Source organism: Triticum aestivum, chromosome 1B (genome assembly GCF_018294505.1).
Source record: "Triticum aestivum cultivar Chinese Spring chromosome 1B, IWGSC CS RefSeq v2.1, whole genome shotgun sequence".
Taxonomy (NCBI): domain Eukaryota; kingdom Viridiplantae; phylum Streptophyta; class Magnoliopsida; order Poales; family Poaceae; genus Triticum; species Triticum aestivum.
Genome location: NC_057795.1, coordinates 611432892 through 611503840, shown reverse-complemented (window position 1 = coordinate 611503840; position 70949 = coordinate 611432892). Strand labels below are relative to the sequence as shown.

General features: G+C 49.0%; 3 protein-coding genes across 5 annotated transcripts; 2 read left to right on the top strand and 1 right to left on the bottom strand.

Annotated features, from left to right (window-relative positions):
- Positions 1–26349: 26349 nt before the first annotated feature.
- Positions 26350–30723, bottom strand: LOC123142269 (protein PIGMENT DEFECTIVE 338, chloroplastic). The gene is made up of 8 exons (XM_044561258.1): positions 29789–30723; positions 28952–29026; positions 28788–28859; positions 28616–28696; positions 28180–28277; positions 26996–27121; positions 26869–26917; positions 26350–26605 (listed from the first exon to the last, which is right to left on the bottom strand). Exons 1-8 carry the CDS (start codon positions 30617–30619, stop codon positions 26393–26395), a joined length of 1545 nt encoding a protein of 514 aa, XP_044417193.1. The 5' UTR covers positions 30620–30723; the 3' UTR covers positions 26350–26392.
- Positions 30724–30837: 114 nt separating this feature from the next.
- LOC123142280 (uncharacterized) lies at positions 30838–33343 on the top strand. Its single transcript, XM_044561266.1, has 2 exons — positions 30838–31089; positions 32975–33343. Exons 1-2 carry the CDS (start codon positions 30967–30969, stop codon positions 33092–33094), a joined length of 243 nt encoding a protein of 80 aa, XP_044417201.1. The 5' UTR covers positions 30838–30966; the 3' UTR covers positions 33095–33343.
- Positions 33344–34809: 1466 nt separating this feature from the next.
- Positions 34810–41535, top strand: LOC123142246 (type I inositol polyphosphate 5-phosphatase 1). 3 transcript variants are annotated; one of them, XM_044561249.1, is made up of 11 exons: positions 34811–35115; positions 35209–35401; positions 37878–37952; positions 38422–38509; positions 38736–38840; positions 39319–39682; positions 39815–40111; positions 40307–40491; positions 40570–40696; positions 40765–40907; positions 41031–41535. In XM_044561249.1, exons 1-11 carry the CDS (start codon positions 35008–35010, stop codon positions 41224–41226), a joined length of 1881 nt encoding a protein of 626 aa, XP_044417184.1. In that variant the 5' UTR covers positions 34811–35007; the 3' UTR covers positions 41227–41535. The 3 variants fall into 3 exon arrangements, with proteins under 3 accessions (XP_044417172.1, XP_044417184.1, XP_044417179.1); XM_044561237.1 differs by having other exon boundaries at positions 34810–35115; positions 39319–40111; XM_044561244.1 differs by having other exon boundaries at positions 34812–35115; positions 39319–40111; positions 40588–40696.
- The last annotated feature ends 29414 nt before the right edge of the window (positions 41536–70949 follow it).

Below are 70949 nucleotides of genomic sequence, written 5' to 3'. Positions count from 1 at the left end.
TCGCCCAGTACAGAGGCGCCGCACACCCACTGTGCTTCACAGATGAGGTAATGGATCATCAAATCCCAGAAGGGTTTAAACCCGTCAATATTGAATCTTATGATGGCACAACAGACCCCGCGGTCTGGATCGAGGACTATCTCCTCCACATCCACATGGCCCGCGGAGACGATCTCCACGCCATCAAATATCTCCCACTCAAACTTAAAGGACCAGCCCGGCACTGGCTTAACAGCTTGCCAGCAGAGTCAATCGGGAGTTGGGAGGACCTGGAAGCCGCATTCCTCGATAACTTCCAAGGCACGTACGTGCGACCACCGGATGCAGATGACCTAAGCCACACAATTCAGCAGCCAGACGAATCGGCCAGACAATTCTGGACACGGTTCTTAACCAAGAAAAACCAAATCGTCGACTGTTCGGATGCCGAGGCCCTCGCGGCCTTCAAGCATAACATCCGCGACGAGTGGCTTGCCCAGCACCTGGGATAGGAAAAGCCGAAATCCATGGTAGCCCTTACATCACTCATGACCCGCTTCTGTGCGGATGAGGACAGCTGGCTAGCACGCAACAACAACCTCAACAAAAAATTTGGCAGTCCGGATATCAAGGACCATAGTGGCAGGTCGCGTCGCTACAAAAACAAACGCCGCATTAACAGCGATAACAGTGAGGATACGGCAGTCAATGCCGGATTCAAAGGCTCTAAACCCGGTCAACGGAAAAAGCCATTCAAAAGAACAGCTCAGGGTCCGTCCAATTTGAACCGAATTCTCGACCGCTTGTGCCAGATACATGGCACCCCTGAAAAGCCAGCTAACCACACCAATAGGGACTGTTGGGTGTTCAAGCAGGCAGGCAAGTTAATTGCTGAAAACAGCGACAAGGGGCTACATAGAGACGACGAGGAAGAGACCCGACCGCCGAACAATAGAGGACAGAAGGGTTTCCCCCCACAGGTGCGGACGGTGAACATGATATATGCCATGCACATACCCAAAAGGGAGCGGAAGCATGCACTCAGGGATGTATACGCGATGGAGCCAGTCGCCCCGAAGTTCAATCCATGGTCCTCTTGCCCGATCACCTTTGACCAAAGGGACCACCCCACCAGCATTCGCCATGGTGGGTTCGCCGCATTGGTTCTAGACCCAATCGTCGATGGATTTCATCTCACCAGAGTCCTGATGGACGGCGGTAGCAGCCTAAACCTGCTTTATCAGGACATGGTGTGCAAAATGGGAATAGACCCCTCAAGGATTAAACCTATCAAGACGACCTTTAAAGGCGTCATACCAGGTGTAGAAGCCAATTGTACAGGCTCAGTTACACTGGAAGTGGTCTTCGGATCTCCGGATAACTTCCGAAGCGAGGAGTTAATCTTCGACATAGTCCCGTTCTGCAACGGCTATCATGCCTTGCTCGAACGTACCGCGTTCGCAAAGTTCAACGCGGTGCCGCACTACGCATACCTCAAGCTCAAGATGCCAGACCCTAGAGGAGTCATCACGGTCAACGGAAACACTGAACGCTCCCTCCGAACGGAGGAACATACAGCGGCTCTCGCGGCAGAAGTACAAAGCAGCCTTTTAAGGCAATTCTCGAGTCCGGCTGCCAAGCGGCCGGACACAGCTAAGCGTTCCCGGAGTAACCTACAACACGACCACCTAGCACGTTCCGAGCACGCGTAGTAGTGCGGCCCCAACCCCAGCCCATGTAAAACATTACGACAGACCCTTCGCGTATTCCATTACGCTCTGAAGATACCATGGGCATGGGGCAAGGGGCTCGACCACGATAAGCCCAGACTGCGGCTCAACCGCACCAGGGGCTCTTAAGTGTGTCGTTTCTTTTTCTTTTATTTTTTTTACCTACAGGACTCCGTTCGTCAGAGGCCCTGTCCGGCAGCAGACATGCTGAACCCACGGTGCAACAGCCAGGGAAGGAGAAAGGCTACAACGAAAACCCAGGTGGTCTCCATCATAAGCATTAAATCTGTTTTATGCATTATTCCGTAGCCTACCCCTGGAGGGGGACATGTTAAACAGTCCCATCCCTTGCTTACCGCACCACTTGTATCGTCCTGCACTTACAGCAGTTTTTATTGAATAAAGCAATGCAGCACATTTTTGCTTCTAATTGCATTTCTTTCTTACACATATGTTCATCTATGACATGTTGCATCCATATGTTTTGGTACGGCTAAATACACCAGGGGCTTATGTTTCCCGCGTTATGGTATGATAAGTCCGAACACTTTCACAAGTGCGGCACCCCGAACTTATAGCATTATATGCATCGGCTCCGAATCATGTTCTTGGGTCAATAGTTGGGTTTGCCCGGCTCCATGTTTTGGTACCTTACGTTCCGTTTTATCGGCTAAGGTAGCACTGGGAGAACCACTGCGATTGCGCCCCAGTTGAGCTGGGTTAACGCCTCAGTGGAGAAAGCTAAAATTGACCATCATGATGAGGCGAGAGCTGGTCGCTGTTCGAGAGGTTCTTTGCAGGTCCCTATAGACTTATGCCGCTTCGAGCGAGGAGCCGGATTCTGTCCGGCCAAGGCGTGGATAGCGCCCCAAATTCGGCCTTCTGAAAACTAGGGGCTTCGCCGAAATTTAAAATTATAGAATTCTATGGCTAAGTGAGAGTGTTCAAGCATTATAAGTCCGGTTGCCTTGTTCGTTGTGTTGAGCGCCTCCCTAGATGGACTCAAAAATGGGAACAAGAGCGCTCGAGTTTATCCCGAACACCCCAGCACTCGTGGCATGGGGGCTGAAGCCGACGACTTGCCATCTCTCAGATTTGATAAACAGCCGCACAGAAGGTAATATTTTAAATTAACAAGCGTTGCTTAGCGCATATCAACCAAGTTTTCAGCGCACAGGATAACAAAATGCGAGTCTACTCAAATATTACATCTTTGGAGCACTCACCCGCAATAGTGCGGGCGCCCTTCAGCACACTCCTATAATACATCTCGGGCGTGCGATGCTCCTTGCCCTCTGGTGGGGGGTCCGTCACAAGCTTCTGGGCATCCATCTTGCCCCAGTGCACCTTTGCGCGGGCAAGGGCCCGACGCGCACCCTCGATACAGGTGGAGTGCTTGATAACTTGAACCCACGGGCACGCGTCCACCAGCCACCGCACCAGACCGAAGTAGCTCCCAGGCATAGCCTCCTTAGGCCACAGCTGAACTATGAGGCCCTTCATGGCCTGTTCGGTCGCCTTGTGCAGCTCGACCAGCTGCTTCAGCTGGTCGCTAAGGGGCACCGGATGTCCGGCCTCAGCATACTGAGACCAGAATACCTTCTCTGTTGTGCTCCCCTCCTCGGCCCAGTAGAATGCGGCAGCATCGGACACGCTGCGGGGAAGATCTACGAACGCTCCTGGAGAGCTCCGAATTCGGGTAAGCGACATGTAATTAACACTCACATGCTTACTTTGCATGAAAAATGCCTTACCTGCTGCTATTTTCTTCACCGCCTCTATCTCCTGGAGGGCCTTGTAGGCTTCGGCCTTAGCGGCTTTGGCACTCTCAAGAGCCGTTGCAAGCTCAGACTCTCGAGTCTTCGAGTCACGCTCTAGGATCTCATGTTTCCTCACGAGATCCTGGAGCTCTTGCTGTACCTCCGCCACCCGCACCTCCTATTTCTCTCGCTCGGTGCGCTCCACCGCCGCATTGTGTTCGGCCGCGGCCACCGCCTCCTTCAGGGTCGCCACCTCGTTAGGGGCCCCTGCAATACCCCAGTTATCCTTGTCATTTTTCTTGCAACCAAAATCCTTTTCTGTAAGGTACAATTTTCATAAGGTATTACTCACCTTCTTTTTCCTCGAGCTGCTTCTTGGCATGGCCGATCTCGTTCTCGGACCGCTCGAGGTTTTCCTTCAAAGTTTTGACCTCCGCAGTCAGTGCGGCAGAGGTCAGCAGCACAGCCTGCAATCCCATATTGACATATTTTCATGACTCCTGCGATTATCTTTCTAAAGATCCTCAGTCCGGCTTTTCTTTCCGAACACCGAACCGAGCATCAGGGGCTACTGTCTATGCGGTACCATTTTACATATATTAGAATTCTTACCTCAAAGCCTGTTAGAAGGCTGCTGCAGGCTTCAGTCAGCCCGCTCTTGGCGAGCTGAACCTTCTGAATCACCACACTCATAACAGTGCGGTGTCCCTCTTCGATGGAGGAGCCGTTGAGCGCCTCCAGCAAATTATCCGGCACCTCTAGTTGGACGGAGGTAGCCGGCGTCGTGGTCTTGCCCTTCTTCCGAAGGGGTCGCCCGCCGGACTCCGGAGCCACTATGGGTTCCGGGGCTGAGTCCGGTACAAAGTCCCGGAGGTTGTCCTGCGACACCTCAGGGGCCCTCTCCTCCTGGTGGGTCCCTTCCTGGGATCCCACCTCGGCATAGTCCGCATCATGGGGGGTGGAGACAGTCAGAAGAGAATCCATATCCGACGCCCTTAAGGACCCGCTCGACGAAGTGGGGAGATCATCCTTAGGCGGACTGCAGGGTTGTGTGCGGCATTAGAAAGACATAATGTGGCGGAAAACGAAAACCTTGAAGTTATTCGGGAGTCCGGATACTTACGGTCTCGCCAGAGGCTTGGCCCTTGGAGGCCAGTCCTCGTCATCGTCACTGGCATTGGCGAAACAGTCCGGGGGAAGAGTTTTTCCCCTCTTGGACCCTTCAGCCTCCCTTGTTGGGGAGGCCTTCCTTTTCTTCCCTCCCCCTGCTGGGGGAGAGGCTTTCTTCTTCTCCTCCTCGCCTTGGTGGGAGGAGTCGGCCTCGGATTCATTGTCCGATAGCACCTGAAAACGGGAACTCTTTTGAGTCCCCGTGGCCTTCTTCTTGGCCTTCTTCTCTGGCACCACGTGGGGTGCCGGAGCCAGCAGCCCCATTAGGCGGGCGTCAGCTGGGTCCTCTGGCAATGGGGCCGGACATATAGCCTATGCGGCCTTCTTCAGCCAGTCCTCTCAAAGGAAAGGGAGTTTAGATCCCGCATATAGTCAAACTATGAATAACAAGCATCCCGTAAAGGACAATATCACTTACCTCGTTAGCTGGACGCTGCGAGCTGAATCCGCAATCTTCGGTAGCGGATGCGGGAGCCTCGGCGCCCTTGAACAGCACCTTCCAGACCTCTTCGTACGTAGTGTCAAAGAGCCCATTCAAAGTCTGGTGCTGCACCGGATCGAACTCCCACATATTGAAGCCCCGTCGTTGGCATGGGAGAATCCGGCGGATGAGCATGACCTGGACTATGTTGACAAGCTTGAGCTTCTTGTCCACCAGCTTCTGGATACAGGCTTGGAGTCCGGTCAGCTCCTCCGAATTCCCCCAGATCCGGCTACTCTCTTTCCAGGAGGTGAGCCGTGTAGGGATGCCGGATCTGAATTCGGGGGCCGCTGCCCATTCGGGATCACGCGGCTCGGTGATGTAGAACCACCCCGATTGCCACCCCTTGATGGTTTCCACAAAGGTGCCCTCCAGCCATGTAACGTGGGACATCCTGCCCACCATGGCGCCTCCGCACTCCGCTTGGCTGCCCTTCACAACCTTCGGCTTGACACTGAAGGTCTTGAGCCACAAGCCGAAGTGGGGCTGGATGCAGAGGAAGGCCTCGCACACGACGATAAACGCCGAGATGTTGAGGATAAAATTCGGGGCCAGATCATGGAAATCTAGGCCGTAGTAGAACATGAGCCCCCGGACAAAGGGATGAAGTGGGAAGCCCAGTCCACGGAGGAAATGGGGAAGGAATACTACCCTCTCATGGGGCTTGGGGGTGGGGATGAGCTCTCCCTCTTCGGGGAGCCGATGCGCGATGTCGTTGGACAAGTATCCGGCGCTGCGCAGCCTCTGGATATGCCCCTCCGTGACGGAGGAGGCCATCCACTTGCCTCCCGCTCCGGACATATTTGGAGAAGGTTGAGGTGAGATGTGCGGGCTTGGGCGCTAGAGCTCGAGTTCGCAGAGATGGATAAGCCAAGGAGGAAGAAGGCGCAGGTAAAAGGATTGGATCTTTATCCCCTTATATGGGCGGACGGAAACATGCGTCCCCACCGGCCTGATAAAACTCGCTTATCTCCCAAGCGCCGCAATCAATGGCGCGGTTGGGTTACCCACGTCCGTATTGATGGGAATCCTGGAATAAGGGGAACACGATCTCTGCTTCGACAAGACGTGCCAAGGAAACCGCCTCGCTAAATGCGTTGAGATGGAACAATAAAAACAATTCGAGGGCTTAGTAGTGGTGCGACGTTATGCCACAAAATACGTCAGCAGATTGAACTTGTGTAATATTATTCTCTCTACGGTTGTATGTGGAATTTATTTTGCAGAGCCGGACACTATCCTGGTGTTCACAATCTTCTATAAATTATTCGGAGGAGGAACCCGCCTTGCAATGCCGAAGACAACATGCGCGCCGGACTCGTCGTCATTGAAGCCGGGTTCAGGGGCTACTGAGGGAGTTCCGGACTAGGGGGTGTCCGGATAGCCGAACTATCATCATCGGCCGGACTCCAAGACTATGAAGATACAAGATTGAAGACTTCGTCCCGTGTCTGGATGGGACTTTCCTTGGCGTGGAAGGCCAGCTTGGCGATACGGATATGTAGATCTCCTACCATTGTAACCGACTCTGTGTAACCCTAGCCCTCTCCGGTGTCTATATAAACCGGATGGCCTTAGTCCGTAGGACGAACAACAATCATACCATAGGCTAGCTTCTAGGGTTTAGCCTCCTTGATCTCATGGTAGATCTACTCTTGTAACCCACATCATCAATATTAATCAAGCAGGACGTAGGGTTTTACCTCCATCAAGAGGGCCTGAACCTGGGTAAAAACATCGTGTCCCTCATCTCCTGTTACCATCCGCCTAGACGCACAGTTCGGGACCCCCTACCCGAGATCCGCCGGTTTTGACACCGACAGTCACCCTTGACGGAAGCACTTCTATGACGCGCGATTTATTGTCATGGAAGTGGACACTTCCATGATGATAATTTTGGTAATGTCATGAAACACTTCTACGACAGCACAAGTATGACTATCTTGATTCTATCATAAAATCGTCATGGATGACATGCATGACAAAAAATGTGACCTACTGTGACAAACACGTATCATCACGGAAGTGTATTTTTTTGTAGTGCTTACGCTTGTTATTGCCCCCTTGATTCGTCGGGTTATGCTGAGGGCCCTTAGCGTTGCCGTTCTTCTTTCCCTTCCCTATCTTCTCATCGTCAGACTCAGGATCCTTGGTACTATCAGAGTCGGCATACTTGACTAGAGCCGCCATCAGCTGGCCCATGTCATTACAATCGCGCTTGAGCCGCCCCAACTTCTGTTTTAGAGGCTCAAAACGGCAATTTTTCTCCAACATTAAGACTGCAGAGCCGGCGTCCATCTTATCAGATGAACGTATTATGGCCTTGACCCAACGCACCCAATGGGTCGTGGATTCACCCTCCTCTTGCTTGCAATTAGTCAAGTCCACAATCGACATGGGTACTTGCATGTATCTTTAAAGTTTTGAATAAACCGAGCCTTTAACTCCGCCCATGACCCGATGGAATTAGGTGGCAGCCCCTTTCAACCAAGTGTGGGCCGTTCCATCCAGCATCATGGTGAAGTACTTGGCCATTGCAGCGTCATTGACTTCCAGTAGGTCCATGGCCATCTCGTAGCTTTCGATCCATGCCCCGGGTTGTAAGTCGGCCGTGTAATTAGGCACCTTTCGTGGTCCCTTGAAATCCTTGGGCAAACTCTCATTACGCAGAGCCGGTACCAAACAAGGTACGCCCCTAGTCCTAGAGGTCACGCCTGCCTCAATTGAAGTCGTCGGACAAACCGGAAGGGGATGATAAGCTGCCTGATGAGCTGCCCGCTCAGCTTCGTGACGCAATATGTCCTGATCAACCAAATTAAGAGCTCCATCACAAGCCGGGTCATGCCCGCACGACTGGTCATGGCGCCGGGCGTTGCATGAAACAGCTGGTGAGTCCATGTGCCTGCTATAGCTCCAGCTTGGGCAAGGGGTGGAATGAATCATGTCTCTACTGTAAGAATACGCCTCCTGCTGTGCCAGAGCTGTCTGAAGAAGTTTTCTGACCCTTCGTGTTTCAACCGCCGTCAGAGAGTCGCCATCCACCGGGAGAGCCGCCAATCGTGCCGCTGCAGCGATCATGTTCTCCAAAGGGTTAGAATAATGACCCGGTGGTGTCGGTATATGGTGAGGTGGAGCAGCATTCAGACGAGGGGGTTCCATTACCCGCGGCTAAACCGGCGTCCCAGCTCCGGGTGCTGCATCCCGGTTTACCTCGAGCGGGTTACTGGTCCCTGCACCAGGCGTGCGTAAGAGGTTCCTAGGCTCATAAACCGTAGGCAGACGGGACAGAGCCTTCTGGTGCCTTCTCCTCATGATCTCATTTGATGCGTTCTGATCCATTGTAAGTTGAAAAGCCTCTGATTGAATCTGCTGGGCCCGAGCATCCAGAGCCACCCGCTCCGCGGTCATTATGACGTCTTCCACCGCTAGGTCTTCTTTGGCTTGCATTATGTCCTGCTTTAACTGCGCCACTTCCGTGTCATGTTGAACTTGATCCGCCAGATTGACCATGGCGGTTAACAGAGTTTTCATCTTATCCATTAAAGCCATCAGGACCTGAGCCGGCGGGCGCGCAAGACCTCCTGCCCTGGCTGCCGTCACCGCTGCTGACCCGGAAGTCATTGCTGCCGCAGCCGTAGAGTTCTGCCCGGGTTGCGTGCTGGCCATGAAGCTCCCGACTCTGCTCGGCGGCTCAAAGGGGTCTGGAATATTGTTGCCATCGGAACAACCCCCAAGCCCGCCATCTTGCAGTTGATATAACAAATCCGTCTCATCCGTGGATGACTCACCATCAGAGTAGATGGTCGTCTCACCGCCAGACATAGATCCTTCAGAAAATTCCCCTCCATGGATGCATCCCACGAAGGCACGCTGTCGGTGTCAAAACCGGCGGATCTCGGGTAGGGGGTCCCGAACTGTGCGTCTAGGCGGATGGTAACAGGAGACAAGGGACACGATGTTTTACCCAGGTTTAGGCCCTCTTGATGGAGGTAAAACCCTACATCTTGCTTGATTGATATTGATGATGTGGGTATTACAAGAGTAGATCTACCACGAGATCAAGGAGGCTAAACCGTAGAAGCTAGCCTATGGTATGATTGTTGTTATTGTTGTTGTCCTACGGACTAAAACCATCCGGTTTATATAGATACCGGAGAGAGCTAGGGTTACACAGAGTCGGTTACAATGGTAGGAGATCTACATATCTGTATCGCCAAGCTTGCCTTCCACGCCAAGGAAAGTCCCATCCGGACACAGGACGATGTCTTCAATCTTGTATCTTCATAGTCTTGGAGTCCGGCCGATGATGATAGTTCGGCTATCCGGACACCCCCTAATCCGGGACTCCCTCAGTAGCCCCCGAACCAGGCTTCAATGACGACGAGTCCGGTGCGTATATTGTCTTCGGCGTTGCAAGGCGGATTCTCCTTCAAATTCCACGTGCCTGCTGAATAGTGTCCGGCTTCCTTATAAATGTTGCGCTCCTTGGCTTCCACGTCCAATAATGGGCCTCTTCCACGTGTCGCAAGAATGCGAAAAGCTAGGGTATTTTTGCGTTTTACCCCCTAGCCGCGCGAATGAGCTGCCTATAAGAGAGGCGAGGATCTAGATCCAACTCACACCATCCTCCTTCTGCAAGTACTCATCAAAGCGCCTTTGACAGAAGTCCATTCCATCATGGATAGTCGACGCGGCTCCTCCTCTCGCGCTCCCAGCCCTCAACCAGGAGATTGGAGGAGATGTTCAGTTCCACACAGCGAACTAGTGATGCTCCAAACCGGGGGATATCTTCCCCCAGCCTTCATGGTTCCGGTTCGAGCCGGACTGGCCACCTACAGGGGTGGAAAGCAGGCGAAGAGCGCTCCCAATCCTTCCAAAGGAGAGCGGGTATGCTTCATCCCTTATCTAATAAGGGGACTCGGATTTCCCATACATCCGTTTCTCCGGGGCTCCTGGAGTTCTATGGACTCCAGCTTCACCACCTTACACCTCCCTCCATTCTGCACATCGCGGGTTTTGTGGCTCTTTGCGAGATGTTCTTGGGCATCGAGCCCCATTTTGCGCTATGGAAGAGATTGTTTTGCCTCGTACCCCGTTCTCACGAGGGGTCGATATATCAAGTGGGCGGAGCCAAAATATGGCGCATCGCCGGGACTGGATATCTATCCGGAACCCCGAAGAAGGCGTCCGAAGACTGGCCTTCGGAATGGTTTTATATGGAAGACTCCCCACTGCCGGCTCCAATTCGGATCAGCCTCCCGGAGTTCAGCAACGCTCCCTTGAAGAAACGCCTGAGTTGGCGCCCGCGGAGCCCTCAACGGGAAGATGATGGGAGCGTCCAATATCTGATGGGCCGGATTAGGTTACTGGCCCACTCCGGACTGGCCATGATTGGAGTCATGGCCACGTGCATTATGCGAGGGGTGCAGCCGCTCCAATATAGGGGCCACCCCATGTGGGATTTAAACGGGGAGGATGACGCCACCCGTCACGGCCGCAAGGGGCCGGGATCGACCGCCGATCTAGTGAAGATCCTGTCCGGCTTGTACAAGGGGGAGAAGGAGGACTTCCTCCGCATGAGTCCATTGAATGGATTCTCCATGAATAACCCTCGGGGCTGGGTAAGCGGACGTTTATCTTTCCGATCCATATTCCCAAAGTCAAGTGTCTCACTTTGTGATTTTGACGCAGGAGCTGCGCCGGGACGTGGAGGGCATACGAAGCCTGACCCCATAGCCCGAGTATCCGGGACGATACCTTGATCCGGCCTCCGAAGAGGATCCGGACATAAAGGTGGAGCTGATTGACGGGGTGTTCCACCAACTTAGCATGGACAATGCTGTAGTCGCCATTATGGCTGACTACCCCGGTTTATCTCCGGCTTCCCAGGTGACTACGACCGGAGTCCTGACACCATCACTTGATCCATGCTCATTTCTGACCATCGTATACCAATGGTGCATCGCAGGAGGCGCCCTTAAGGCGGGAAGCCGAACCCGCGGCGGCTGACCAACAAGGGTCAGTTCGGCCCAGCAGGCGGAAGAGGAGTGCGGCGCGAATTGAAACATCGCTGCAACGGTACGGCGCACTGCTGTTTTTAAGGGAAAGATTCCTAGGAGGTATATTAACGCTCATGATTTTTCCAGGAGAAAGAGCGCTCGCCAGATAGTGTCCGGAGAGGTTGCCAATCAAGCCTCCGCCAGCCATGCTCCAACGTGTGGTCCGGAAGGGGAGGCGAACACAAGGCATGATCCGGATGCTCCTCCAACAGAGGATGCCGACAGGCTGTCCGCCACCAGGTCTGAGGTGGAGAGCGCCATGAATCACAGGCACCGCCGGACGGTTCTTCGTGACGCGTGTTTCTCTTCGAAGGCACTGAATGCCTTTAATGCGGGAGACACGCACCTCCGTGCCGCTCGAGATGGTCTAACCAGAGCCACGGAGCAGTATGTGAAAGACATACGGGTGAGGAATTTTAATAGTTATATATGCCAGTAGCCCCCGAGACTTAAAATAGTTAGAATAACTTATTTAAGGATCATTTGTTTGTGCAGGATCTTACGGAGAAGAATACCTGTCTATCCCAGGAGCTTCAAGAGTGCAAGGCCCAACTTGAGGCCGCACTAGCTACCGCAGGAGGAGCCACAGAGACTCCCTCTGGTAATACGTACTTTGAAAAGATAAGTAGTTTATGAAGTGCGGCGTGTGCGTAAGTCTGACAATTGAATTGCAGAGGGTGCCGAACTGGAACCGGACAAGCAACATCTGCTACACCAGCTGAAGGCCGGAGAGAAGGTGCTTATGAGGGTGCAGCAGGAGAGGAACAAACTCCAAGATGCCAACACCCGGCTGGGCGAAGAACTAAAAGATGTTCGGGTCCAGCTGTCTGACTCCGTAAAGGAGAATCGGCGGCTTCGTCGCGGCATTTACAGTAAGTGCTTGAGCAAACTCTTTTGAAAAGAAGAGTTCGGCGAGGAAGTCGATTGACAGAAATGTGTCTGTAGGTGTGCTCACGGGTCATCCGGCGGAGGAAATGCCTGCTTCCACGGGTGACCTTCTTCCCGAGCTGCTGCAACTGCACGAATGTATTCGGCAGGCGATGAGCGGCGTCGTCCAGGCCTTGTGGCCGTCCGTCTCCCTACCCGAGGGTCTTGGAGGGCTTGCTGACAAGCTTCAGGGAGTACGGCAACGCTTCCGTCTGTGGAAGATATCGGCCTGCCGTCAAGGCGCCAGAGAGGCCTAGGCCATGGTGAAGACGCGGTACACGAAGGCTGATCCAAACCACATGGCCGAGGTCGGACCTGTGGGGCCCGATGGGAAGGAGATCCCTGTGAGCTTAATGTACGGCCAAGTAGAGTTGGCCGCGAAATATTCCCAACGGGACTGTAAACTAGACAGTCTGTTAGATGGGATTGAAGAGGAGTTCAATCAATCAATTTTACGATGTAATTTAAAATGACATGTAAAATGCCTTCTAGCCGGATTGTAGATCGTTTGTCTTTGCGGACCTTTTCGCTTCAACCTCGGGACCCAACAGTCCGGAGTGTGTCCGAATACCCTAGCGGTTATAAAAACCGGGGCATGCATGGAGACCAGGAGTAGGGGTCGTTAGTGCTTTATCAGACAAGTGCCCAACTAGTTATGTTATATTACATGGTTAGTAAGAAACATCTTCCAGGGAGAATAGTTCCGTTAAGGGTTCCTTTCCCTGGCAGGCATGCCCTAAGGTGCATGTCAGTACTGCGAAAAGAGCAGAAAAAGCATCTGGGGGCAGATAAGTTTAAATAAGTAATAAATCATCTTTCAAGTCACCGACCGAATATTCCCTTAAGAACACTAGCTTTCGGCTTCACCCAGTCTGAGGTACACATCCGGATGACCCGGCAGTAACAATCACAGAGGTGCTCCCTTTACCTCCTAGCCGAACAATCAGGAACGTAGGGGTAAGCACAGGAGCCAGGCAACCCAGCTTGGCCAAAACTTAAGTCATATCGATGCATATAATGGTGAATAAAAGGTACATGTGGAAGTATGACACATGTGTTGGGCATGAAGCCCGTATAAATAAGCTTCTGTTAAAGAAGCCCCCAGGTATAATGAGTGCGAGTAGCACCTCAAGTGTCTACGAACAATGCCAGATCAGCCTGTCAAAGGCTTTTTACTAAACAAAAACTGGAAAGGAGGAGGAGAACAAGAGACGGCGAAAATGTAAAAGGTGGACGGGGGAGCGAGACGAACTCTGAGTCCGGCGCTAGGCGTAGAATCTTCGGAGACGGGCTACGTTCCATGGGTTCGGCTTGAGTCAGTTGTCAGAGGCGTTACGCAGACGGTATGCTCCGCCGGTCAGGACTTGGTCGATGATAAAGGGACCTTCCCATTTGGGCTTAAGTTTGTCCTTTTTCTTGTCTGGCAGGCGTAGAACAAGTTCGCCAACATTGTAAGTTTTGGCCCGTACTTCTCTACTTTGATATCTTCGAGCCTGCTGCTGATAGAATGTGAAACGAGCTTTTGCCACGTCCCGCTCCTCCTCTAAGGCGTCCAAACTGTCCTGCCGATCCAACTCGGCTTCTATTTCTTCGTACATGCGCACGCGAGGTGAGTCATGAATTATATCGCAGGGCAGAACTGCCTCTGCGCCGTATACCATAAAAATTGTGTGAATCCGGTAGTGCGGTTCGGCGTGGTTCGCAGCCCCCAGAGTACGGAGTCGAGCTCCTCTACCCAGTGCGTGTTAGATTCCATGAGGAACCGCACTAGTCTGGGTTTGATGCCGCTCATGATTACACCGTTTGCCCGTTCGACTTGACCGTTAGTTTGGGGGTGATAGACTGAAGCGTAGTCGAGCTTGATGCCCATGTTTTTGCACCAGAGTTTAACCTCGTCGGCCGTGAAATTCATGCCGTTATTAGTGATGATGCTGTGGGGGACACCATAACGGTGTACTACCCCGGATATGAAGTCTATCACGGGTCTGGATTCGGCCGTTTTAACTGGCTTGGCCTCTATCCATTTGGTGAATTTGTCCACCATGACCAATAGGTATTTTTGCTTGTGGGTTCCCCCTTTAAGGGGTCCGACCATGTCAAGCCCCCAGACCGCGAACGGCCAGGTGATGGGTATAGTTTTGAGGGCGGTGGGTGGCATGTGGCTTTGATTAGCAAAGAGCTGGCAACCGACGCATCGTTGGACTAAGTCCTGAGCATCTGCCCGGGCAGTCGGCCAATAAAATCCTGTACGGAAGGCCTTGCCTACAAGGGCCCGGGCTGCGGCGTGGTGCCCGCCGAGTCCGGCGTGAATTTCAGCCAGGAGATTTCGCCCTTCCTCTTCGGAGATGCACCTTTGAAGGACTCCGGTTGTGCTTTTCTTATGAAGTTCTCCCTCATGGACCTTGTAGGCTTTAGATCGCCGAACTATGCGGCGGGCCTCATTTTGGTCTTCGGGAAGTTCCTGCCTAGTTAAGTAGGCTAGGAATGGTTCCGTCCACGGGGCGATTACTGCCACTATTTCGTGGGCTGAGGGTGTTATTTCATTGGCTGAGCCACCGACTGTGTCAGAATGTTCCGTGTTGGGTGGCGCGGTTGGTTCCGGGTTGCTATTTCCGGACTCCTCCTCCCATAGTACGGATGGCTTAAAGAGCCGCTCCAGGAAGATGTTTGGAGGGACGACGTCGCGTTTTGCACCGATGCGCGCCAACATGTCGGATGCCTGGTTATTATCCTGGGGTACATGGTGGAATTCGAGTCCTTCGAACCGACCTGACATTTTTAGGACGGCGTTACGATAGGCTGCCATTTTCGGATCCTTGGCGTCAAAATCTCCAGTTACTTGGGATATTGCGAGGTTTGAATCCCCGCGCACCTCTAGGCGTTGAATACCCATGGAGATTGCCATCCGGAGACCATGTAGAAGGGCCTCGTATTCGGCTGCATTGTTGGAGTCCGTGTACATTATCTGAAGTACGTATTGGACTGTGTCTCCGGTTGGGGACGTCAGTACGACGCCAGCCCCCAAGTCGGCCAACATTTTGGAGCCGTCAAAATGCATGATCCAATTGGAGTATGCGCCGTACTCTTTAGGGAGTTCGGCTTCGGTCCATTCGGCGATGAAGTCAGCCAAAACTTGCGACTTTATAGCTCGCCTTGGTTTGTAGGTTATGTCAAATGGTAAGAGCTCAATGGCCCATTTTGCAATCCTGCCCGTCGCGTCGCGGTTGTTTATAATGTCGTTGAGAGGGACTTCGGAGGCCACTGTTATCGAGCACTCTTGAAAGTAGTGTCGCACCTTCTGGGATGCCATGAACACCTCGTACGCTATCTTTAGATAGTGTGGATACCGGGACTTGCATGGAGTTAAGACAGTGGATACGTAGTACACTGGTTTTTGAAGAGGGAATTTGTGTCCTTCTGTTTCTCGTTCGATGACGAGCGCTGCGCTGACAACTTGATGGGTTGCCGCGTTATATAATAACATTGGTTCGCCTAGGTTGGGCGCGGCCAGGACCGGATTTGTTGCTAATATGGCCTTTATTTCTTCGAGTCCGGCCGTGGCAGCATCCGTCCACTCAAAGTGTTCGGTGCGCCGGAGGAGGCGATAAAGAGGCAATGCCTTTTCTCCCAAACGGGAGATGAAGCGGCTTAGAGCCGCCACGCATCCAGTCAGTTGTTGTATTTGTTTGAGGTCTTTTGGGATATCCAATTGTGACAGAGCTCGGATCTTGGCTGGGTTTGCTTCAATTCCTCTACCGGATACGATGAAGCCCAAGAGCTTTCCGGCTGGTACGCCGAAAACGCATTTTTCCGGGTTGAGCTTAATGTCATATGCTCGGAGGTTGTCGAATGTGAGCCTCAAATCGTCTACTAGAGTTTCGACGTGTTTGGTCTTAACGACCACATCGTCTATGTATGCCTCCACTGTTTTGCCGATCTGGGTAGCCAGACATGTCTGAATCATGCGCTGATATGTTGCGCCGGTGTTTTCAAGTCTGAAGGGCATTGTGTTGAAGCAGAATGGTCCATATGGAGTAATGAATGCCATTGCGGACTGGTATGTTTCCTCCATCTTGATTTGATGGTATCCGGAGTATGCGTCGAGGAAGCACAATGAATCGTGCCCCGCGGTAGCATCGATGATTTGGTCGATGTGGGGGAGGGGGAAAGGATCCTTTGGAAAGGCCTTATTAAGGTCTTTAAAATCCACACAAAGGCGCCAGGATTTGTCCTTTTTTGGTACCATTACTAGGTTCGCTAGCCAGTCCGGATGTTTTATATCTCTGATGAATCCGGCTTCTAATAGTTTGGCTAGCTCCTCTCCCATTGCCTGTCTTTTGGGTTCGGAAAATCGTCGAAGAGCCTGTTTGACTGGCTTGAATCCTTTTAGGATATTTAGGCTGTGCTCTGCCAGCCTGCGTGGGATTCCTGGCATATCTGAAGGGTGCCAGGCAAAAATGTCCCAATTTTCCCAAAGGAATTCTCGTAGTGCGGCTTCTACATCAGGGTTTAATTGTGCCCCAATGGAGGCCGTCTTTGTGGGGTCCATTGGATGGACCTGGAATTTGACTATGTCGTCTGCTGGTTTAAAAGATGTGGACTTAGATCTCTTATCGAGTATCACATCGTCCCTATTCACCATGGAGCGTAGTGCAGTGAGTTCTTCTGCCGCTAGGGCTTCGGATAGTGCCTCTAGGGCTAGTGCGGCTATCTTATTTTCGGCGCGGAGTGCTATGTCCGGATCACTGACCAGAGTGATGATTCCATTGGGCCCGGGCATTTTGAGCTTCATGTACCCGTAATGGGGTACGGCTTGGAAGATTGTGAATGCCTCTCGCCCTAATAGAGCGTGATATCCGCTGCTGAACGGGGCCACTTGGAACGTGACTTCCTCGGACCTGTGGTTGTCCAGCGAGTAGAACACCACATCTAGTGTGATTTTTCCTGTGCAGCGTACTTCCCGACTAGGGATTATTCCTCTAAAGGTTGTGCTGCTTCGCTCAATGCGGCTCCAGTCTATTTCCATTTTTTGGAGGGTTTCCTCGTAGATGAGGTTTAATCCGCTGCCGCCATCCATGAGTACCTTGGTAAGACGAAAGTCGTCCACTATTGGACTGAGGACCAATGCGGCTGGTGCTCGGGCTGTTCGGAATTTAGGTTCGTCGCTGGCATTGAAGGTGATAGCCGTGTCGCTCCATGGATTTGTTGTTGCTACTTGGTAGACTTCGGCGAGGCTGCGGATTGTTCGTTTCCGCATATTATTTGATGCAAAAGTCTCGAAGACTGTTAATACCGTATTGGTACTGTTGGGCTGGTTCTCCGGGGTTAAAAGCCCTTCGCCACTTTTGGCCACCTGCCGTAGTATCCAACATGCTCGAAGGCTATGTGTTGGAGTGGCGCCCTCTGTATTATGGATTTTGCAGGGTCCGCTAAGCCATCCCTCTAGTACGGTTCCATACCCTTTAGGGGGTTTTTGCTTTTTGGTTTTTGACCCAAGTGCTTGAGTATGGTGCACCCTTTTATTCCGGACTAAGGTTGTGTTCAGGGCCGGATTGTCCCAAAATCTGGTTTCGGTTTTCCAGGCACTCTCCATCGCACAGTATTTTTGTACTATGGTCGCTAGGTCGGCGAAGCGCGTGACCTCGCGACGACTTATGGCGTTCATGATTCCCTTGTCCGTGCAATTGTTGCAGAAAATAGAGATTGCGCTTTCCTCATGGCAGTCCTTTATCCTGTCCATAACCAAGAGAAATCTGGCCCAGTAATGATGTATTGTTTCATCGGGCTCTTGCCGTATTTGAGATAGATTGCTTGTGTTTGGGTGGGCGGGTGGAACTAAATTCGGAACCCCGCCCAATCTGAGGCTCAAAGGCCGAGGAGTTTCCGGATTTGGAAGTTTGGATTGTTGGAGGTCGTCCAACGAATCTAGTCTGTTGTCTGACTTCAGGTTCAGTACTTGATTGACGTTCATCCCTCCGCGGGAATCCGGCGTGGAGGGATCGGGAATCCGGACATAACTGGTTTTTAACGCAGAAGAAGAGTCGCCGCGTTGTTCTTCTACCACAGCAACGTGGTGGGTAGCCTGGGGAGAGTTAATTTCTCTCAGATCGGTTTTAAGCCCAATCCGATCGTAGTCTGTAGCGACTCCCAGGGCGGCGATGCGATCCAAGAGCTCGTTTACGGAAGAGAGCTCCATCGGATCCAGCTGCTCGGCAAATTCCGAGTTGATGCGAAGATCGCTTTTGATGACCCGAGAGGTCATCGTCGAAGCGGTGGCCGGATAGGCGGTCATAAGAAAACCACCTAGCCGGATAGCTTGACCGGCGGCCAAAGCTCCTTTGGCAATGGTACCGTCTTTAAATACGGGAAGAGGCATCCTTCCTGATTGCGACAGCACAGAGGAACTCTCAATGAAAGCACCAATGTCGGTGTCAAAACCGGCGGATCTCGGGTAGGGGGTCCCGAACTGTGCGTCTAGGCGGATGGTAACAGGAGACAAGGGACACGATGTTTTACCCAGGTTCGGGCCCTCTTGATGGAGGTAAAACCCTACGTCCTGCTTGATTGATATTGATGATGTGGGTATTACAAGAGTAGATCTACCACGAGATCAAGGAGGCTAAACCCTAGAAGCTAGCCTATGGTATGATTGTTGTTATTGTTGTTGTCCTACGGACTAAAACCATCCGGTTTATATAGATACCGGAGAGGGCTAGGGTTACACAGAGTCGGTTACAATGGTAGGAGATCTATATATCCGTATCGCCAAGCTTGCCTTCCACGCCAAGGAAAGTCCCATCCGGACACGGGACGAAGTCTTCAATCTTGTATCTTCATAGTCTTGGAGTCCGGCTGATGATGATAGTTCGGCTATCCGAACACCCCCTAATCCGGGACTCCCTCACATGCTTCACGGCGGGCTGAGCTCGGGCGGGTCTCGCACGCTGAGCCGTCTCGACGATGTCGGTGCAGATGTCCGGCTCAGGGCTCGGCTCGCCGATCTTGCCGATGAAGACGTGGATTCCGCCGAAGGGGACCCGGTACCCGTACTCAATTGAGCCGGCGTCGGAGCCCCAGCCTTCGTCGTCGATGTAGATCTTGCCGCGACGACTCTTGGTCATCCGGCCCACAACATATCCCTTGAGCCCTTCGAAGCTGCCCTTCAAGAACTCAAAACCACCGTGCGCTGGCCCCACGGTGGGCGCCAACTGTCGTGGAACCGTCACGGCAGATGTCCTAGCAAAAGGACTTAGTCATGGAGCCATCGCAACTAGGAAGCTTGAAGGGGTTAAAACGGGACAAGGACACGGGAGTTTATACTGGTTTGGCCCCTTGCGATGAAGGTAATGGCTTAATCCAGTTTGAGGTGGGATTGCTTATGTCTCGATTACCAGGGAGCGAATTCGCTTGACCTAGTTCTCGATCTGATGTTACTTGTCCTGAACCGCCGTCGGGTCGTGCCTTTATATACAGAGGTCGACGCCCAACGGCTCATAGAGTCTCGACCGGCTCATAAACAGTGTCCGGCTCGGTCTCTATCTATTCCTGCCTTACAATACAAGTCATATACATATGACGGTTTATCTCTACGGGCCTTAAGCCGCCTTTGGGCCTTGGGCCCTTAACTAAACCACCATCTTCAAGACATAGGTCTTGGGCTTCATATTACGAATCGCCATAGGTATAACCCGGCCCCTCCTGGGTGGGTCATACCTAATAGTTATATCCCCAACAAATTGGATCTGCAAGCATACATGTCTTTATCCAACTAACCTCTCCCTCCCCATTTTTTTTACCATGGGCCCTTGATTTCAAATGTGGGCCTCCACATCACCTTGTAAGTCTCATGTAAAAAAATCACATAGGTTTAGCATTACTCTTTCTTTTAGAAAGAAAATAAAAGGTCTAGCATTACTCTCATTCTGCTATACTCATGTTTTTTCTGGAAGATTTAGATCACTCGAAATGCAAAGTTTTTTTTCAATAAAGACCACCGAAACTCCCTCACCTTTGAGAACATTTTTTCTAACCTTAGCCTCTGATCTTATTGGAATAATTAGTTATTACTTTTCGGGGGGGAGGGGGGGGGGCTGCAAAGAAAGAACTATAAGGACGAAAATTTCATACGATAATTTCGAAATCACCTTTAAACCAACAAGACTATAGGTTACGAACAGACAGGGCGGTGACAAAAGACATACAATTTTGTGCATATGCAACGTAATCAGAATACCCGTTCGTCTTGTGACTCGGGGAGCACAAGGGATTAGGTTTCCTTGCCTTCCGTCAGTTGTGTTGCTGGTTTGCCTCGTCTCATGTGGTGTTAGGACCATAGAGGCGTGACGAATCCTGCTCCATTTGTAGGTGTTTTTAAGATTGATTAGTGTTTATGCCTACTTAGGAAGGCAAGTCGGTCGTGATTCATTGAAGATAGAATAAAGTTATCCACGCTTAGCCCCTGCCCCGGCGATACGTCTAGCGTCATTGGAGGACGTGTCTCCGACGGACCTCGTGAGATTCGATCGGTACTGGTTTTCGGTGGATTTGCTTGGATCCAATATGTGTTCGTGTGTTTACGGTTGAATTCTTCTGATCTATGCGTCTTTTCATTGGGTGTGGTTGCTGTTCTGGTCACTAGTTCTGCGGGGTCTTGGCACAATGACTTTTCAATTGTCTACAAAAAGGTTAGCCCGACTCCGACAAGAGAGGGCCGATGACAACGGCGCGCATTCAGCTCGTTGTAGTGCTTGCAGTTGTTGATATGTGGTCTAGGATCTGCATGTGTTCTTTATATCGCCATGACATGTTAGGGATGAAGTACATATAAAGAAGAAACTCTAATACAAGCTTGTGAAGCGAGAGGTGCAAATCAAGTGAGGTGGCCGGAGGAAGCCATAATGTGGGCACCGTGTACTTGATCAAGGGCAACTCCAACGCACGACCCAATGATCCGGCCGCGTTCATTTGGGGTAAACGGACACAAAAACGTGGTCCAACACGCGGGAGCAAATGGGTGAACGCCTGTTTTCGTCCACTTTTGACCTATTCCCGGCCCAATTTTGAGCCACGTTTGCGTCCAAACGGACAGGCGCGGACGAGCACGACGTGTGCCTGTGTCCTCCCCTGGCCCGCCCGTCGGGGACACATGTGCTCATTTTTCTCCCCCAACCGCCCCCAAAATCCCCCAAACCCTACCCTGCCATTGCCGCAGCCGCCATTTTCTCGGCCACCGCCCTGTCCAGCTCGACGCCCCTCCTCCCGGCCCCATCCCCACCACCTACTCTCCCGATCTCTGTCTCGGCTGCGTCGTTGTCCAGTCGGGCCGCCGGATTTGAGCGCATCTGGCCGCCTGATTTGTGCGCATCCAGCCGGCGGCGGCTGTGCCTAGCCATGGATTGGCTGGGCACCGGACCACACAACCCCGACAACACCTCTGCGCGGCATGTAGGCATGGACTCCGCCTCTAGCCGCTCGGATCTACCCTATCGGAACGGCGCCGGCAAAAAAACGCACGACCGTCATCCAGGCTCGGCGCTGCCCCAGCAGCTGTCGGATCACCGTTGCCGCTCATAAGGTGCGACGACTGCCCATGGCAAGTTGTTCGCCATGTTTCTACCACATCGGAACACCCGGAGTGGGTGTTCATCAAGTGCAAAAAAGATAGGGTATATGCTTGTTTTGTTTCGGTTGTGCTTCTGGATTTAACGTAATGTCAATAGCTCCCGGCTCATACGCAAATTTGCATGTAGGATGGATGCAAATTTTGGTATAGCGAAGAAGAAACATCAATCTATTGATTGGGCGAAATTTGATGGATGCTCGTGCACTCCTTACCAGAATAGAGGCTAGAGATGAGATTCGATGTGAAACAACGTCTACTTCTTTAGAATCAAACAAGAAAGAAGTATACAAGATCAAGAATCCGTGGATCAACAATGAAGGCATCGAGAAGATATTAATCCAACTTGTGGGTGCAGTTATGGAAGTTGGATTTATGTTAAAATGCCTAATTACTCTTGTTTTTTTGTCTTATTATTCTTGTTAAGAATTGGCGAATGCACTACCATGTATCAAAATGCCATTGATGAAATAAAAAAATGTGTTGGCAACAAAAACGTGTGCATACGGGCATCGAACGGACCCGATGCCGCCTCGCGTTGGGCGCACGACCGACGCATCCACAAATCCTGGTAGACATCGCCCCATTGTCATCCCTAAACAGACAAAATCCAGACAAAACAGACATCCCGTTTGTGATCGTGCGTTGGAGTTGGCCTAACAAACCAGATTAGGATTATGATTAACAAATCCAAGTGCGACAGAGAAGGAATCAGGAGCCGTTGAGATGGAAGGAAGGACGATCACGTGCGAACAACTTACTCCCTCCGGGGAGTACGTACGTAAGTCGTTCCGGCCGGGCCCATCGATCGATCGCGGGGCTGGGGCTGGGCTAGCGTGCAACGCCGGCCGGGACGCTAGTTAGTCAGGGCACTTTTGGATCCTCTAATCGTGACGGCGCTACCACGTGCACACCCATGTCCATGCGAGACTGATGGATCCATATCGATCAGCTAGCCAGCTCTGTCGTCGGCGGCCAGTGGGAGGGACGTCGAGGTCGCTCCATCACCTCGACGCGCGCGAGTCGTTTTACGGCGAGGTGAGGCACGCCGGCAGGCAACGTGACGGGCCCGGCCAAATGGTTCTCGGATTTGGACCTTTGATGTAACGGCGCGCGATCGTGAGATCGGTGGTTGGTGTACACGGTCTCAGGGCCACACCATGGTACGCCGGTGTCACGTAGATATTCGAGCGGTATGGCGAGCACATGAGCAGCGACGCGACGGCGTGCTGCTCGGCGGAGCGCTCGAGTGGAGTGCCCCGGCCGGCGACGCGTGCATATGCATGGCCCCAGCTAGCCGCTGTCGGCCGGCCTGCACGGCGGGGGTGCGCACGGGCGCGCGCTCTACGTACGTGCATGGAGCGCGTGGCTGTGTCTGGGTTGTCCATCGGCGGCGCACGAACGGAATTACACAGGCCGACCGGTGTGGTTCAGTTCACCCTCCGGCAGTCCGGCGTGTACGCGCTGGAAATCAAGTCCACGTGTGCACGATCGATACACACTCCAGCACTGGAACCTACCGCATGCTATAGGTAGGGACTAGGGAGATTGAGCTCAGTAAGGGAGTCATGGATGAAATGCCATTACCAGGAGCAGGAGTACGTACTCGCGGCGCCCGCCTCCTCCTGGATGAAACGGTGAACTGCCTGTTTCCGTAACAAGAAAAGAAGAGTACTGTATATTAGTTTTTTTTTTGCGGGTAGTACTGTATATTAGTTAAACACTAGGATGTTTAAAGAATAAAAGGTTAACAACTAGGAAAGGTGAAGTACGAGCACATCAATCGAGAGCTACAGGCCACAGCTGGCTGATTATCAGTACGTTGCGGCCAAAAGAGAGAGAGAACTGTTTATCAGTACGAGGGCACGAGAGTGAAGACGATTGCGATGTATTCCTTCGTTCCATAATATAAAAAGCGTTTAAATTACTAAAATAACGATTTAAACATTCTTATATTAATTTACGGAGGGAGTACTCTCTACGTATCAAAATATAAGACGTTTTTTTAGGCCAGCTTGTTTAGCTTAGGAAACGTCTTATATTTTAGTTAAGACGTAGTATATTCCCAAGTGTTATGTTTGCTACAGTAATTTTTCCGCTCATGGCTCCTGCCTTGCCTCGTGGCATCTCCAAGGCGGACCCGCAAACTGCTCACGTTCGTTCGAACCGAGCTGTCCGGACTACACAAGCCTCCAACGCGGGTCTGTATCAGTTCGCGGGGCGATCCGAACGTGTTTTCTCCTGTAAATTGGAGACAAAACTAGAGGAGGTTTGCGGGAGTCCGAACACCCGAAACGAAGGACTCTGACACCCCCGGCCCACCCAATCCCCCCTCCCGATCCCATTTTCTTGCCCTCCCCCCCTTCCCCCCTTGCTTTGCATCCGCACCCTCCACCTCCTCTGCCGTCGCCCTACGTCTCCGGCCGCCACAAAGGCATTGCCGAACGTTCGCAACTAGCACCGACGTGCTCGCTCGCCTTTACGATGGAGCTGTCCACCCTGGAGCCGTTTGTACCCAGGTACACTCCGCCCCTGTCGACGACCTCCATGGCGCAGACCATGCCCGACAGTTGTTCGGTCAAATGCCATTGACCTTATTTTCAAATGCTATGCCTTTTTAGGGTACGAAGGATGATGAGTTACTCAACCATGGAGGATGAGTTGTTGTGCGATGCGTGGTTAGCCGTATCTGCGGATTTCGTAGGCAGGAGCAGAGGGGAGGCCTTCTGGGAGCAAGTACATGAAATGTGTCATGCATGAAAGCACATTGCGCTCTATGACATGTACATCATTCAACCACGCAACGTGAGTCATCGTTGTATCGCTGGCATGCTATCCAAATCAACGTCACCAAGTTTTGCGTCGTGGTTCGTCAGCTCGAGGCAAGGTGGCCATTGGACGTGGCAGAGGACGAGATCGTAAGTTTTGCTTCCTCTTGTTCAACTTGTTGATTGATTTATTCACTCAATGTTAGTCTACACATTATATGTAGCCCGCATGCGCTGTTGTGATGTACCATAGGAAAGAGGGACGGCCATTTATGTGCACACACTGTTGGAGGAAGATGAAGGGGCAGTATGTGTGAGACGACATGATCCGTTCATGAAAACTTGTTGAACATTCAGTTAATCTCGTTGAACTTGAACCGTTGTTGTACAAGACTTATTTGCATGCTACATATGGATGATTTGTGCTATTTTCTATCCGAACTTTGATAAATATCGACCGGTTTACATGAATTTCGTCCGGTTTGTTTAAATGCGGGTTGAAACTTATGCAGCTACGATTGGATGACGTCCTCCCACATCCATGTCCACGGACCGGTCCCTTGCCCGCGGACGGATGCGGGAGAAAATTTGCGGGTTACCGTTGGAGATGCCCTTAATCCACTTTTATACTTGTCCATAGTGTAGTGCGTCATTATACCATTTAAAACTTCTTTCAATACGAATTTAATGATATAATTTTTGCTCTTGCCGCAGTCGCCCACGTTGGAATGTTGGGGATATCGCTTATCGGGAACTTATCGGCCGACCCATGATAAGAGGTAAATCGGTTAGTTTGTCGGCATATCGGCCGATTTAAGATCATATCAGCTGATTTATCGGCCGATTTATCTTATCGGTCAGACAGCGGTAAGTGATAAGTCAGCCAATTTATCGGAATATCGAAAGATATATTGAACAACACTTCAATTTATGATCAAACTTAAATCTCAAAAAATACGAACGCACTACATTATGAAATAAAGGGAGTATGATCAACAATGAAAGTTGGTGGTGTATCTCACTATCTCAATGACCAGGAGCACGCCCTTGGCATTTCCCCATAAATTAATCAGCAGTTACGCAGATGGAACTTTGTTGAGAAGCCTGAACCGAACCGAACCGAAGTCTCTGCGACGTGACATCTGAGGAATCTCAGTGGCCGGCGAAGATGATAGATAGGCTCAACCAGAACAAACTTTAGCCTCGGGTTAGGATCTCGCTTTCGTCTCTTACGAAGCCACTGAATCACTCGTCACCATAAAACAATTCGCGGTCGCATGCTTGTTTATCTCGATGTAGCGGTTGTCCCGGGCCCAAGGAATTCCCCGACGGCGAAAGCACATCCCCTCGCGACACTTTTATCTGATTTGTCATCCGGTGCATAAACTACTCCTTAACGACCAAATCATGTCCGCCAACGACAGGATTAGCACAGGATTAGCACATCCGGAGGCGAGCAAAGGGCCGCTCCGATCCAGATCGATCGTCTGTTGACACGATGGGTCGACCGCTATGTAGGCGTTGGGTTGTTGCACGCACCGGCAGATTGTTCCATGGGTTGTCAGTCGGCCACTGTGCGACGTTCTCCTTCCCTGTGCTGTGATAAATAGACACGGCGAGGGCCAGCCTTGGCACATACGGCGACAAGCAGATGAGCAGTGCGCGTCAGAGCAACCAAGGCACGGCCAACAGCGACAGGGTGCCGGCGTGCCGCTCACCGACGCCTTTGAGCTCATCTTGTGATGCACTCATCAAAACCGTGCGACCGGTGACCGCGAGCCGCGTGATCCGGTCACGGTCAGATCGCATCCGCCCCTCGCCAACCATACCCTGCTTGACAAGGCGCGGGCACGTACTGGACGGAACGAAATTTCTGCAGAGGCAGTCAATATTCGTGCGTTACAATCCCGACGGTTCGGTGCTGCTGGGGTTACAGTCTGCTCTGTCCGACTTGATGAACTTCAGCCACTTCCAGTTGGCATAGGACGCCGCTTCGTCCTCAAACGGGACGGTGTCGTCGTCCCCGTCGTGGGGCGCCTCGCCGGACCGAGGCGTCGCCGGAATTTGCTCCCGGTATCCTCGCGCCATCTCCTCCGCCTCGGCGAACACCTTCTGCAGAAAACAAAGGCAATGAAAATATGTGACTACCTTCAATGCCGGCTAAACACATATACCCCCTTCGTTCCTAAATATTTGTCTTTCTAGAGATTTCAACAAATGACTACATACGGAGCAAAATGAGTGAATCTACACTCTAAAATATGTCTCTATACATCCGTATGTGATAGTCTATTTGGAATCTCTAAAAAGACAAATATTTAGGAACGGAGGGAGTAGTATGTAAAACTGAAGAGCCAAAGAGGCAGTGGTCTTACCTCTTTGTTGGAGAGAAACAGTCCAGGCTCGCTCTCAAGGTCCCTAATACTGCACAGAGCCGAAACGCGTGAGCTCTCAGTGTTGCATACACATGGTTTTTAGTTTTTGCAAGTTTTTTTCGCGTACCTAAGAGCAATTCTGTCTGGCGTCGTCGATTTGATCACAAGCGCTTTCACTCTCTCGCCCACCCTGAGCGCGTCACTGACGGATCTCAGCTGACCGTGTGTTATCTTTGATACATGCAGCAAACCACTGCAGAAGCATCACAAGCTGTAGATTAAACATCCGAAATGTTCCCACCTCTAGATTGTTCACAAGCTTGCCATGTGGTAGAATGATGTCTATATATGGTTCAATGAGACTGGATGGGGTCCAAACTTTATTCGGGCATGCAACAATACAAGATGGATAATACTACCTAGGGTCCGAATTATAAGATGTTTCCAATATGGACTACATAAGGACTGAAACAAGTGAACAAACACATTAAAAAGCGTCTATATACATCCAATTCAGAAAAAAGTTACTCCTCCGATCCATATTAATTGTCACTGCTTTAGTAGTACAAAGTTGTACTAAAGCAATGGCAATTAATATGGATCAGAGTGAGTAGAACATCTTGGAACAGAGGGAGTGCCTTTTGAAAGGAAAGATGCATACTCCCAATGCTTGAAGTTATATGATCTATTATAAATGGAAGCGAAGCATGACATGTAAATACTTGGAAGTATACATGCTCCAAAGGAACAAGACAAGTCCTTCGCTTGAGCACAGCGCAATCACTCATAATCTAAGCCAGGAGATTGATAAAAGAAGAGATACCTCATTATCTGGCGAATTATCATAATTTCCAGTGGAACTCATCAGTGTGAAGGCTAGTCAGTAAATCTCATGTTTCACTAAAATTAACAATCACTCTTTTGTTCAGGTAATCCAGTTAAGAATGTCAAAAGGAGCAAGACTGACAATTATACTTATATAATCTAGTCAAGACTTAGCGTCATCAATGTTGCCAAGATTTAAAACATATTGTGGCAACAGCCACCTTCTAAATTATTTGGTAAACCTATTTTTCGTTTGTCATAAAATAGGAGTAAGCCATACTAAAACATATGCACGACTATAAGAGAATATGGCCAAAAATGAAATTATCAGCAGCTACTAATGAAATGATGGAACTGGAAGGTATGCTCCTTCAACTTTCAAGTGTAAAATGAACTTTGGCAGAAAAGAAGAAATGCCATATTTAGTATGTATTCCCTCCGTTCCAAAATAGCTGTCATGGTTTTAGTTCAGTTTAGTGATATTACCTTCTGTTAGTCTCCCCAATCCTTATTTGTGCACCATATGGGAACAACTTGCGGACTGTCCCTTCCAAGAGAGCCCCTTCTTTAAGGTATAACATTGCCTAAAAGAAGTACCGAAGATCAAAATTAATCAGAAGAACTCAAGGGTACTCATTGTTCTCTCATACAAGTCAAAATCTGACCAATGTTCTGCAGAATTCAATTGATATCGATACTTCAAGTGTATTTATCACGAGTTGTAGACTGTAGCGAAAGCTATTTAAATACATTTCTTGCACTGTGTCTTTAGGCAATTCAATAAGTTAGATGGACCAAGATTCTCTACTATGAAGAGCCACAGTAAAAACACATGATATCCTTGTAAACAATATGTTAGTGAATGCTACAGGTAAGGACAACAGACTGAACAGAGGCCCATGTAAACATGCAGTTAACTTACCCAAGCCTCTTTTTCACTAATTATTAATTCGTTAGTCCTTTCGTCAATCTTTGTAATACAGACATGTATCTGTCGACCAACCTGTGCACAAGAAACAATATAATTCACAAGTCACAACCACTTTATTGACAATAACTTGACAAAACTAGATAAAAGGGATCATGCGTCTTACATTGTTCTTTAGATCTGTAAAATTTCTTGCTCTAGTCATCATCTGAGGCTTAGGTAGGAATGCCCGGAGCCCCTAAATGATGGCATCATGGATGTGAGTTTTAGCTACAAAATTTGAAAGTGAACTGTAATGTAATCCATTGAACTCGTATGAGTAATCCGCACCTCAATTCTTGACAACAAGCCTCCAGCATTCCACTCAGAAATTTTAACCTTGATAGGCACATTTAGCTGCTTTATCTGGACATCAGTATGTACAGAAATTTTCATATATAAAACATTCAGAATGAAAATAATAGCTATTGAACTCAAAACTTCATAGGTCACAGTCATGTCCAATCATCAATTGTCATTGAAAAAACATGACGAAAACAAGGGTTTTCCATCCTACAATTTTTTCCATTGCACTGCTCTGCATCCAAGATTTGAAACATCAATTTTACAATACAATAGGCTAAATGACGGATTCATGTACGTTGTTATTAGTTGGAAGAGTACAAGGTTTCATGATCATAATACCAATCATTTCTCCATGTACTTAAGCATGAAATCACTCTACGTTCTTAACAAAAACATGAGATACTCTGTTTTGGGCTGCAACGCTGATTTTGACTCATGCCATGCTAAGAACCATCAAGACAAAATTGTGTATTAACCTAGGAGCAAGCTATGATAGTACATAATTGCCTACTAACCCACAAGCCAGATGTATATCACACTGCATTAATAGCTAGAGCTTTTAGATAGGCCAGCCAGTATATGAAAAATATACTTAGTACAAGCAAGACGGCACTCATGACTCAGGGGTTGCAGATCTACTCCTGATACCAATCATACACACTACATTAGTAGTGATGTTTGAAGTATCTGTACTGCATTATGTTCAGACAAACTATATCTGTATCTGGTACTGAACTACTGACAGTGAGCATCAAAACATACATTGAACGATCAGTTCATCAAATTCCAACAACAATAATAGAGAGGAGAGTCATAGAGGACCTGCCTCACTCTGTGCCACGCGACGCGCCGGAACAGCCTGCGCGCAGACAGCAACGGCCGCCCGCCAAGTGTTCGGCCGAGGACCTCGGCGAACACCACCGTGCCAACGCCCACCACCGGCGCACATTTCTCCTTCCCGGTCCTCCCAAACTTCACAATCCCGCCCCCGCCGGCCGCGACGCCGACCCTGCCTTCCGCGGCGAACTCCCTCGCGCCGCCCGACGCGACGTCGCACGCCAGGTAAGCGAACTCCTCCGGGGACGCCGGCGCCGCCTCCTTGGTCAGCAACAGCGCCGGCTCGCCTCCGGCGCCGACGTCTACGTCGAGCGCCCGCGCGTCGCCCCCGACGACGACGCCGACGACCAGGTCCCCGGGCATGGGGTCGTAGTAGATGACCCCGCGCCCGGCCGACACAGCCCCGTCCTCCGAGGCGTGCTTCTCCTTCCCGGCGGCGGCGGCTTCGGACGTGCCCTCGCTGGCGTCGGCGCCCTTCACCTGGAAGAAGTTGAGGTAGGGCGCGAGCGCCTCGGCCGTGGACGGCGCCGGGGCGGCCTCCGGCTCGGGCTCGTCCTCCTCCGGCGCGGAGGGGGACGGGAAGGGCTTGTCGAGCAGGTGGAGCTCCTCGCCTCCCCCTCCGCCACCCCCGCCCTCGACCACATCGGAGGAGGAGGAGGGTGAGGAGCGGAGCGGCGAGGGAGTTCGCCCGCTGAGTAGGACGGGGATGCGGGAATGGAGGCGGTGGCTCGCCGCAGGCGCTCCGTGCTTGGGTCGGCGGGCACGCGGGGAGACCGACGCGGCGGGGAGGAGGGAGAGGAGCGAGGGCGGCGGCATGGCGAGGCGAGCTCGCGGGGAGCGAGCGGCGTGGCGGTCAGCGGCTGTGCTGCTCCAGCTCTATCTCCTCGCGCCGATAATTTTTTTTGGAAATTTCTCATCGGCAGCAACCTCATCCTCCATTCCCGCTATTCTGGTGAACCAATCGGCCCGGCCCATCAGCGAAGACGTAGACCAGCCCAGGCTTCCGCCTGGCCCAGTAAAGTCGAGCGCCACTGACATGCGGGACCTAGGTCGAGCCGTCTGGGTCTGACCGACGCGAGCCCGAATCGACAGTCGCAGTCGGATCAGAGAGCGGCGGAAGGAAGGGGAGCGAGCGAGCAGAAGCAAAGGAGGCGGAGGGGGAGATGGGGTTCATGCTGCGGGTGAGGCTGGCCTCCTTCTTCGCGGGCGCGGCCGCCGCGGCGGCCGGCGGCAGCTACTTCCTCTACAAGGACTACAAGCTCGCCCACGACTCCACGGCCCTCAAGGTACGGGCCGCGCGCGCCCCTCCCCGCCTCAGATCTCGGACGCTGCACCGCCCCAAACGCATCCGCCCGCGGTTCCGCGCCCCTCGTCTAGGCAGTAGGACGGGGGGAATGGGGAAACCCCCCCTCCTCGATGCGTCGTCCTCTGTGAAGGATGGATCGCACTTCGCACTGCTGATTTCCTGACGCGGGTCGAGGAAACTACTTCTTTGTTTGTTTGTAGATCATGTATTCATGTTGCTGTTGGCATCATTGGTCTGCCCTGAAAATTTACGCCAGCATCGATCTTGGATAGGCACCAGGAGAACGTATCCAGGTCCGTCCGAAAATACTTGTCATCAAAATGGACAAAAAAGGGATGTATCTAGAACTAAAATACATCTAGATACATCCCTTCTATTCATTTTGATCGATGACAAGTATTTCCGGACGGAGGGAGTATATACTTTGGGATGCCTGTGGTGCCACGTTTTGTTTGATTACAACTTGTGTTCTGTCTGCCTGCCTACAAATCAGCATGTCTAGTTTCTGCAAGCCGTGATTGGTAGCCAGAAATGCCGTTTTGAGTCTGACCTCTATGGCTCACAGTTCCAGTACCACTTCGTGGATGTCTTGGCGTACCAAGCTAATGGTCTGTTTGTCAGTTCAGTAATTTGTCATAGCTTGCTCTGATCATAGGGGTAATCGTGGGGTACAATGATTTGAGTAGGATCCACGGTACAATGTTGCATCGATACATACTCGCCGTACTTTGTTCATAGTTTCAGGCAAGCAATTGGATATGGGGCTGCCTAGGATAGAGTCAATATCTTTTGGGGTACAATGATTTAAGTGATGTGCTGTCTTGTCTAAATGCATGTGACTGGTTTGCTGCAACTTGACCTCCGGATGATGGATCGATGGATATGTAGTGTTCTATAATTATCTCATACCACACACTGAAATGCCTATTTGCTTGGTAAGTGATAACATTGTGTCTGCAGTCCCTTGGCACATTACAAGATGATCATGTCTTAACAACATAGAATGGAAGCGATCATGAATTTGGAGATGCATCTAGTGTTAACAGCATAACATTTATTATTGTTGAATTTTACTCACTTTTTTGCTGTGCATTGGTATTTGTTGATGCAGCATATCTCAGGACCGTTTCAGTTTCATAGGCACAACCAGTCTTCAAAGTTCCAACATATATTTGCACAAACATATATGTTTTTTTTCCAGAGTAAACTTAAGTATAGACTATATAACATTTTGGACATTATATTACATATATCATAACTCTTGAAGCTGGCCTGTTCAGCTCATCAACAACAACGTTGGTGGTTTTGCCTACCTTCCAGTAAGAAATCAAATTATGCTAACTTCATCAGAATGATGGAACAATAGATATCATGACATTGAATTTGAGAAGAACACTAGGTTAATTCATCATGCCTGATATACCATGGTCATTGGTATGCACTGGTGGGATTGTTCAGTAGTTCATGTAAATGTGCAGAATTTCATAGATGAAAGGCTGAAATTTGTCGAGGTAGATGCGATAAAGACACATGCTCGTATAGTTATCCCATAAGAAGTTGCTTGAAATGTGGGGATGGGTGTCTTATGCTAATTTTGAGCGGTTGTAACTAACCTTAGTTGAGGATGTTTTTCTTCTCTGAGGTAAAGCTTAGTTGTGGATGTTTTTCATAAGTGAAGTTGTCTTTCACATGTCATGGGCGTTTAAGCAGCGCAATCATTGGTCTGAGCTTCAAGATTGAGGTTTCCATACATGTGATGTTTGTTAATCATGCTCCCTCTGCATTTGCACTATACACTTGCATGATTCTGGTTGGGTTGTAGTCTTGTAGATAAGCATCTGATCTCTAAATCACGACTTTTCCAGGTGAAAGGTCTCCACGACCATGTGGACGCCCGTTACAAGGCTCTCGACAAGCGACTTGCAGCTCTGGAAGCCCAGAAAAGCACCGACTCCTCTCCGGCTGTGGACGCGCCATCGGGCTAGTCGTCCGTCTGTGGACGCGCCATTGGGCTAGTCGTCCGTCTGTCCATCACGAGGCTTGACAAGTGGATGATTCAAAGTTTGTTTACTTTTAACATGCGCGCGCTATCTGCTTCTCCTTTGAAGGCAAGGGGCCTGTGACTGACAGCGAAATAATCTAGCCAATGGTTTTTATTTTGTTGTTTGGGCAAGAAGAATCTTGTTTTTTGTTGCATGATGATGGGATACATCAGATCTTTGCACACCATTTCACACTTGCTGTTTGTTTTACTAGCAATGTAGTACTCCCTCCGTCTGGAATTACTTGTCACGAAAATGAATGGAAATGGATGTATCTAGAACTAAAATATGTCTAGATACATCCATTTCTGGGACAAGTATTTCCGGACGGAGGGAGTAGATGGTTTATGATGCCTGTTTTTCGCTGGTTTGATAGTCTCTGCTGATGAAGGGAAAATTAGCGCTGGTTGGTCCATGCTTGCACGTTTTATTGTGGAGAAGAAAAAGAAAAGTCCAGCTGATAAGCGTTGGTAGTATCTGCAAAGGGATCCGATCCAGCTCAACATCACCTTGTCCACTCGCCACGGCGACCCCGTTGCGTGTGGCCATGCCTCTTGCCGACCTCTGTCTGTTTCCTAATTCCCTTTTATAATTTCTTTCAAATTGCTTGCTTATTGGCTCGGAACGGTTCAGGCCTGTGATGATGATCAGAAGAAGTAATCGGGAGAAGCGGTTTGATTATTGGCATTAGGCAACGGCTGCTTTCATCTTGATCTTGGACTGTTCTAATTAGTTAATCATATCGAGATGACTTAACTATAGCCATTATCAGCTATCGTTATTGGTTGCCCACCATCTGCTGGTGCAGAAGAAGATGATCATTAACTGGTTGAAGCATTGTTTCCACCACTATTTCTTCCATGTATGAAAAATTCAAGCTAATAGTCAGCGCAACAGCATAGTATACATACACAAAAATGACCCTCAACCATGCCAAGAGGCCGGTTAGTCATCCCCTGAATATGAAAATAAACATGCGTCGCGCACTCGCTTCCTGCACGATTTCATCCCGTACCAAAGCCCAGGTACACGTAGTAGTATTTTCCTTCGAGTTTAATCATCAGGTTGGAGGGATATGCCCGGGACATGTCGCCGAATCATTGAGGATCTCTTTGTGATTTTCCTTTTATTGGAACTCATTGGAAATCACAACTAATTCACATGATTGGGCCAAATCCAGCACACTACTGCTGTAGAATAATGTGCTTAGGCAGTTAGGTTAGTTACGGCTGATTGAGGTGGATTATGGCAATCCAGTTTTCTGTCAATTGTTCTGTTTAGCTAACCAGATCACTGTCTCACGACTTCTTTTTCATAACAAATTATTATAAAATAAGTTTACTATATTGCACTACAGTTCAGCAACTGCAAAACTGAGCCTTTCATGTACTCTTTTTTTCTTTAAATTACGCCGCGTTTCTGCATCGCACGACACGTGGGCATGAAAAAAAAAATTGACGACAAATATTACAGAAATACCCAGCAACAAAGTGTTCCTTCCTGAATGAAATGCACATGGCGGCAAAAAAAAAATGCTGGAAAAATACTCAAAACCAGTTCGTGGAAGAAAAATAAAATAAACGATGTCGTTATTGAGATAAGATAATGATGATACGGTTAGGAGCAAGGCAAAACAGTTTAAGAAAGAGACGGCGGGCGACGAGCCGAACGGGTCGCCGGCACTCCTCGCTGTCTTAACCATCCATCCATCCATCCGTCCGTCATCGCCGCCGACGATGCGGCAGTCAATTGCCCCACGAACACTTCCGCCACAGATACGGCTGTCGTCGGGGCGCCCCGCTTCAAAACCCAGATGACCCCGCGGACAAGTCACGACGAGCCCGCACAGAACGGCAATGGCGTCCTCCTCCTCCCCGGCGGCTCCGTTGCTCCCACCTTGTCAAGATGAGCAGGATAAGGAGGACGCAGGTGCTCGGAGCGACGGCGGGAGTCAGCGGGAGCAGGTACTGGTTCTTGGCGATTTGAGCTTGGGAATTACTAGCTTGTGGTAGATTGCTGATGAAATCGGTGGCTTCTTGCTTGCTTGTGCTTCGAAGGGGGTGATGCGGAGCTGGGCGGAGGCGGCGCTGCTGTGCTGCGGCGCGGACTGCGGCGACGCGGAGCGGCTGTGGCGCAGGGTGGTGCTGCGCAAGTGGCTCAACGTCGGCGCCGGGTCCGGCGACTCCGACTTCAGCGCCGACGAGTTCGAGGCCGAGGCCGAGACCGACGACGAGGAGCCCGGCCACCAAGGTCCGCCCATCTCCTCTCTTCGGTGATCCATTCCCCCATTTCCTGCGCACGAGCCGCTCTGCTTCGATCCCTTTGGAGGGGGATTTTTTGTGCTTACAGAAATGCAGACCACCACATTGCGAATTTGCAACGCCGATAGCCTCACAATGGATGATTGGCGAGCCTTCCCAGCTCAATTGTTCATTGCTCGCTTTCTCGTCTGAGTTCATGATTCATGAGCGTCCCCAGTTCAGTTCCGTACGGGTATTTTTTTTTTTTTTACAACCGGGCTCACACCCCTTTCCATTAATTTTTGCAATCAACGGAAATACATCAGTCTGAGATTCCAACATTTTTGCTCAAAGTACCAGAATGATAACTCGAACTAAATGGGACTAACCCGAAGGCTACAACTAACTGCAAAAGCATAATGAGCCTGAAAGGGGGAGGAGCGAGCTGGTGCATCATCAGGAAACCCACCGCGTGATGATCCTCGAGCGGACCATCTGCCATGGGGCAAAAACCTGATGACACAGGCAAGCCAAAACCCAACTAAGGATAACCTATTTTTTCCAGAGAAGCAACTACCAGTATGTCTCCACGCCTAGCCAGATAAGACCAAGAGACAGAAGTCCAGCGGGCATCAAACCCCAGTGGATGATATTACCAAACAAGGGAACTCAAAGCATCGAACTCCAGCTAACCAATCTGGATTCCATCCCTGTCGCCCAACCGGAGCCTGTCTCGAGGAAAGGGCCTGTCCGCCAGCACAGCAGCCGCGTGCGCCAATCTCTTCACGCCATCCTGAAGCTTCACCTTGTCTTCTGCCTTGAGCAAACCTGCCCAATATAACATAAACGAGCAGGCAGTGAAAACAGCCTCGAGGGGAGTACGAGCTACATAATTGTCAAAGGTAACTTTATTGCGGAGACCCCAAATCCCCCAACAGATAGCAGCAATGATCATCATATAAAATTGATCCCCTCCTGGGAAAAACCTATAAAACCATGCAAAGCTTTGCCAAAGAGATCGGGGGCAACAAGAAACCCCTACAGTCATCCCCAGCGTGCCCCAAACTGTGCGGGCGAGTGGGCAGGTAAAAAATAGGTGGTTTGCGGTCTCTATGTCTGTGCAAAAAGAACATATAGGATTCCCAGGCCATTTTCGGGTGCGCATATTGTCTCTTGTTAGCACCGCATTCTGGAATAACTGCCATAGAAAGATTTTGATCTTCAATGGAACTGGGGCTTTCCAAATCCACTTATAATTAGGACCAGCCAGGTTTCTTTCCAACCAACCATACATTGACTTTGTCGTAAATTTCCCTTTACTGTTTAAAGCCCATGAAACATTATCTGGGTCATTATTCAATGGGAGTTTTTTCACCTCATCAACCATCCAAGTCCATTGCTCTCCCAACACACCTGACACTCGTCGTCTAAAATCTAGAGTATAGCCCTTCTTCACCCAGGACTCAAGGGTACTCTCCTGATCATGGCAGATGTTAAACAGATCAGGGAATCGATCTTTCAGAACGGTATTTTCTGTCCATGGATCATGCCAGACCCTAGCCAGGTTACCACTATTGATGATGATTTTCCTACCAGCCATATATGAGTCTTTGACCTTCATGATAGCTTTCCAGCAAGGGGAATCAGATACACGACTCCGCACATTGGCTACTGTTTTGTTATTAAAGTATCTAGCTTTGACTATACGCTGCCACAAGCCATCGCTAGTTTCAAGTTTCCACCACCACTTGACAAGCAAAGCTACATTCTGCTTATGAAGATCTTTAACACCCAACCCTCCAATCTTCTTAGATCGACAAACTCTCGCCCATTTAACCATATGATAACCATGTTTCTTGTTCTTCCTCCTCCAGAAGAATCGTCTACGGTGTTTATCCATCTTTTCAATAAAGGTTTTATTGAAAAGAAACATTGACATGAGGTATGATGGAATCCCATCAAGGCTGGAGCTTAGCAAAGTAAGTCTAGCCCCTGAAGATGCCGCATATGCCACCCAGGCATCCAGCTTTTTAATCAGTTTACCATCAAGTATGGCCACGAGTGCCGTGCGGGTCATCTCCCTGGTCGATGGCGACCTCCACCGTGATGTCCGGCTGCTAATCCACTTTCTGCAGACCACCGGTTTCGTTTGGCATATTGCCACACTCGACATTTTTAACCAGGAGAAAAGTTTGGTCGAGGAGTTCGAGGATTCCAAATTCCTGATGCCTTTTTGTTTCGTCTCAAAGCCTGCTTGATTGAGCCAAAAGGGTTAGCAAAAAGTTTGGCTGCTTTTGAACACCGCCTTTTCGAGGCTGCCTTTTTTTTATGCAGAAAGGGGAAAAGAGCAAAGAATGGCTGTTAATTTGTTTTGTGCCTTGTAAATCCATGGCGCTTTATATGCGTAGATTTATTGAGCTTAAATCTGCAGATTGATATCGATGATCATACGTGTTCTGACCGCTATGTTTGCTCCATCTGTGCAGAGAAGTGCTGTTGCTGGGAACACAAACTGTTTGATGAGGAGAGGAGATCGCGTGGACTTGGTGCGGGCACGATTGGTAATTTAATTGTTGTCTCATTTGTTGGAGAAGAATGTATGGACAAAACAGTTGTTGGCAGTTCGATTTTCTTCTATATATTTTCCCCATAAGAGGAATTGGGTCCTACCTTATATCCATGCCAGCAACTAGGCATTGTGTAGTAGTGATAAAAATATCAAAAAATGTGGATAGTGCTTTTCCACTTTCTATGAATCAATATTTCAAAGCAACATTTTTTTAATGATAAAGAACAGACGGTCTGACTTTACATAAAGCCATTTTTTTCAAAGAAATATATGCATGATAATTTAGAAGCACCTGGATGCCTTTTAATATGCGTTTCGACTTGCTATGAAGCCCGTTTTGTTACATTAAACGACCGTCTGGTAAGCCATTCGTTGACGCGCTGCCTTACATACTGACACGAACATATGTTTGACCTTGGTTGACAATTGCTTTATATGCTGATGCAAGCTGTAATTTGTAGGTAATCAAGTGAAGGCTGTGCCTGACAGACTTAAAAGGTGCAATTCAGAGACACTTCGCGCTCAGTATATCGATGTCGCTGAACTCAGGTATAGCTAGTCTTATATATTGCTCCCCTCTTATATTTGGCCTTTTTGACAGTATTTTCATAACATCCTGTGTGGTTACTGAAATAAAATGCTCAATACGCCTGGTTTCTGTCACACAAAACATTTCAGAAGATTTAATACTAACTAATTGAACCTAGCTGCAACTAGGCTAATAAATGCTACTATGGTTGTGTGTTGCTTCCAACCTTCGAGGTTTTACATGCAGGATTTTCGTAGGGACATGGAATGTTGGAGGCAGAGTTCCACCTACTGACTTAGACATTCAAGAATGGCTGGCGATGGAGGAGCCAGCTGATATTTATGTTCTCGGGTAAATCACTGCTAACAAACTTTCAATTGCACGAATCTTCAGTTCTTATTTTGGAAGAAGATATGTGGCACAGATTCACACAAAATAAGCTGTCACAATCTGACATAGGCATAGCAGTTGCAATCTTGGGAAAACTTAAAAAGCTGTTTCTGGATCATCCACTTAAAACATACTCCCTCTGTAACTTAATATAAGATTTTTTTGACACTGTCATAGTGTCTGACAGTGTCAGAAAACGTCTTATATTAAGTTACGGAGGGAGTATCTGAAATTTATTTGGCTATTGGCTGGTATCTAATCAGTTTTTCACCCGTGTCACACCTTAGCTTACTATTTGGCTAAGATGTGATTTGTTGTGCACTACTGCCATTATTTTAGATGAAAGGCCCATGGCCTGCTTTTATTAAAGCCACAGTTCAAGCGGCACCAAACATTCCCTTAGTTTATATTTACCATGAAATTTATGACAATCTTTCAGATTTCAAGAAATTGTCCCACTAAATGCTGGGAATATATTCGGTGCTGAAGATGACCATCCAGTTGTAGTATGGGAACATATCATTCGTGAAACTTTGAATAAGATATGTCCATATAAACCAAAGCATAAATGTGTCAGTGATCCTCCTTCACCATCAAAGTTCAATCCATCAGATTATCTTGTGATGGAAGATGATTTTCTTAGTGAGGCCGACAATGGAAGTGAGGGGGAACTTCATCCATTGATTGGACAAGACATTAATCCAGTTACTAATGATAGTGGCGTTTGTAAAACATATGAATACTCCACCTCTGCTTCCAGTGAAAGAGTTCACGAAGGCGAAGACTTCAGCAAGATGCTTCCAGTAAATACTTCTCATCACTCCCACAACTCAAGTCATACGCTTTTTAGATCTAATCTGAAAGAACCGAGCAACCAAGCCGGTCACTTGGAAAGGCCTGGAATGATTTGGCCTGAACAACAATTGGATATGCAGGTTCATCTTCTTCAGGACAGCACATCAGTTACTTCAGTGAAGACTCTAACAGCTTCTGCGTCTTTCAAATCGAGACATGAGAATTCTAATGGTTTTCCAGAAGATAATCTGGACCATGATGTTAGTATCGATAATAGAGTCGTTGAAAGAAAAAATTCAAATTTCGTACGGATAATAAGCAAGCAAATGGTGGGAATATATCTTTCGGTGTGGGTTCAGAGAGGCCTTAGGAGGCACATTCAGAATTTGAGAGTATCAACTGTAGGTGTAGGCGCGATGGGTTACATCGGTAACAAGGCAAGTGCCAAACTTGATCTTATTTTCTCTCATCATTCATTTTGCATTCATTTGTACTTCATGCCTAAGTTTTCATTTCATTGCCTTGCCTTGTCATCTCATATCAGTTCTTATTAGATTCAGCATGGATACACTTGTTGGATACTATCTGATCTACAAAATCATCTGATGACATTTGTTTCTGCAATGTTCCAGGGATCAATATCAGTCAGCATGTCTATATATCAGACACCCTTTTGTTTTGTATGTTGCCACCTGACATCTGGTGAAAAGGATGGAAATCTAACAAAGAGAAATGCAGATGTTGAAGAAATCCTTCGAAGAACGGTATTTAACCCAGTTCATAGAGTCAGCATGCCTAAGGGAATACATGACCATGAGTAAGTCGGCAAACTTGTGTCGCCTGAATCTTTGCTATCCTCCAATGCAATCATTTTCTCAATTGCTTACATATGCAGCCATTTCATAAATTTCAGAAAGATTATATGGTTTGGGGATCTCAACTACCGAATCAACCTATCATATGAAAGAACACATGAACTTATCTCCAGAAAGGAATGGGATTTATTGTTTGACAATGATCAGGTAATTTAATGGTTCGGTACATAAATTACTACCTGTAGTATTTCCAGCTCACGCTTTTGCTGTGACAGCTAAAGTGGGAACTGATGAAAGGGCGTACATTTGACGGTTGGATCGAAGGGGTGATTAGCTTCCCCCCAACATATAAATACGAATTTAATTCAGATAAGTATGCGGGCGACGAGCCAATATCTGCGAGAAGAAGACCTGCATGGTATGCTACCTGCCTAATTAAGCTCCTGCCTTTTTGTTTCGCACATTTAATCTGATAAGAGCCATCATAGCTCATGTTTGGGCATTAGAACCCAGGATAAATAAATGTTGCATACTTCTGTAGGTGCGACCGGATTCTTTCATACGGAAAGGGCATCAGGTTGGATTCTTACAGAAGGGTGGAGCTTAATCTTTCGGATCACCGCCCGGTGTCCGCTGTCTACATGGCCGAGGTTGAAGTTTTATGCCACAGAAAGTTTCAGAAGGCTGTAACATTCACCAATGTAGAGGTTGAGGATCATCTGTTATTGGAGAGATGAAACACTTGTTGAATGAAGAACCATGGACTGTGAGAGAACATGAAGTTCTTAGCTCATAGGCGCAATGGCCGAAGGGAAATGCCGGTAATTTCAGACAAGTTACCAGAATGTAAAGAAGCAGATAGGGCTGGCAGTTTGATGCATACTAGGGATTGGGTTGTGAGTGTGTGTTTCCGACCAAATTGGTCGTCCCGTAAATGAAAAGAAGAATAAAAGGTAGCCCGACTCCTCAGAAGAGGATGAATTGTTCATATCTAACAGGATCTGCAGAGAAATGAGTGATGTTCTTCCCCTTTTCTTATCGAGGTACTGTTCTTGCTTCTTTTTAATGTTTGATGATGATTAACCACTCAAGATAAAAGCTGGAGCTGCTAAGTACAAACATGTAAACAAAAAAGCAAGTACACTTGAAAATGTTGCCAACAATGGTGCTAGGGCTACTGCGAGAGCAAGCATGGCAGTTTGCACATGGAGACTTGGTTGAGATGGCATCGCCCCAAATGCCGGACTGCGAAGAGTAAACGCAAGCGAGTGATCGGTCGTCGTCTCTGCCGGTGGACACCATGAGCAGCTTAAATGGTCCGGAGTGGCAGCCGGCGTGCACCTGACCCTGGTCGCCGGCAGCGCAGAGCACCGCCCCATTGATGCAGCCTCTGTTCAAGGAAAGGTTCGGTGGAAGAGCCACGCAGCGCCGTTCGCCGGTGACGAGGTCGCACACAACGAACTCTTCCTGCAGCATGTCTTTGAGGAGGGCGCGGCCGTGGCGGTACCCGAGGAAATAGATGTCGTAGCGGCGGTCGCCGAGGCCGTAGCGTCCAAGGCAGAAGCACTCCGTACGGGTGCGGCCTGGAGGGTCCAGGTTGTTGGGGGGTGAAGACGACCTCGTGGTCGCTGCACACGAAGGCGCCGAGGAGGCGGTGGTGGGCGTGAAAGCGGCGGAGGAACTGGGGGTCGGTGGCGACGCGCTGCCACCGCTTGCAGACGGCGGACGCGCGCGGGAGGGAGGATGGATGCGGCGGGAGATGGAGGAGGATCTCCCATAGAACATCGTCGATTTCCGGCAGGGACGCAGGCGCCTCCGGCGAGCTCCCGCGGCGGCTTCGGCTGCGGATCGTTCCGACTCCGGCCTCGCTCGCGTGGGTTTGGGGATGGAGGCGCGGGCTGCGTCGGCGGGCCACTCCGTTGCTCTGCTCGCCCGCGTCGGTCTGGGAACTGAGGCGCGTGCTGCGGCGGCGGCCGGCCATTCCGGCGTTCTTTTCGGCGCCGCCAAGAGGACACACGTGGACGTAGACGTGGTGGAGCAGGCTTTTGCTTCGCCTGAGGTTAAATTTTGTTCTTGCCACTCTAGATTTTACCAATTTTCCTCTTGTCAGTCTAAATTTTGACATTTCACTTTTGCCATTCTTTGTTTTTGACAATTATCACAATTGCCATTTTGTGGCAAAAACAAAATAATTTTATTTCATTTTTGCCACTCTTAGCTTTTGATAATTATCACAATTACCACTCTGAAAATTTTGTTTTTGCCACGGGAATGACAATTGTGATAATTGTCAAAAACTAAGAGTGGCAAAAGCGAAATGTCAAAATCTAGAGTGGCATAAATTTTTTTGGCAAAATCTAGAATGGCAAAAACAAAATTTTCCCGGAAAAGAATCCTATACAACCGGGTCGTACCGAACCGATCGTGAGACCCACTCCCGCGTGCGCCAACTGGCCGTCCGAATCTCAACGCATCGTTCCTCGCCCGACCTCTGCCCACCTCGTTTCCCATGTTTCATGCCCGTCCTTTCAGCTTCTAAGGGCGTGTTTGGTTGACCCAACCAGGCCCGCGCGAGAAGGGAACGGCCTATTTGGTTGCCTGCTTTTACTACTGGGCCTGCATCGCACGTTTTTTAAAGCACCTTTGGGCTTGGCTCGCTGGCGGGAGCTCCTATACGGCGCTGCAGGCGCCCGTTTGCGCTCCTGGCGCCTGCAGCGTCCCGTGCTGGGCCGGCCCACGAAACGTGCGGTCGTGAAACGCAAAAAGCTCGCCAAAAACGCAAAAATATATTGCTCACTACAGGTTTCGAACTCAACACATCAACTTCACGAACCGGTGCCGCTAGCGAGATGGGATACTTACCATTTGTGATTTGTACCAGAGGTAAATATCTAATAACAAGGGAGCAATGCTATTTTATTGCACAGAACCATTCATCTATTGTACGACTTAATTGTTTTGAATTATTTGGTAAAAAGATCGCGATTTTGAAAAAAGTTCTTCATATTGGAAGAAAAGTTCACAGACCTGAAAAACGCTTATTGATTTTTCAAAAAAGTTCATCGACTTCTGGTAGAAAGGTTCATCGAATTTGTAAAAATGTTCACAGATTTTGAACAGAGAAAATAATGGAATTTGAAAACTGTTCATCGAATTCGAGAAAGGTTCATCTATTTTGATAAAAAGTTCAGCGATTTGAAAAAGGTTCATCGAATTTGAAAGAACCTTAATCAATTTTCAAAAAAGTTCATCGAATTGGAAAAAAATCATAAAACTTGAAAAAAGTTCATCTAATTTGAAAAAAGTTCACAACTTTGAAAAAATTTCATAGATTTTGAAAAAAGTTCACAACTTTGAAAAAAGTCCATCGATTTTTAAAAAAGTTCATCAATTTTGAAAAAAAAGTTCATCAATTTTGAATTTTTTGATCAAATATGAAAAATAGTTCACTAATTTTGAAAAACGTTCGTCGATTTTGAAGACAGTTCATCAATTTAGAAAAAAAAGTTCATAAAAAATGAAAACAAAAGTTCATCAATTGGAAAAAAGATCATCAAATTTGAAAATAAGTTCACAAATTTTAAAAAGTACGTCCATTTTACAAAAGGAAGTACGCCAACCAGGAAGAATGAAAAAGAAAAAAGGAAAAGAAGAAGAAGAAGAAGAAAAGAGGAAAGGAGCAAAAGAAGGAAAGATAAGCTTAGTCACGATGAACCTTGGTGGCTGGGTGGTCTATGCACTGTAGTTTAAATCAGGAGATCGCTAGTTCGAGTCGCAGTATACATATGCACCATTTTTTCGTTTTGAAGAAACAGAAATAGAAAGTTGATGGGCCGGCCCAGCTCGCAGCGCTGCAGGCCCCGTTAGCAAAATGAGCTATAACTGGCGCCTGCAGCGCCAAATAGGAAACACCCTCGCTGGCAACGCAGAAATCAGCAGTTTTTCTCGAGCCAGGCCGAGCGAAAGCGCAACGAGCGGCCCCCTGGAGAAACAGGAGGGATGCGAGTTGTTTACCTAGTGTGTTCTTCAACCTCTATTAAGCTCCTCCCTTATCTCTTCTCTTCCATGCCCCTCTGATCTACACAGCTCGCAGCGCTGCAGGCGCCCGTTAGCAAAATGAGCTATAACTGGCGCCTGCAGCGCCAAATAGGAAATGCCCTCGCTGGCAACGCAGGAATCGGCAGTTTCTCTCGAGCCAGGCCGAGCGAAAGCGCAGCGAGCGGCCCCCTGAGAAACAGGAGGGATGGGAGTTGTTTACCTATGTGTTCTTCAACCTCCATTAAGCTCCTCCCTAATCTCTTCTCTTCCATGCCCCTCTGATCTACACAACGGTGCTTCAGTTCGAGGTAAGCTCTACATGAAAAAGATGCACCTCGATGCTACGGTTCCATTCAGGCGATCGGTTCGTAGTTTCGTCGGCCGTAAGTTCTTAATCTTGTGTTCCCGTTTGAAGCTGTTCTTCACGAATTTTGTCAGATTCGTCACGCACGATCGATCATTTGAGTTTTCCTTTGACCAGCAACCTAATCTCGCAGTTCCTCACAACATTCGTGTTGTAAGTTTTTGGTTTCGACGATCGTAGCTTCATCTCTCTTTGAGCAGCAGTTTACTGCACTGACAATCCTGACGTGCTTGTGCTGCTGCTGCGGCTAGTGGTGCTGCAGCGGCGCGGCCTCGACGAGGAGCGCCGCGCAGCAGGCGGCGACGGCGAGCAGAGCCGCCGCTGGCGCAGACGGTTTGGTCCCCGCCCCATTTGTCTCTCTCGCCGGCGTTGTGCTCCGCTCCGGGATGGCAGGCGGCCGGTGACCCTCCTTCGACCTCCCTTCTTGACCGCCTCAGTCACCAGCGCGAATCAAGACGGCCGCGACCCAGGGCGTAGCTGTGGGAGCAAGCTGGAGGGAGCAGCGACCAATTGAGAGAGGCCGGCCCTGGTTTGCTTGCTCAGCTCGCAGCCAAGTCAGTGCTGCTTGCTATTGCTAGTCGACGGTGTCGCTCACCGTGCCGCCGACGGGGTCGCTCGTCGACGACTCGATGCTCGTCATGTCAGACATGGCGCCACAACCACTATCCACCGCAGTCGCCATGGTCCGGCGCACACTGCATTTCTTCTCCTCGTCCCTCTGCTAGCTCTTAATCATGTGTGCTAAGTGCAAGTGCTAACTCTTAATCACATCCCATGTGGGCAACCAAACACCGTGTTCATGTGCCACTTGGACTAATGCAGGCAACCAAATAGAGTGCACTTGGGTATTATCTAATGCAGCGATCCTCGATGCAGGCAACCAAACAACTTGCAGATGACGTATTTGGAGCTGTTTTTGCTCACCCAGGCTGGGTTGAGAAGTGTATGCAATGCGACTACTGTTTGAAACTTGAACCAAACACGCCCTAAACTAATTCATCTTCCAAAACAGAAAACCCATCTCCATCTCTTTCATCTCGCCGTCGACGGCTTGGCAAGATGGCGCCACCCGATGACAGCAGCGAGGCACCGGATCGTGGAACATATACTAGTGCCCTCTTCCTATGAAAGTCGGACGACCAGTTAGTTGGCGCACGCGGGAATGGGTCTCATGATCGGGTCGGTACGACCCGGTCGTATAGGATTTTTTTTTGGTTTTGGTCAAGGCCCCTGATATTAGGCCTCTCGTTCGTTCATTCGTTCGGCCTAATCAAGCATTAGATTTTTTTTGAACAAGTAATTAAGCATTGTTAATCAAGCATTTGGAAAATGTTAAATGTGTATAGGAAAATGCTGGCCATGGATTTAAAAATATGATTTTTTATCATGCATATAAATATTTTAGTCAAGCATTTGAAAAATGTTGAACAATTATTTGAAAAATGTTAATCAGGCATTTCGAAAATGTTAATTGTGCATAAGAAATGTTGACCATGTACTAAAACATGTTAATCTTTTATTTGAAAATGTTAAACAAACATTTAAAAAGTATAAAAAAATGATGACTATGTATTAAAAATGTTAATCTTGTATTTTTTAATTTTTTTTTGAACACATTACAGACGCAAGCGCCCATATATACGCGCATACACTCACCCCCTATGAACGCACGCGCACACACACACCCTACCCCTATGAGCACCTCCGAGAGACTGAGCCGACATATCATCTTGAGATTTACGAAGTCACCGTAGGCGCCTCGTCGTCGACGGGACGTCTCCTCCCACTGAAAGCGCATCGCCGGAAATCCTGAAGACGAACGTCTCCTCCCACTGAACGCTCATCGCCAGAAATCCTGAAATAAATCCAGGAATAATGCGAGCACCAGGACTTGAACCCTGATGGGCTAAGGATACAACTGTTTCTCTAATCATCCAACCACAGGTTGGTTCGCTGTTAATTTGTATTGAAATATGTTAATCAATGATTGAAAAATGTGTATAGAAAAGTGTTCACCATTTATTAAAAAATGTTAAATTTGTATTGGAAATTTTAAAGTATATACTCAAAAAATTTCGTTGACATATACAAAAAATGTAGAATGAAAAAAAAAACAAATAAGGAAAATCAATAGAAACAATGAAAGGCACAAAGAAAAACAAAAAGAAAAAAGAAAATAGAGAAGAAAAAAAAGAAAAAGGAAAACAAAACAAAACCGAATAAATCAGAAGAAAAACATGAAAAGAAAAAACAGTGAAAACAAAGAAAGAAAACAAGACAAACCGATGGAAAAAAGAAAGACAAACAAAAACAAAAAGGGGGAAATCAATGCAAAAGCAGCTCTTTTACGCTCATGTAGGTTGCGCCTTAGTAGTTTACACGAAACTGAAGCTGGCTTGAGTTGCCGTCAGCCAGGAGACCCGGGTTCAAATCCTGATTTCTCCCTTTTATTTCTCTCTTTCTTTTAAATATGTGCTAAGAGGTCGACCCAATAGTTAGAGCGTCGGGGCATTTGCTTTAATACTCATGTAAAGCGAGATATAGTAGCCGCGGTTTAGGAGCTCAAAATTTAGCGAAGTATGCTATAATTGGGGTTGGGCTGTCATATTTAGTTAGGCCACCCAGTTGATTTTTCGTCTTTAGCCAGACGTTCATTATCTTTAGATCAAGGTGGCCTTACTTGGCTGGGTCATCCCATGATCCCAACATTATTCCTGTAAATGTGACCTTTAAGTAATGAAGTCTGGCTTTTGCCCTTGTGAACATTGTGACGACTTGAATAAAGCTTTAGGAGATAGTTTAAAATAATCTAGAAGAGGGAATTGTTCTAAAAAAGCAAATATGTGCGCAGTTTGGAGTTCGCTCATCTCTGAAGGTTGACAAGGAGCGGATGTCCGATTCCACAACTGTACATCTCAATAGTAAAACCCTAAATTCATACAACTACATGCATCGTGAACTAATTCTATGTAATCTCGCACACAGCGTTCGACTACTACATTAATACATGTCATCGGACTATAAACAATTGGCATATTGTACATAGCTATGAAGAAAGATCATTCACGGTTGCCCTTACCCTTTTGGTTGGTCTTGGTGTCTTTATCACGGAAGCATCACTACTAGGAAAAACCTTATACACAGAACTTTAGCAGTAGCGCGTGTTAAAAAACCATGCTAGTGCTAAGTAGCAGTAGCGCGCTGGCGTAAACCGCGCTATAGATAGAATTATAGCAATAGCGTGGCTGAAAATAAAAGTGCTACTACTAAAATTCCCACTGCTTAGCCGATAGGCTACACATAGTAGTAGCGATCTACGGTGGACAACGCTACTGCTACATGCTTTGTAGCAGCGCGTTTACGCAGAAAGGCGCTACTGATAAAAGAAATAAAAATAAATGGAAAGCAAATAGAAAAGTAAATGAAAATGAAAGAAATAGAAAAAGGAGAAAGGAAAAAAAATATGTAAAGGAAAATAAATGAAAAAGCGGAAAAAAGAGAAAATAATAGCAGTAGCGCATATCCAGGAACGCGCTATAGCTAACTTAGTAGTAGCACACTTCCTGGAAAGCGCTACTGCTACTTTTGACTTAACCACGTGGTTCGTTCTTCCCCACGGCTACTTCCCTCAAATCCCAACTCCTTCGCTGTCGCCGCCGTCGTCGCCCGTCGGCTGCCGCGGGCTCTCCCGTCGCTCTCTGCACACCCTCGACGCCGCCCCCGACCCCGGATTCGACGCCGCCCCCGACCCCGACCTCGACGCCGCCCTCCGCCATGCGCCCGAGCCCCGACCCCGACCTCGACGCCGCCTGCCCCTCCCTCGCCGCAGGCACCCGAGGTGAGCACGCCTGCTCCTCCTCCTCCCCTACCTCTGCGTAGGGTTCTTCAAATTTTAATTGCATCAAACTAGTTAGGGTTCATCTATTGCATCAAATTTCGGATTATCCGCTACCACTTTCCACCCCTAGGTTCATCAAATTAGATGGTAATTAGGGCATTAGTTCCTAGGTACTAATTAGTTAGTAAGAACTAGGTACTAATTAGGTACTAGTTTATTTTTATTTATAGTAAGTTTATTTTTAGTAAGAACTAGTTGAATTAATAGAACTAGTTGAACATGTCACATTTCTTGTTATTTTTTTAGTTAAAACAATTATTCCCGCATCGACGTCGATGATGCCTATCCCGCATCCTCGTCGTCGAATCGGCGAAGGACACCTGCTTGACTAGATGAGCCATGTTTGGGATTGGGCTCCGCCGGGCTGGTACTGGGAGGCGCTACCTACCGGGGGCGCAGCTTGGTGAGGAGTCAGCCCGTCGTTGACCCGGACCTTCTTTGGTGGCTTGAGGATCTTCATACTGTCAAGACAAATTATTATTCTGGACTTAAAAATCTTAGTACTCACAACGTGCGACCAATAGTGTTCGTATTGAACTACGGTCACATCTATTTAGGAAAGATGGTAATTTTTTTAGTATTTGTCCTTAGTGCATCTTTTGCATATATTATTTTTTAAGCTAAACTTCATTGCTAAGTATGTTACTATACGATGTTCTTCAACAGGGACTCCCGATGAATGTTGTGCCTCATTGGATCGAGACTAAAGGTCGCATGAGAATGGTTAACTTATGGCCAAGACATCCTACAATGCACTTTAGTGCATTCAGGATTTCTAAAAGTGAGGAATGCTTAATAGTGAAAGACTGGAGCAAAATTATGAATGATCGCAAAGAAGTACTAGGGGCAGCAATCAGAAGCGCAACCCATGATTAGGAGACAGGTTCATCTACATGCTCCAACATAATGAAGCAGGAGTGCTACACATGTTTTATGCTATTTTACCTGAAAGAGAGCAGCAAGAGTGATTAGCTAGCTAGAAATGAGTTTGAAGATGATGATGTGCTACACTATGACTATGATGATTAAATAGCTAGTGTTGATGGTAATGACTATGATGATTATTATTAGCCAGTGTTGGTGGTGATTAGATAGCTACCACAACTAGTGTCGGTGGTGATTAGCTAGCTAGAATGAGTTTGAAGTTGATGATGTGCTACACTATGACTATGATGATTAAATAGCTACTGTTGGTGGTAATGACTACGATGATGATTAAATAGCTTGTGTTGGCGGATTAGATTCAAGTGGAGACAACATTAGGTGCATATCAAAAGTACTACTAGTCCAAACTAGATCAAATTTGGATTAGTAGTATACTTTTGACATGCACCACCTGTTGCCTCGACTTGAACCTAATCCACCTTCATTTGACACACTGTTATGGACATAATGATATAAACCTCATAATTAATATTGTACCAAAATTTGTATAACGGCATATAAATATAATAATAATAATAGTAATAATAATAAAAAAATACTAGTAGCGATGGAGAGTAAACACGCTCCTACTAGCTAGATTAGCAGTAACGCGGGAGTGAACACACGTTGCGGCTATATGTCTTAGCAGTAGCGTGTGTCAAGCGCGCTACTGCTAAGTAATAGCTATAGTGCCTTACTAGTAGCGCGGTGTCCCGCATTACTAGTAGGCATTAAACCCGCACTACTACTAGGGTTTTCCCTAGTAGTGCATCACTCGAAGACGAGAAATGAATCGAGTCGGATTTGCTTATTGTCGGAGCAGTCCAATCTATCACTGTTGTACCTCCATGGCACGGGCCGCCCCGTTTTGCTCTCGGGTGAGGACGTGTGCTCCTTCTTTGCCGGCTCTGGAGGATGCGCGCACGGATGGCTTCCTCGTCTAAGGCATCATGAGACGTCGCCTCTGCCTCTGCCACGTCGGCAGTGAAGCGGGCCTCCGCCTCCCGCCCCCAGCGCCACACCACGGGCACACCGCCACCTATAACCCCCGTACGCCTCCACCCAGAGTTGGGAGGTAGATGGACCTTATCATGTAGGATGAGGAAGAGAGCACATGCCTCGAGCTTCTAGCCCCAGTGGATCCGAGCACCATTTGCGCCAATCAATGGATTCCCGTCAGATCGACTTCAACCTTGGTCGGGCACACTCCTCCTGGGAGTGGTAGAGGGACATGCAAATGACAATCGCCTCCTCGTCCCAGCATGGAACAACACCCAGATCAGGAGATCTCAGAATTGGATCCGTTGCCCTACATGCCGAAGAAGACCAAAGATCGTCGGAATGGAGCTTGGGGGCAGAGTGGAGTGGCTAGGATTTGGTTCGCGATGCGGACGGGGACAAATATACATGCCGTCGAGGTGGGCCACCGTGGGCTAGATGCGATGTGGCAGAAGAGCCGGGTTGTTTTTTCTCTTTTCATTTTTGTTGTTTCTTTGCAAGCTTATTTTTATTTCAAAAAAATGTTATAAATTTTTTAATATTGGTCACAAAATTCAAAAAAGTGTAGGATTTCCAAATGTTCCCATTTTTCAAATTTGTTCATAAGTTCTTAAATTGTCTAAGAATTTCAAAAAATGTTGGTGTTTTAAAATTTTGTTTAGAGTTTAAAAAAGTATTCACTTTATTTAAAATTTTGTCCGCAAAATAAAAAATGTTCGGAATTTCGAAAGATGTTGGTGTTTTCTGAAATTATTTGGAATTTAAAAAATGTTCTTGTTTCTCAGAAAATATTCAAAAGTTTAAACAATTGGTTGCATTTAAGAATATATTCGCTTTTCATTAAAAAAATGTTTGTTTTTTCAAAACTTGTTCCATTAAGAAAAAGAAATTGTGGCTATAGCAGCCCGGTTTGCTACAGTAGACCAGAAACTATAAATCCATCCTACTACCACAGTGGCCGTGCGCTAGCGGTAATGCATCCCAGTCACTACAAATATCCGGTCCCTACAGATAATTAAGGGTTATATCATACAAAGGTCATTTCTCACTCCTCACCTTCTCGAGTGTTGACAAATCATATACGTCACTTGTCACAACCTAGGAAGTTTTCCTTTTTTTCATAGTCTCAAAACATTTTTTCTCTTGAACCGTGTGTCTAAATAATGAACTGTTTTTACTGTTAGATTTCTTGCATCGAGATCTTCAAAACTAAATTCATGTTAATATGTTTTGATGATTTTTTTCTACACAAAAGAAACTAGGGTAAAAACAAAAACCAAAAAGAACAAGTATCGGAAAAAAAACTGAAATCCAAGAGAATGAATACTGAAAAAACCAGAAGGAAAAATGGAGCCCAGAAGCACGGTTGCGGTTTTCACTTTTTTGGGAAGCACATGCTGTGTTTTTTCCTTCTTTTTCAGAGAAGTATAGGTTGTGCTTCTCATGAAAGCACAACCGTGATTCAGGTAGAAACACGTGCTAAGCTTCACTTTTCGAGAAGCACAATTGCTCGTGGAAGCCCATATTTTTTTGAGAATCACAACTCTTGTGGAAGCCCATAATTTTTTTTGAGAAGCACAGCTGCGCTTCGCAAAAAATAAAATTTTAAAACCCAATTTTTTCCCTCCAAGACCTAGAAAAAACCAGGCTAAAACCGAAAAGCCGAAACCCCCAAAAACAACCATCTAAAATCTGGAAACGTGTGTCAAAAAATACGAAGACCGAAATTCAGAGGGAGCAGTGAGCACTGAACACGCGAGGCGGCAACTACACCAGTTGATGCGCTCTCAAGCCAAAAAAGATGACCTCACCGGCTCCCCAAGGGGCAACTGTTGGTTGGTTGCTCTGCTTTTTTTTTCAGACAAGGTTAGCTGCCCTACTAACACGCGATAGGCCGGCCCACCAGGCAACCCTCTGTGCGGCCACCCTCCTATTTGATGCAGTAAGCGGCATATAGGATCGCACCAACATCGTCGATTTGTCTCAAAAAAAAAACCAACATCGTCGATTGAAGAAAAAGTTAAGTCATCTCCTAGCACAGCGGCGCTCTGTTCCCCCAAATCCCACAACCCCCTTCTCGCCGGCGGTGCCTACTCTGATCTCGGGCTGAGTTTCTCCGGCCACCGCCGCCCTCATCCCCGTATCCAAGGAGGTTCCGGCGTCGATGCGGACTCGCGTATCCAGTCGCAGTCGCATGCCACCACCACGCGCCTGCACCGCATCTATCTAGGTGATGCATAGCAACGAGAGGGGAGAGTGTTGTCTACGTACCCTCGTAGACCGAAAGCAGAAGCGTTATGACAACGCGGTTGATGCAGTCGTACGTCTTCACGATCCGACCGATCCTAGCACCGAAGGTACGTCACCCCCACGATCTACACACGTTCAGCTCGGTGACGTCCCACGAACTCTAGATCCAGCTGAGGTCGAGGGAGAGTTTCGTCAGCACGACAGGGTGATGACGGTGATGATGAAGTTATCGACGCAGGGCTTCGCCTAAGCACTACAACGATATGACCGAGGTGGAAATCTATGGAGGGGGGGCACCACACACGGCTAAACAATCAACTTGTGTGTCTATGGGGTGCCCCCTCCCCCGTATATAGAGGAGTGGAGGAGGGGAGGGCCGACCCTCTATATGGAGCGCCCAAGGGGGGGGGAGTCCTACTCCCAGTAGGAGTAGGTTTCCCCTTTTCCATAGTTGGAGTAGGAAAAGAAGGAAGAGGGAGAGGGAGAGAAGGAAAGGGGGGCCGGTCCCCCTCCCAATTCGGATTGGGCTTGGGGGGGGGGAGCCCCCACCTTGGCCGCCTCCTCCTTTCTTCCACCATGGCCCATTAAGGCCCATTAACTCCCCGGGGGGTTCCGGTAACCTCCTGATACTCCGAAAAAATGCCCGAACCACTCGGAACCTTTCCGGTGTCCAAACATAGCCTTCCAATATATCAATCTTTATGTCTCGACCATTTCGAGACTCCTCATCATGTTCGTGATCACATCCGGGACTCTGAACAACCTTTGGTACATCAAAACACACAAACTCATAATACCGGTCGTCATCGAACGTTAAGCGTGTGGACCCTACGGGTTCGAGAACTATGTAGACATGACCAAGACTCACTTCCGGTCAATAACCAATAGCGGAACCTGGATGCTCATATTGGTTCCTACATATTCTACAAAGATCTTGATCAGTCAAATCGCATAACAACACGTTGTTCCCTTTGTCATCGGTATGTTACTTGCTCGAGATTCGATCGTCGGTATCTCAATACCTAGTTCTATCTCGTTACCGGCAAGTCTCTTTACTCGTTCCTTAATGCATCATCCCGCAACTAACTCATTACTCACATTGCTTGCAAGGCTTATAGTGATGTGCATCACCGAGAGGGCCCAAAGATACCTCTCCGAAACACGGAGTGAGAAATCCTAATCTCGATCTATGCCAACCCAACAAACACCATCGGTGACACCTGTAGAGCATCTTTATAATCACCTAGTTACGTTGTGACGTTTGATAGCACACTAAGTGTTCCTCCGGTATTCGGGAGTTGCATAATCTCATAGTCATAGGAACATTGATAACCCACAAGTATAGGGGATCGCAACAGTTTTCGAGGGTAGAGTATTCAACCCAAATTTATTGATTCGACACAAGGGGAGCCAAAGAATATTCTCAAGTATTAGCAGTTGAGTTTTCAATTCAACCACACCTGGATAACTTAGTATCTGCAGCAAAGTAGTATGGAAGTAACGGTAACAATGGAAAAAGTAACAGTAGTAGTTTTGTAGTAATTGTAATAGTAGCAACGCTAAAGTAAATAAGCAAAGCACAATATGTGAAAAGCTCGTAGGCATTGGATCGGTGATGGATAATTATGTCGGATGCGATTCCTCATGTAATAGTTATAATATAGGGTGACACAGAACTAGCTCCAGTTCATCAATGTAATGTAGGCATGTATTCCGAATATAGGCATACGTGCTTATGGAAAAGAACTTGCATGACATCTTTTGTCCTACCCTCCCGTGGCAGCGGGGTCCTAATGGAAACTAAGGGATATTAAGGCCTCCTTTTAATAGAGAACTGGACCAAAGCATTATCACTTAGTGAATACATGAACTCCTCAAACTACGGTCATCACCGAGAAGTATCCCGATTATTGTCACTTCGGGGTTGTCAGATCATAACACATAATAGGTGACTATAGACTAGCAAGATAGGATCAAGAACTCACTTATATTCATGGAAACATAATAGGTTCAGATCTGAATCATGGCACTCGGGCCCTAGTGACAAGCATTAAGCATAGCAAAGTCATAGCAACATAAATCTCAGAACATAGTGGATACTAGGGATCGAACCCTAACAAAACTAACTTGATTACATGGTAAATCTCATCCAACCCATCACCGTCCAGCAAGCCTACGATGGAATTACTCACCCACGGCGGTGAGCATCATGAAATTGGTGATGGAGGATGGTTGATGATGACGACAACGACGAATCCCCCTCTCCGAAGCCCCAAACGGACTCCAGATCAGCCCTCCCGAGAGAGATTAGGGCTTGGCGGCGGCTCTGTATCGTAAAACGTGATGAAACTTTCTCTCTGATTTTTTCTCCGCGAAAGAAAATATATGGAGTTGGAGTTGAGGTCGGTGGACGTCCAGGGGGGCCACGAGGCAGGGGGCGCGCCCAGGGGGAGGGGGTGTGCCCCCCACCCTCGTGGACAGGGTATGGGCCCCCTGACGCTGATTCTTTTGCCAGTATTTTTTATTAATTCTGAAAAGTTGCTCCGTGGATTTTTAGGTCATTCCGAGAACTTTTATTTCTGTACAAAAATAACACCATGGCAGTTCTGCTGAAAACAGCGTCAGTCCGGGTTAGTTCCATTCAAATCATGCAAGTTAGAGTCTTAAACAAGGGCAAAAGTGTTTGGAAAAGTAGATACGACAGAGACGTATCAACTCCCCCAAGCTTAAACCTTTGCTTGTCCTCAAGCAATTAAGTTGACAAACTGAAAGTGATAAAGAAAAACTTTCACAGACTCTGTTTGCTCTTGTTGTTGCAAATATGTAAAGCCAGCATTCAAGTTTTCAGCAAAAATTATGAACTAACCATATTCCCAATAACACTTAGGTCTCATGTTTACTCATATCAATGGCATAATCAACTAGTGAGCAATAATAATAAAACTCGGATGACAACACTCTCTCAAAACAATCATAATATGATATAACAAGATGGTATCTCGCTGGCCCTTTCTGAGACCGCAAAACATAATTGCAGAGCACCTTTAAAGATCAAGGACTGACTAAACATTGTAATTCATGGTAAAAGAAATCCAGTCATAGTCATACCCAATATAAACTAATAGTAATGCATGCAAATGACAGTGGTGCTCTCCAGCGGGTGCTTTTTAATAAGAGGGTGATGACTCAACATAAAAGTAAATAGATAGGCCCTTAGCAGAGGGAAGAAGGGATTTGTAGAGATGCCAGAGCTCGATTTTGAAATAGAGATGAATAACATTTTGAGCGGTATACTTTCACTGTCAACATAACAACTATGAGATCTCGATATCTTCCATGCTACACACATTATAGGCGGTTCCCAAACAGAATGGTAAAGTTTATACTCCCCCACCACCAACAAGCATCAATCCATGGCTTGCCCGAAACAACGGGTGCCTCCAACTAGCAACAATCCTGGGGGAGTTTCGTTTAATTATTTTGATTTGATTTGAGCATGGGACTGGGCATCCCGGTTACCAGCCATTTTCTCGTGAATGAGGAGAGGAGTTCACTCCTCTTGAGAATAACCCACCTAGCATGCAAGATACAAACAACCCTAGTTGATACATGAGCTGCTCGAGCATACAAAACAGAATTTCATTTGAAGGTTTGGAGTTTGGCACATACAAATTTACTTGGAACAACAGGTAAATACCGCATATAGGAAGGTATGGTGGACTCATATGGAATAACTTTGGGGTTTATGGAGTTTGGATGCACAAGCAGTATTCCCGGTTAGTACAGGTGAAGGCTAGCAAGAGACTGGGAAGCGACCAACTGAGAGAGCGACAACAGTCATGAACATGCATTAAAATTAATCAACACTAAGTGCAAGCATGAGTAGGATATAATCCACCATGAACATATATATCATGAAGGCTATGTTGATTTTGTTTCCACTACATGCGTGAACATGTGCCAAGTCAAGTCACTCGAATCATTCAAAGGAGGATACCACCCTATCATACAACATCACAACCATTTTAATAGCATGTTGGCATGCAAGGTAAACCATTATAAACTCCTAGCTAATTAAGCATGGCATAAGCAACTATAATCTCTAATTGTCATTGCAAACATGTTTATTCATAATAGGCAGAATCAGGAACGATGAACTAACCATATTTACAAAAACAAGAGAGGTCGAGTTCATACTAGCTTCTCTCATCTCAATCAGTCCATCATATATCGTCATTATTACTTTTCACTCGCATGACCGAACGATGTGTGTAATAATAATAGTGCACGTGCATTGGACTGAGCTGGAATCTGCAAGCATTCAATTCAAGGGAGAAGACAAGGTAATATGGGCTCTTGGTTAAATCAACAATCATGCATATGAGAGCCGCTAAACATTTTCATTATGGTTTTCTCCTCTTGACCCCCAAAGGAAAGAAAAGAAATAAGACTATTTACACGGGAAAGCTCCCAACAAGCAAAAGAAGAACGAGAAATCTTTTTGGGTTTTCTTTTAATTATTACTACTACAGACATGAAAATTAAACTAGCTATTTTTTTGGTTTTTCTTAAGGTTTATCAAACACACAAGAAGAAAGCTAGAAAAAGAAATTAAACTAGCATGGATAGTACAATGAAAAAGTACGAGCACCGACGACTAGAATGAGTGTGTGAACATGAATGTAATGTCGCTGAGAAATACATACTCCCTCAAGCTTAGGCTTTTGGCCTAAGTTGGTCTATGGCCATGGGTAGCCTGACTGATATCCGAAATTGTAACTGGGGTCATACTGAGATGCAGCAACCATTGCCTCCTGAGCTGCAGCATGGCGGCGAGCTGCCTCCGTCCTCCTCTCGTACTCTGTTGCCTCCTCCCTGGTGATAACATATCTTCCTTTTGCCTGATAATCAAAAAGGGCAGGAGCGGGGAGAGTAATATGGACAGCGCGACGTCTGTCAAAGATTAGTCGATACTGGAGGAATTGTTCATTCCTTTCAAGAAAATGATGACTAACCATAGCATTACAATCTAAATAAGCAGGAGGCAACTCCCTATAATCTTCATGTGGAGGTATACCAAGATAATTAGCCACATGGGTCGCATAAATCCCTCCAAACAAATATCCAACTAAACCATTATTATGCAACCTACGTGCAACAATTGCCCCCAAGTTGTATTGTTTATCACCTAATACAACACTCTTGAGAACACAAAGATCAGGAGCACACATGTGACATGCTTCATCCTTACCGTTAATGCCTCTACCAATGAAGAGAGCAAAACAATGTATAGCAGGAAAGTGAATGCTCCCTATGGTACCTTGTGCTATTTCTCTAGATTCTCCCATAGTGATACTAGCAAGAAAATCTTTATATTCAGATTTACAAGGTTCATTAACACTGCCCCACTGCGGGAGTTTACAAGCAGTAGTGAAATCTTCTAGGTCCATGGTATATGATTTATCATAAATATCAAATAGGACTGTTGGAGAATTACGCGAGGATGTAAATTTAAACCTTCTCACAAAGGAGTCAGTCAAATAGTAGTACTGAGGACACTTATCTTGCATGAAGTCCTCAAGATCGGCATTCCGCACATATGCATCAAATTCATTCTTGATGCCCGCATTGACCATAAACTCCTCTGACGGCCATCCACAAGGCCGCATGTCGGTGTCAAAACCGGCGGATCTCGGGTAGGGGGTCCCGAACTGTGCGTCTAGGCAGATGGTAACAGGAGACAAGGGACACAATGTTTTACCCAGGTTTGGGCCCTCTTGATGGAGGTAAAACCCTACATCCTGCTTGATTGATATTGATGATGTGGGTATTACAAGAGTAGATCTACCACGAGATCAAGGAGGCTAAACCCTAGAAGCTAGCCTATGGTATGATTGTTGTTATTGTTGTTGTGTCCTACGGACTAAAACCATCCGGTTTATATAGACACCGGAGAGGGCTAGGGTTACACAGAGTCGGTTACAATGGTAGGAGATCTACATATCCGTATCGCCAAGCTTGCCTTCCACGCCAAGGAAAGTCCCATCCGGACACGGGACGAAGTCTTCAATCTTGTATCTTCATAGTCTTGGAGTCCGGCCGATGATGATAGTTCGGCTATCCGGACACCCCCTAGTCCAGGACTCCCTCAGTAGCCCCTGAACCAGGCTTCAATGACGATGAGTCCGGCGCGCATATTGTCTTCGGCATTGCAAGGCGGGTTCCTCCTCCGAATAATTTGTAGAAGATTGTGAACACCAGGATAGTGTCCGGCTCTGCAAAATAAATTCCACATTCCACCGTAGAGAGAATAATATTAACACAAGTTCAATCTGCTGACGTATTTCGTGGCGTGACATCACACCACAACCAAGCCTTTACTTGAATCGTTTTTATTATACCACCTCAGCGCGTTTAGCGAAGCGGTTTCCTTGGCACGTCTTGTCGAAGCAGAGATCGTGTTCCCCTTATTCCGGGATTCTCATCAATACGGACGTGGGTAACCCAACCGCGCCATTGATTGCGGCGCTTGGGAGAAAAGCAAGTTTTATCAGGCCGGTGGGGATGCATAGTTTCGTCCGCCCATATATAAGGGGATAAGGATCCACCTTTTTACCTACGCCTTCTTCCTCCTTTGCTTATCCATCTCCGCGCACTCGAGCTCCAGCGCCCAAGTTCGCACATCTCACCTCAACCTCCTCCAACTATGTCCGGAGCGGGAGGCAAGTGGATGGCCTCCTCCGTTACGGAGGGGCACATCAAGAAGCTGCGCAGCGCCGGATATCTGTCCAGCGACATCGCGCACCGGCTCCCCGACGAGGGGCAGCCCATCCCCACCCCCAGGCCCCATGAGAGGGTAGTATTCCTTCCCCATTTCCTCCGCGGACTGGGCTTCCCACTCCACCCCTTTGTCCGGGGGCTCATGTTCTACTATGGCCTGGATTTCCATGATCTGGCCCCGAATTTCATCCTCAACATCTCGGCGTTTATCGTCGTGTGCGAGGCCTTCCTCTGCATCCAGCCCCACTTCGGCTTGTGGCTCAAGACCTTCAATGTCAAGCCGAAGGTTGTAAAGGGCAGCCAAGCGGAATGCGGAGGCGCCATGGTGGGTAAGATACCCAACGTTACTTGGCTCGAGGGCGCCTTCGTGGAAACCATCAAGGGGTGGCAATCGGGGTGGTTCTACATCACCGAGCCGCGTGACCCTAAATGGGCAGCGGCCCCCGAATTCAGATCTGGCATCCCCACACGGCTCACCTCTTGGAAAGAGAGTGGCCTGACTTGGGGCGATTCGGAGGAGCTGACCGGACTCCAAGCCTGCATCCAAAAGCTGGTGAACAAGAAGCTCAAGCTTGTCAACGTAGTCCAAGTCATGCTCATCCGTCGGATTCTCCCGTGCCAACAACGGACCTTCAAGTTGTGGGAGTTCGATCTGGCCCAGCACCAAACCTTGAGCGGGCTCTTTGACACAAGGTACGAAGATGCCTGGAAGGTGCTGTTCAAGGGTGCCGAGGCTCCCGCATCCGCTACCGAAGACCACGGATTCCGCTCGCAGCACCAGGCTAGCGAGGTAAGCGATTCTACCCTTTACGGGACACTTGTTTTTCATAGTTTGACTCTATGCGGGATCTAAACTCCCTCTCCTTTGACAGGACTGGCTGAAGAAGGCCGAGCAGACTAACTGTCCGGCTCCTTTGCCAGAAGACCCAACGGACGCCCGTTTAGCGGGGCTGCTGGTTCCGGCACCCCATGTGGTGCCGGAGAAGAAGGCCAAGAAGGAGGCCACGGGCACTCGAAAGAGTTCCCGTTTTCAGGTGTCTGATGACTCCGAGGCGGACTCCTCCCCCGAGGACGAGGAGGAGAAGAAGAAGGCCTCTTCCCCAGCGGGGGAGGGAAGAAAAGGAGGGCCTCCCCAACGAGGGAGGCCGAAGGGTCCAAGAAGGGAAGAACTCTTCCCCCGGACTGTTCCACCAACGCCGGTGACGACGACGAGGATTGGCCTCCAAGGGCCAAGCCCCTGGCGAGATCGTAAGTATCCGGACTCCCGAATGACTTCATGATTTTTCTTTTTGCCACATGGTGTCTTTCTAACGCTGCATACAACCCTGCAGTCCGCCCAAGGACGATCTTCCCGCTTCGTCGAGCGGGTCCTTGGGCTCGTCGGATGTGAACAGTACTTCACTTCCAACCGCCTCCTCTCCCCGTGACGCTGACGACGCCGAGGTGGGATCCCAGAGAGGGACCCACCCGGAGGAGGAGGACCCGGAGGTGCCACAGGGCGACCTCCCGGACTTCGTGCCGGACTCGGCACCGGAACCTGCAGTGGTTCCGGAGTCCAGCGGGCGGCCCCTTCGTAAGAAGGGCAAGACCGTGGTGCCGGCGGCCTCCGTCCAACCGGAGGCGCCGGATAACTTGCTGGAGGCGCTCAATGGCGCTTCCATCGAGGAGGAACACCGCACTGTCATGAGTGCGGTGATTCAGAAGGTCCAGCTCGCCAAAAGCGGGCTGACCGAAGCCTGGAGCAGCCTTCTATCAGGCTTTGAGGTAAGAATATTAATATATGTAAAATAGTACCGCATAGATAGTAGCCCCTGATGCTCGGTTCGGTGTTCGGAAAGAAAAGCCGGACTGAGGATCTAAAAAGATATACGCAGGAGTCTTAATAAATATGTCAATATGGGATTGCAGGCTGCGCTGCTGACCTCTGCCGCACTGACTGCGGAGGTCAATGCTTTGAAGCAAAGCCTCGAGCGGTCCGAGAACGAGCTCGGCCGTGCCAAGAAGCAGCTCGAGGACAAGGAAGGTGAGTAACACCTTATTAAAGTTGTACCTTACAGAAAAGGATTTGGTTGCAATATAAATGACAAGGATAACGTGGGTACTTCAGGGGCCACGAACGAGGTGGCGACCTTGAAGGAGGCGGTGTCCGCGGCCGAACGTAATGCGGCCGTGGAGCGTGCTGGGCGAGAGAAGCATGAGGCGCGGGTGGCGGAGGTACAGCAAGAGCTCCAGGCTCTCATGGAAAAGCATGAGGGTTTGGAGCGCGACTCGAAGACTCGAGAGTCCGAGCTTGCATCGGCTCTTGAGAATGCCAAAGCCGCTAAGGCCGAAGCCCACAAGGCCCTTCAGGAGATCGAGGCGTTGAAGAAAATAGCGGCGGGTAAGGCATTTTTCATGCAAAGCAAGCATGTGAATGTGAATTACCTGTTACTTACCCGAATTCGGAGCTCTCCAGGAGCGTTCGCAGATCTGCCCCGCAGCGTGTCCGATGCTGCCGCTTTCTACAGGGCCGAGGAGGGGAGCTCGACGGAGAAGGTCTTCTGGTCTCAGTATGCTGAGGCCGGACATCCGGTGCCCCTTAGCGACCAGCTGAAGCAGCTGGTCGAGCTCCACAAGGTGGCCGAACAGGCCATGAAGGGCCTCATAGTTCGGCTTTGGCCCGATGAGGCCATGCCTGGGAGCTACTTCGGCCTGGTGCGGCGGCTGGTGGATGCTTGTCCATGGGTTGAGGTCATCAAGCGATCCGCCTGTATTGAAGGTGCCCGTCGGGCCCTTGCCCGTGCTAAGGTGCACTGGGGCAAGATGGATGCTGAGAAGCTTGTGACGGACGCGCCACCGCCGGGCAAGGAGTATCGCACGCCCGAGATGTATTACAAGAGTGTCCTGAAGGGTGCCCGCACTATTGCGGGTGAGTGCTCCAATAATGTAATATTTGAGTAGACTCGCATTTTGTTATCCTGTGCGCTGAAAACTTTGTTCATATGCGCTAAGCAACGCTTGTTGATTTAAAATATTACCTTCTGTGCGGCTGTTTATCAAATCTGAGAGATGGCAAGTCGTCGGCTTCAGCCCCCATGCCGCGAGTGCTGGGGTGTTCGGGATAAATTTGAGCACTCTTGTTCCCATATTTGGGTCCATCTAGGGAGGCGCTCAACACAACGAACTAGGCAACCGGACTTATAATGCTTGAACACTCTCACTTAGCCATAGAATTCTATAATTTTAAATTTCGGCGAAGCCCCTAGTGATCGGAAGGCCGAGTTCGGGGCGCTATCCACGCCTGGGCCGGACAAAGCCGGTTCCTCGCTCTAAGCGGCATAAGTCTTTAGGGACTCGAAAAAACCTCTCGAACAGCGACCGGCTCTCGCCTCATCATGTCGGTCAGTTTTAGCTTTCTCCACTGAGGCGCTCGCCCAGCTCAACCGGGGCGCAATCGCAGTGGTTCTCCCAGTGCTACCTTAGCCGATAGAACGGAACGTAAGGTACCAAAACATGGGAGCCGGGCAAACCCAACTATTGACCCAAGACATGATTCGGAGCCGATGCATATAATGCTATAAGTTCGGGGTGCCGCACTTGTGAAAGTGTTCGGACTTATCACACCATAATGTGGGGAACTTAAGCCCCTGGTGTATTTAGCCGTACCAAAGTGTACGGATGCGGCATGTCATAAATGAACATATGTATAAGAAAGAAATGCAATTAAAAGCAAAAAGGTGCTGCATTGTTTATTCAAGAAATACTGCCATGAATGCAGGACGATACAAATAGTGCGATAAGCAAGGGATGGGACTATTAAACGTGTCCCCCTCCAGGGGTAGGCTGCGGAATGGTGTATAAAATAGATTTAGTGCTCATAATGGAGACCACCTGGATATTCGTCGTAGCCTTTCTCCTTCCCTGGCTGTTGCATCGTGAGTTCGGCCGTTCTAATGCCGGACAGGGCCTCTGGTGAACGAAGTCCTGTGGGTAAGAAAAAAAGGAAAAAAAAGAATGACACACTTGGGAGCCCCTGATGTGGTTGAGCCGCATTCTGGGCCTGTCGTGGTCGTGCCCCTTCCCCTATGCCCATGGTATCTCCAGAGCGTAATGATGTACGCGAAGGACCAGTCTTGCGATCTTGCGAGGGCTGGGGTTGGGGCCGCATTGCTACGCGTGCTCGGAACGTGCCAGGTGGTCTTGTTGTAGGTTACTCCGGGCGCGTTTAGCCGTGTCCGGTCGCTTAACGGCCGGACTCGAGAATTGCCTTAAGAGGCTGCATTGTACTTCTGCCGCGAGAGCCGCTGTATGTTCCTCCGTTCGGAGGGAGCGTTCGGTGTTTCCGTTGACCGTGATGACTCCTCGAGGGCCTGGCATCTTGAGCTTGAGGTATGCGTAGTGCGGCACCGCGTTGAACTTTGCAAACGCGGTTCGTCCGAGCAGAGCATGATAGCCGCTGCGGAACGGAACTATGTCGAAGATTAACTCCTCGCTTCGGAAGTTATCCGGGGATCCGAAGACCACTTCCAGTGTGACTGAGCCCGTACAATTGGCCTCTACACCTGGTATGACGCCTTTGAAGGTCGTCTTTGTGGGTTTAATCCTTGAGGGATCTATGCCCATCTTGCGCACTGTGTCCTGATAAAGCAGGTTCAGGCTGCTGCCGCCGTCCATCAGGACTCTGGTGAGGTGAAATCCATCGACGATTGGGTCTAAAACCAATGCGGCGAATCCGCCGTGGCGGATGCTGGTGGGGTGGTCCCTTCGATCAAAAGTGATCGGGCAGGAGGACCATGGGTTGAACTTCGGGGCGACTGGCTCCATCGCGTATACGTCCCTGAGTGCACGCTTCCGCTCCCTCTTGGGTATGTGGGTTGCGTATATCATATTCACCGTCCGCACTTGTGGGGGAAACCCTTCTGTCCTCTATTGTTCGGCGGTCGGGTCTCTTCTTCGTCATCGCTATGCAGCCCCTTGCCATTGTTTTCGGCAATTAGCTTGCCTGCCTGCTTGAATACCCAACAGTCCCTGTTGGTGTGGTTGGCTGGCTTTTCGGGGGTGCCGTGTATCTGGCACGAGCGATCGAGTATTCGGTCCAAATTGGACGGACCCGTAGTAGTTCTTTTGAATGGCTTCTTCCGCTGACCGGGTTTGGAGCCTCTGAATCCGGCATTGACTGCCGTATCCTCATTATTGTCGCCGTTAATGTGGCGTTTGTTCTTGTTGCAACGCGACCTGCCATTGCGGTCCTTGGTATCCGGACTGCCAGAATTTTTGCTGAGGTTGTTGCTGCGGGCTAGCCAGCTGTCCTCTCCCGCGCAGAAGCGGGTCATGAGTGATGTGAGGGCTGCCATGGATTTCGGCTTTTCCTGTCCCAGGTGTCGGGCAAGCCACTCGTCGCGGATGTTATGTTTGAAGGCCGCGAGGGCCTCCGCATCCGGACAGTCGACGATTTGATTTTTCTTGGTTAAGAACCGTGTCCAGAATTGTCTGGCCGATTCGTCTGGCTGCTGAATTATGTGGCTTAGGTCGTCAGCGTCTGGTGGTCGCACATACGTGCCCTGGAAGTTATCAAGGAATGCGGCTTCCAGGTCCTCCCAACATCCAATTGATTCTGCTGGCAAGCTGTTAAGCCAATGCCGAGCTGGTCCTTTAAGCTTGAGTGGGAGGTATTTGATGGCGTGAAGATCGTCACCACGGGCCATGTGGATATGAAGGAGATAGTCTTCGATCCAAACCGCGGGGTCTGTTGTGCCATCATAGGATTCAATATTCACGGGTTTAAACCCTTCGGGATTTGATGATCCATTACTTCATCTGTGAAGCATAGTGGGTGTGCGGCGCCTCTGTATTGGGCTATATCGCGACGGAGCTCCAACGAGCTTTGTCTATTGTGCTCAGCCCGGCCGGACTTACTGTGTCCGGCGCGACGGTTGTCGTCATGTATCATGGGGCGCCCACGCGATCCGTAGATCGATCTTGATTGTCTTGCCTTATCCTCCAATATATCTCGCAAGTCCGGAGCGTTCCCCTGTGGCCTTGTGCTTTTCGAGCGATGCCGGGGTACGGTTCTAGTGGAGGGCCTAGAGGCCTCTCTATCGTGGCCACGAGGTGGCCGGTCAGCCGTATTGTGCTCTGGTGATGCAGGTTTATATGCCTCCTCCTCTAATCGGGGGAGCAACTTGCGTTTGGGGTAGCTTTTGGAGGGGCGTTCGAGCTCATGCTCTTCGGCCGCAAGGACTTCAGTCCATCTGTCGGCAAGCAGATCCTGATCAGCTCTAAGCTGTTGCTGCTTTTTCTTGAGGCTGTTTGCCGTGGCCATAAGCCTGCGTTTAAAACGCTCTTGTTCGACGGGATCCTCAGGCACGACAAATTCGTCGTCGTCGAGGCTTGCCTCGTCTCCGGAGGGAGGCATGTAATTATCGTCCTCTACCTCTTCGTCTGCCGCTCTCTCGTGAGGGCTGGCATCTCCGTCCTCCTGCGCTGAATCTTGCTGGAGGGGGTTGTCTTCGGCACTGTCTGGGGTATTATTGTCTCCGGTGCCGGAATCGCCATTCTTGCTGTGGCGGGATTTAGAGCGGCGTCGCTGACGCCGGCGCTTGGGCTGTTTCTTGGAGGGGTCTTCCTCCGCTGTTCCTTCGCCATTCCCATCCTTTGGGATATCCACCATGTATATGTCGTATGACGAGGTGGCTTTCCAGTGCCCGGTAGGCGCTGGTTCTTGGTCGTCTCCGGCATCGTCGTCCATACCGTCGATGTCTTCGGAGTCGAAGTCTAGCATGTCGGTTAGATCGTCGACAGCGGCTACTAAGTGGGTGGTGGGTGGGTCTTGAATTTCTTCGTCGTCCGCATCCCAACCGTCCTGACCGCAGTCCGGCCAGGGCTCTCCTGATAACGAGAGATACTTTAGCGAACTCAGGATGTCGCCGAAAGGTGAGTGCTGAAAGATGTCCGCAGCGGTGAACTCCATAATCGGCGCCCAATCGGATTCGATTGGAGGGGGCGCGGGAGGTTCGGAGTCCGGCAAGGAGTCCGGCACCTTGGAGTCACGAGCTTCAGAAGGGACAAAGTCAGTATTCGGCTCTATCGCCGTAGAGGTTGCAGCCCCCGAGGCGGTGTCTAACCACCCGTCCTCGATCTGCACAGCCGGCTCCGAATCGAGGGTCGGAGCGGACTCGTGTGCGGCCTCCAGGGCACTGTCCGGCAGCAGAGCTAAATCATGCCCATCGTGACAGTGCGGCGCGCTCGGCTGTGGCTCGAATCCATTGAAGATCAAGTCTCCGCGGATGTCAGCCGTGAAGTTAAGACTTCCAAATCTGACCTGACGGCCAGGGGCGTAGCTTTCGATCTGCTCCAGATGGCCAAACGAATTGGCCCGCAGTGCAAAGCCGCCGAATACGAAGATCTGTCCGGGGAGGAAAGTCTCACCCTGGACCGCGTCGTTGTTGATGATCGAAGGAGCCATCGAGCCTATTGGTGACGACACAGAGGAACTCTCAATGAACGCACCAATATCGGTGTCAAAACCGGCGGATCTCGGGTAGGGGGTCCCGAACTGTGCGTCTAGGCGGATGGTAACAGGAGACAAGGGACACGATGTTTTACCCAGGTTCGGGCCCTCTTGATGGAGGTAAAACCCTACGTCCTGCTTGATTGATATTGATGATGTGGGTATTACAAGAGTAGATCCACCACGAGATCAAGGAGGCTAAACCCTAGAAGCTAGCCTATGGTATGATTGTTGTTATTGTTGTTGTGTCCTACGAACTAAAACCATCCGGTTTATATAGACACCGGAGAGGTCTAGGGTTACACAGAGTCGGTTACAATGGTGGGAGATCTACATATCCGTATCGCCAAGCTTTCCTTCCACGCCAAGGAAAGTCCCATCCGGACACGGGACGAAGTCTTCAATCTTGTATCTTCATAGTCTTGGAGTCTGGCCGATGATGATAGTTCGGCTATCCGGACACCCCCTAGTCCAGGACTCCCTCACCGCACGTCAGCTTCCCTTGGTGGTTCATCGTCCTGCTCACGCATTGCGAGCCTGGGTCCTTTCTTTCTTGAAGAACCACCTTAGTACATTTTCCTAGACATATTTCTTCCTCTGAAAAATTTCTGAAATTTTTAGTAACTCAAAATAAAAGTGAACCAAACTCAACAAAATTGATAGCAACTACTCCCACAAGTGCCTAGAGCCTATATCATGCATTAGAATTACTTGGGACCTCATAAATTTGACATGCAAGCTCAAGAACAGGGTCACCTAGGCAGCAAAAATTTGCAATGAATGAAGCACTAGAACAAAACTAATTAGACCATCGGAGGAGTCACATACCAAAGAACAATCCCCCAAGGCAGTTTTGTGAATGGAGCTTTGAGCAAGGAGATCGAAAATGGCAGCAAAGTGAGCTAGAACTCATGCTTGAGCTAGATGGTGATTTTTTTGGGAGGAAGATGAAGTGTGTGGGTGCAGGAATAAGTGGAGGGGGCCACCGTGGGCCCATGAGGCAGGGGGCGCGCCCTAGACCCTTGTGGCCACGTGCCAGCTCCCCCTGCTGTGTTGTCGATGCCAGATATTCTCAAATATTCCAGAAAAAATTATACTAAATTTGCAGGGCATTTGGAGAACTTTTATTTTCGGGTATTTTTTATTGCATGGATAATTCGGAAAACAGACGGAAAATACTATTTTTACTTTATTTAGACTAAATAACAGAAAGTAAAAGGAGGGTACAGAAGGTTGTGCTTTCTAACTTCATCCATCTCATGATCATCAAAAAGAATCCACTAACAAGGTTGATCAAAGTCTTGTTAACAAACTCATTCCGAATAACATGGAACCGGAGAAATTTCGAATAACACTAGGTTACCTCAACGGGAATATGCACGTCCCCAATAATAAGAATATCATATTTCTTCTTGACACACTACAAAAAAAAGACACATCCGCGACATTTTGGGCCGAACGAATTTTTTTCCTATCATACTTATGACACTTCTATGACGATAATTGTGACAAAACCCGGTATCATCATAGATGTGGTGGGCTCCTACTTCTATGACAAAAAATCATGACAGAAAATGGGCCTTTCGTTCTGGGCGGGTCGGAGACGCAGCTGCATGACATTCTTTGGGCCATCCATGACGGAAAAAACCGTGGAAGAAGCGAGGGCGAGGAAAATTTCGGCGAGTTCCTGGTTACGGTGGGTGGTCGGGGACCGAGCGATGCGCGTTTCTCTCGTACACGTACGCGCGTGTGTGCGAGGCGTTGGGCTGTAATTGAACCCGAGCGATTGCACTGCAGGCTACGCGTTACTGAACCCGAGCGATCGATCGATGGTTGTTAAGTGAACCCGATCGAGCGATTCCTTCGCTACTGCTGCTAACTGAAGTCGATCGATGCTGCCTTTGGATGAACAGTGAGTGTTGTGTGTGTGGGGGGGGGTTGGATGAACAGTGAGCGGTGGGGGTGGATGAACAGGACCCCATGGTGTTGCCTCTGGATGAACAGGACCCCGATCGATCGAGCCGGTTGGGGCTGGATGAACAGGACCTCGTGGAGGGCTGGATGAACAGGACGACCCTGTGGAGGGCTGGATGAACAGGACCTTGTGGAGGGCTGGATGAACAGGACGACCCTGTGGAGGGCTGGATGAACAGTAGACAGTGGAGGGATGGATGAACAATAGCTCGTGGAGGGGTGGTTGAACAGGAGCCCGTGGAGAGGGGTGGTTGAACAGTAGCCGGTGGAGTAGCGCACAGTGGAGGCTGGATGAACAGGAGCCCATGGATGAATAGGAGCAGGTGGAAGCTGGAGGAGGTCGACGGTGGATGAATAGTGGCTCGTGGAGGCTGGAGGAGGTCGACGGTGGAGATGAACAGTATCCCGTGGAGTCCCGTTTGTGGTACGCCACACCCTTCCCGATGAACAGGACCCCCGTTTCGACCGTAGCGCTCCAACACAAGTCCGTTTCGTCCGTTTTGCGGTACGCCACACCCCTCCCGATCAACAGGACCCCATTTCGACTGTAGGAGGTCCAACACAAGTCCGTTTCCTCCGTTTTGCGGTACACGAGACCCCTCCCGATGAATAGGATCCCGTTTCGAACATGGTCGGTCAAACACAAGGCCGTTTCCTCCATTCTGCGGTACGCCAGGACTCGTTTCCATCGCCTGTTCTGTCCAAGCCTTCCCGATGAACACGACGACGCATTCCATTCCGACCCAGCCGGTTGGCTCCCCATGAACACGACGATGACGCCGTTTCTCTGTTCCGACCTAGCCATGTACACGAGCCCTGGCCGTACACATGCGCGAGTAGGCCTTCGAGACCCCGCCCGTATGTACGTATGTGGCCGTATTTTCTTTCTTGCACACTGGCCGCTATACGTACATGTACATGCTACGTGCGCGCCTCTACTACAACACGTGCGCGCCTCTACATCCACCAGTATGTACATACACGTTCGCGACCAGAATGACAACGCTACGTATGCTTCGATCAGGTGGGTCCCGACTGTCAGGCACTTCCTTGCATGCGAAGATGTAGATGGTGGGTCCCAGCAGTCAGGGGGGCGAATCATTTTTTTGCCCGGACGCACTTCCTTGCGTGTGAAGATGTAGCTGGTGGGTCCCAGCAGTCAGGGGGGCGAATCATTTTTTCTCGGATGCACTTCCTTTCGTGCGAAGATGTAGCTGGTGGGTCCCAGCAGTCAGGGGGGCGAATCATTTTTCCCGGATGCACTTCCTTGCATGCGAAGATGTAGCTGGTGGGTCCCAGCAGTCAGGGTGGAAACGTTTTTTTTCGCGAAATACAGTGGCCTGTCCGGTGGGTCCCAGCTGTCAGGTGGAGGAATCATTATTTTCCGCGTAATAAGGAGGCACTTCCTTGCTGTGGCCATGGACCCAAATGTCGGCCTCTCCACGTACAGTGCACGTCCGATGGAATTTGTTCCTTGACCATGTTGACCACGCCACACCGAGAGCACCATGGCGGTGGACGACGATGAGGCCTAGGAAGGGGACGACGCGGAGCCAAGGAAGACGCAATAGTGGATGCCCACGCGGAGAGGAGTACGAGGGTTCACTGGTTCGGCTGCGGTGTGAGGCTGCCGTCGCCGCAGAATAACAGGGGGTGTGGGTGAGTGGAGGGATGGCCTAGCCAGCGGTGGGAGTAGTGGGGGCGGTGAGGCCTACACGGCAGCACAGCCGGCCACGGAAGGCAG

Coding starts and splice junctions, on each gene's coding strand:
- LOC123142269 (XM_044561258.1), bottom strand. CDS start 30,619: ATGCCGCCGCCCTCGCTCCTCTCCCTCCTCCCCGCCGCGTCGGTCTCC. Junction 29,027..29,788: donor CGTGGCACAGAGTGAGGCAG/GTCCTCTATGAC, acceptor ACTGATGTCCAG/ATAAAGCAGCTAAATGTGCC. Junction 26,606..26,868: donor TGTTTCTCTCCAACAAAGAG/GTAAGACCACTG, acceptor TGTTTTCTGCAG/AAGGTGTTCGCCGAGGCGGA.
- LOC123142246 (XM_044561237.1), top strand. CDS start 35,008: ATGGCGTCCTCCTCCTCCCCGGCGGCTCCGTTGCTCCCACCTTGTCAA. Junction 40,112..40,306: donor TGGGTTACATCGGTAACAAG/GCAAGTGCCAAA, acceptor GCAATGTTCCAG/GGATCAATATCAGTCAGCAT. Junction 40,697..40,764: donor TATTGTTTGACAATGATCAG/GTAATTTAATGG, acceptor TTGCTGTGACAG/CTAAAGTGGGAACTGATGAA.
- LOC123142280 (XM_044561266.1), top strand. CDS start 30,967: ATGGGGTTCATGCTGCGGGTGAGGCTGGCCTCCTTCTTCGCGGGCGCG. Junction 31,090..32,974: donor ACGACTCCACGGCCCTCAAG/GTACGGGCCGCG, acceptor CGACTTTTCCAG/GTGAAAGGTCTCCACGACCA.